A 72,089-nucleotide genomic window follows, 5' to 3' on the forward strand; every position below is an offset into this window, starting at 1 on the left:
TTCTTTATTATTTATACAATGTATTTCATCAAGCTGTAGAAATGGAATTTGAGAAGCACATACTCTTTTACATGTATCATTGTTTGATAAACACTTACTGCCACTTCAATTTGTATTCGAAGAATAAAATAACTAAACTGAACTAAAAAGTGGCTCTAGGATAATTGAAGTGGGCTATTGTGACCCAGAATGGGTGAGAGTGTGACTTTATAGTGAGCATTGAGGCACAAAGAACAGCCGAGGATCTGAGCACGGTCAGTTTAGTCCGTAAAGTTAGTAATCTGTGTAAGCTACTGTATTGTTGATCAGGAACATTAACATACCTTTCTGTTCCAGTTCAACAATAAATGAATACATCAACCCACGATGAATTTTGAATATTGCAGTATGGATGCTTGAATTCATTTCAGGATCTGTTCCTTTATAATCATGATGACTAGAGAAAACCTGAAACTCAAGCCACGGGGCCATGTTACCTCCAGTTAGCAACAAAGCCAAATACACACCATGAAATCATCAACAGATCACCTTACAAGTGTAGGTGGCAGATGGTGGCAAGTAAGAGACAGAATACAACGACAGTAGTTAAACAAACACTCTTGTCAGAGGTTAATTATCTAGCTGAAGTTATCTTCATTATAGAAAAACAATGGGTAATGGTCCTCCAACAAACAATCTGACTATAAGTAACTTTGCAACTACATGTCAACTTATTCTAACCCTAACCCTACCAGTCTGCTAATACTCTACTAATACTCTAATGAGAGTTTGTAGACATGTAGGTGCAATGCTACTTATAGACAACAGAATGTGTTAAAGGGGCTATCTAAATAAAGTGAAATCAAATGCATAATAAAAGCCTTTAACTGCGGTAACTTGAAATATTGAACAGGGACTCATATGAATGACGCATACATCAAGCATATCACTTTACCAGGGTATGGCACCTGTTTCTATAAACACAGGATCAGTGTCAGCTCAGTTAAGACCAGCACGCAGGCTAAATTACCGACATTGATCATATTAACACCATTAATTGGGGTTTTTCAATATGCTATAGGGATGGCAGAATCTACTTAGTGTATTTCTTGGTCAACTACTACATTCAGCTGTTCGCTAAACTGTTGTTCCATCCATATATCTATATCTTCCAATCTATATACAACAGACGACGGAAAGCATACTAACTATAGTGTGTTTTTCATTATTCCATGTCTGAAAGCACTGTGAACGTCTATTGGTCTACATTTTGCAAATCACTATGCCATGCTGTGTGCAGAATTGAATGAGAAGTAATGATTTGAATAAATAACTTGCCGAGTTACTAAAATGATTCAACAAACAGTGGTATTTCTTTCATTTGGACATATGCTGACTGCAGGGTCATTCAACAACCGTGAAGCATGCGGACGTCTTTTTGGGGAATTAAGACTTAACCATAATATGAACTTGCATGTAAACATGGTCATTAATTTAATATGCCATTACTAGGAAAATAAGGGCAACAGTTAAAGTAAAACGTTTTATCAAGTAACAAAACAGTCAAAATAACACAAACATAACAGACGTTGAGGTTCACAGCCTGAAATATTTATATCAAATACTTATTTTTATTAAATACTTATTACCAAGTCAATGAGTGTTTTGTTTACATGAGATCTCAGACTACACTTTAATAATTGTATTGATTGTATTAATTGCATTTTTATAAAGTGCACTTTGTAATAATGCCAAATTAAAAGTTTTTAATCGTGGTTTTAATAATCTTTTGTGGTTTAAAGAAGTACACATGTGTTGACTAACATACTAGTGCACAAATAAAGTACTTGACTGTTATTTGATATTACATTTAACGTTAATATATTTTAAATGTACAACATTTTAACTTCATCAATAAAAATGTGTAATTACAACAACTGTATTTATGTGGATCAAAATAAACTCTTAAGTTCAACTATAACTGACTTTAAACTGATGAATTTTCCTTTAATAGCAAATGGCATGCAATTAAGTTTACACATAATTATAATTGTAAGTATATTATTTCTGTAATAAGCACTCAAAGTGTACTTCATTTTTCACAAGGGTTTTAAGTATAGCACTTTAAAGACATTACAGAGCATACTGGCAGGAGATCAGAACACTTTTAACAATTACATTTTACGTTTACATTTATTCATTTAACAGACTTTATGATGTACATTATAAAGGAATTTGTCATATAATAACAGAATATAATGAAATGCATAATCCACTTTTGTAAAACTGTTAAATATTTTCAGGTTCTCATATTTCCAGTTTCCTAATGAATAACTACATTATTAAGCCCAATGACTTTAAGTGTTGTCTGTATAATTGATCTCAATCTAGTACTTCACAGAGTTCTCTTTGTTCAAACGGGGAAACTCACCCGACTCACAACAGTGATCTTCTGAAACTGAGGTCACGTGACCGATACTGGAGAAGGTGAGGAACCACCAGAGTCACTGAAAGAAAGATCTGTGCTTCTTTCTCAAAACACAGAAACCCTGTGTTTGACGGGAGGAAATGTTCAGTTTCATATTCTGCTGATATTGGCAAAAAGGCCATATTTAATGGTTATATTTTACATATTAATATTTTGCATATTTGTTTTTGTCTCTGTGACAGTGATGATTATCACAGAGTGTATGCAGTTTTAGACAATGGTAGGCCTGTATAAAAAATAATTGACTGAAAGAAGTAAAATGTTACATTTATTTGAGGCACAATAACAATCCCGTGTTAAAACTGAGTGCTAGTGATCATGTCACGTCTGTTTAGATTGTGTCTCATGTTCTTAGTTCATGTCTTTTATTTTGAAATTCAGTCTTGTTCATTCTTGTCCACTGTTTCCTGTCCTTTATCTTCCTGTTCCTGTCTTGATTATTATGTATAACCACAAACATATAAATCCATCCTTCGGATGAGACGTCAAACCGAGGTCCTGACTCTCTGTGGTCATTAAAAATCCCAGGATGTCCTTTGGAAAAAGAGTAGGGGTGTAACCCAGGCATCCTGGCCACATTTGCCCATTGGCCTCTGTCCATCATGGCCTCCTCATCATCCCCATATACTGATTGGCTCTATCACTCTGTCTCCTCTCCACCAATTAGCTGGTATGGCATTCTGACGCAGTATGGCTGCGGTCAAATTATCCAGGTGGTGCTGCACATTGGTGGTGGTGGTGGTGGTGGAGGAGATTCCCCCCTTCTATGTAAAGCCCTTTATATAGGCCTCCTCTCATGCTGATTGGATAGACGTGTTGATTGGATAGATCATTTGAATGTGTTCCTCCCGAACTTTGTTAATAAAACATCATGTTATGTATATCAAGTATTGATGTCTGCGCATCATTGGGTGATGCTTATAGCAGCAGTTGCGAAAGATCCATCTGCTAAAAATTATGATTTTAAGATAAGTAATAGGTAAATATTCATGCTTAATGCTTTAATACAATCTTCACATTCATGCTAAGAATAGTTTGACTAAACAATTTCAAATTGTAGTTAACAGAATTTTAACAAAAGTTTTTTTTTTTTTTTTTCTCACATGAATACAGAGGGTCCAAGATCCCTAGCTAATGGAACACTGATCATCATTATGGTGACTTCGAAACAATTACAGCAGTAAAGAATACACTGATGCCTGATGCCGGTTCACAGGTTGTCCTTTCTTGTCCCTCTTTTGGTTGATACAAACCATACCGGAAACACTCCAAACACTATTCATCATTACAAACTAATATACTTTTGCTTATTTTCGGACCTTTTAATTGAAAATGTCTCATTTAGGTGAATCATGACAAGCTAATTCATATTTGTCAATGTGACGAGACAATAAGAGAGCTGTTTTCAGCATATTTGGCATATGATTAATAAAGAATATCCACATACATTCAGTAAATGCACTACTATCAGCATTGGGAACATTGCGAACAGACTGACTTCAGTGCAACTTGCATCATTCAGCCAGGGGGAGGCCACAAGTGATTGTGACTGAACAGTTCAATTGGTTAAAAACATGGTTAATTCAGGAAAGAAAGATACTGAAACTATTTGAGCTTTTATGTTCAAACAAATAGCTCATATAAAACTTATTTTGCATATGTTTATGCACTGTTTGAGACAGATTTCTATAATTTAAATCCAAAATGATAAAAGCATATTTTACTGAACTCTTCTTAATAAACTTTGGGAGGAAAGAAATTAGACAACTCTTCTGAATTTCTGGTGTCGATCATTTAATGTAACATTTAACCAGATTCTCATCTTTAAGAATCTGTTATCTGCTTTACAAATCATTTATGCCCACAGACATGGTTTAAACCTATTATTCCCTTTTGTTTGGCCTTCAAATATCTTAAAATGTACACATTGGAGAAGCTTAATCTCTTATACAAATCAAATAGCTTTTGGTTCACCAGCGGAAAAGTAAAGGTGCTTCTTATTCCTGTAAAAGATAAAAGACTAAACAAACAAGCAACCTAAAACAAACAGTATTTGCAAAACTTTTTATTCCTCACTATATAGTTTGAAATTCATTTTAGACTCGACAGATATGTATCAAGGATACCCATTGCTTCACCCCCTTTTTTTGCAATTGAAAACAGCAATAAAACCAGTCAAACTGTTACAAGCAAGAGGGTGTATTGTTTCTATATGCAGAAGACATTTTGCTTTACATTAGTGATGCCATATGAGATTGTATTATTATCAGGTTAGTTTGGAAGTTTTCAGTATAGAAAATAAATACAAAAAAAAGGGAATGGTTTCCTTGCCTTATAATAATTCATCTGGATTTGAAGAGGTGGTGAGGTCTTCCTTTTACTTTGGCTGTAAGAATACATTTGTGAAGATGGGAGTATACTTTCTGTTTGTCTCAATCCTCACTAGTTTTTTACCCGTCCTTTTTTGACCGCCATGATTAAAACCCTTTCAATCAATATATATCCTCCTTTACCTGGGAAAACAAGATGTCCTGTTGTGCACATTGCTTTGAGCGCAGTGCAATCTGTCTTACTGAATGACTAATTAGTTGTGATTTTTTATCTTTTTTTTTTATTTATCTGATATGCTTGTCTCATTCCCTAAAGAAATGTGATGACATGACTGTGTTAATGGGCTTTTGTACCTGGACAATGTGATGTTGTATTAGTGGACATTCATTTTCTGTTTTCAGTTAAAACGGTGTCGTGTGACGGGCCCCTAAGTTAATAACTAATGATCTTTACAACGGAAAACACAAATGCCTGGTGTGGAAATGCATTTCTCAATAAATATTCTGAAGACTGTTCATAATAAAAACATTTAATTGTATAAATCTGTCACATTGAAAAATATATAAATTACATACAAAACTAGCTTTAAAAACTGCATTAATGATAACTCGCTTCTAGCAGAAGAACTATCTTTATGGTGATCGTTCTTGGTGTGAACCATAGACTGTAAAAAAAAGTGTGAACAGGCTTTAAATCATTACAATGGCACAAGTTTGAGCGCTACAGATTCTTCATATGATACAGAGCATTATTGCATTGAACAATGTCAGTTTTTGAAATCTTAAGCACCATTTTGAGTATTTCACTATAGTCTACTGAAACATACTTTCATGCCCACATACTTGCAGTTCAGGTAAATGTTTCTTTCTGTGTAATGTTATTATATCATAATAGTATTATGTGAAATGCCATTCAAATCAACAAGATCATGACCAGCATGATGTCATTGTATTGATTCTCTCATCACTTACATTTAAGGATTTGACAGCAGCAGAAAATTACCATGTAAATTAATAGTACCATTTAAATAAACACGTTTTCCACAAAATCATATGTAAAGTAATGACTGTAAAGTAAGTATAAATACTCATAATATACAATTAAATCTCACAAAAACCTTTAAAAGCACATTTCACTCCAAAGTCAATAGAAAGAAAAAGGAAATCCTATTTTGCATAAGGATTGAAAAAAAATAATAATAATAATTTCAGGAACAATGAGATTACAACCACGGCACATTCCACTACCACAACAAAATATCTCATTCTTATTACCGTAATGCAAAAATACCAGGATTTTGGAATCGTAAAATGTTCATATACCATCGTATATACCACAGTATTTATGTTTAATTTTTTCTTAAATAAAGAAATTATTACAAATATTTATATTTCATTCATTTTTACTGAGAGAGTAAAAGCATGGCCACGTATGTCAAAACTGGGAATTAAAATAATGAAATAATAGCTAAAACATTTGGATGCATTACATTTATGAGAATTTTGAGAGGGAAATGTAGCCTGGTTAAAACCAGACCATTCTCAGTTGTAACTTAGTTATGGTCTGGCAAAGCGTCATAGACAAATCATTTCCAGAGGGCCGTCACCAACGGATGTCGCGGATAGACCTAAAACCAATCAGAGCGATGAAGGAGATGCAGAGCGGCGGAGAAACATCTCCGAGTGTTGTTCTTTGCTCGGTTTTTAACAAAAAGGAAACGTTCAAATCGCATAAAACAGACGCGATAGCTGATTCGAACGAGTGATGTTCGACGGCGGCATCCATCTTTGCATCTAGGCTACAAAATCTGCTTCAAAATCCCAGCGCTGTCGTCATCGTGTAAAGCCCACCCCAACATTTCTGATTGGTGCCTCGATTTCGACGGATTGGAAATGGGCTTGAATGAGCTCTTTGCCAGACTAACTTTCAGAGCAAATCTAAATTTCCCGGAAGTTGTCTGGGTTTTCCCAGGCTAAGGAAAATGTGCTTGATTGTCCAAATTTGTCAATGAAAAAAAAAAAAAAAAAAAAAAAAAAACAGTGGTTCTAAAAAGATGCATTATCTTCATTCAAAATATTACTTCTTTTTATTTTTTGAGTTTGGGGAGAAATGCATTTTTGTGAGATTCACCCAACACTTTCTGAAAAACCACATGAGCATGCCATCACATGGATTTCACATGTGCAAAGTGTGTGTTCCACATGTGACCACGTGTTTTTGCACATGTGAAAGCAGGACTTTTCTCCAAGAAAATGTTGTTGTTCTTTTTCATTGTTTTCTAACATGGTTAGAATGTGTTTTTGGCATTGATCATAAGTGTGTGAGGTTCATTTGCTCAGTCTGAGCCAGTCTCTCCAGTGGGACAGGTTCTGCTCTGGGCCGATCTCGGACACGACCGTGGGGGAAGAAGAGGGCCGTCTGGACTTACGCAGGAAAGAAAGACGCCCCGTGGATCTCTTCTGGGGCAGTTGCTGCTGTTCTGTCTGCTGTTGGCTCCTCAGCTGCTGATTGATGATAATCTGGATATCGTCCTGAGGGGTACAAGTCAATCGTTTTTATTCTTTTGCACATAATTATTTTAATTTGTGTCTATGTGCTAGTTGATATCAATTAATTTCATCTCAAACGCAGTTCCATGATGGCACATTAAACAGCCGCATGCTTCCACTGTGAACAGCAGGGGGAGACAGAGCACGACCACTGAACAGCATCACAAACATTATCCTAACAACTGCAAATCCATACGTGAGGACTTTTGTAAGTCCACTGTTGTGATCAGACTACGGTTTTCTACCTGCCAGGCCTCCAGTTCCTGCGACAGCTCGAGTTTACGCTGAATGGCTTCCAGGAGTTGGTTGTTTAAACACATCATATCATGCTTCGTCCTCAGCAGCTCTGATTCCATCGCTGTCTTCCTGCGTGAGAGGAAACCAACACTTAAAATCTTAAAAATGACACCTTTCTATAATAAATGATAATTATATTATGTATATGTCTTTCTCATTTAAGGAACCATAGTACCAAGTAAGCGTTTAATATTTACTTTGCGATGGCATGGTCTCTGTCCTTTATGGCCTGCTGAACTACCTCCTCGTTCATGAGTCGCAGCTTGAGCTTAGTGTTTTCTGCTATCAGGCGCTCGATCTGGAGAGGGTGCCAACAAATGATGGTTAATATGTTTTGCAAATGTCTGTCTAATGCAACTAATAACAACCTTAATGTCTCTCAGAGAACACGGACACATACACGTTCTGTATTTGCTCTGCTTGCTTGCAAAACTAATTTCAAGCTTTTAAGCTTAAGCTCACTGATCAACAAGAAATATTTTAAACATTTGTCCTGGTAGTGTACAGATGGGAAAACATGTTTTGACAGCGAGTTGTTTAGAAACAGACAAGTGCTCTTAAACTATGAGTGTGCCTCATGAAATATTGATGAGCTTTCAGTCGCAGAAACTTTCACACATTGTGTTTTTTTCAGCATCTGTTAAAAACATGTCAAATCAATGTTGATAACCTTGTACAGTGGGGAAAATAATTATTTGATCCCTGGCTGATTTTGTAAGTATTACAAAATAGTGAATAATACATAAGGAATTGCCGCTTTTGACAATATATTTACTAATATATCATAATGTATGTGATTTTATATTCAGTAATACACTTCATAATATATAGATGTATATGTGATCAGATATGGTACTGCATGTGTAATATATTTACTCATGCAGCATATACACACATACTGTATATCGAGAAATATATAATGTAATATAATTTTTTTTTTATTATTGACATTATAAATGTTTCATATTTTCAAGCTAGTTATCAAAAGCTCAAGCACACCTGCATGTATTAACGCATTTAACCAAAAGAACATCACTGTGCTGAGGAGTATACAGCCATTACTTTTAAATATAGTAATTATAGTCTTAATGTGTTTAGGCCAATCGTCAAGCGAAGCACAGGCTCTCCTCTTCAGCACAATGACCCCAACAACTCACACATACCAGAAAACCTTTTAAATTCCCAAATATTAGAACATTAAACACTAAAAGATATCCCCCTATATTAATATTAATATTGAGCAAAACACATTAAATAACACTTAGTTTTAACATTTGCTCTCCTTTAACAGTCAGAAGAAAAGCATGCTGGGAACTAGACATCTGTTGTAACTCATTCCGTGAATGTGTGTGTGTGTGTGTGTGTGTGTGTGTGTATATATATATGTGTGTGTGAACATACATTCACATTTATATGGGAACATGTATGTGCAGTATATGTACACAATAAAGAATAAAACTTTGTGAATATTACATGTAATGCTATTTTTGTTTTCATTTGTAAATATTTTATATTCATTAATATATAGCCATACAATGCATATATTGCAGTATATTGAAAAATATAAGCACTAGTTTCCCATATATGAAAATGTATTATGTATTTTATATCGCATTATATTTTGCAGTATATTCCCATATATTTTTGTTCCGTAAGGGTGTTTTGGGTCATTGTCATGCTGTAAGACCCATCCACGACCCATCTTCAGTGTTCTGTCTGAAGGAAGGAGGTTCTCGTCCAGGATTTGACGGTACATGGCCCCGTCCATCGGCCCCTCAATACAGTGAAGTTGTCCTGTACGCTCAGCAGAGAAACGGCCCCAAAGCGTAATGTTTCCACCTCTGTGCTCGACTGTAGCGATGGTGTTCTTGGGGTCATAGTCAGCATTTCTCTTCCTCCAAACACGACGAGTTGAGTTGATGCCAAAGAGCTTGATTTTGGTCTCATCTTACCACAGCACTTTCTCCCAAGCCTTCTCTGAATCATTAGATGTTCATTCGCAAACTTCAGATGTGCTTGTACATGTGCGGGCTCTGCAGAATTTCTATCCATTGCGGCGTAGTGTGTTACCAATGGTTTCCTTGGTGACTGTGATCGCAACTGCCTTGAGATCATTAACAAGCTCCTCCCGTGTAGTTCTGGGCTGATCCCTCACCTTTCTCATGATCATCCGTACCCCATGAGGCGAGATCTCGCAGGGAGCTCCAGGCCGAGCGCGATTGATGGTTATTTTATATTTCTTATTTCCGAATAAACACACCAACAGTTGCCTCCTTCTCACCAAGCTTCTTGCTGATGGTCTTGTAGCCCTTTCCAGCCCTGTGCAGGTCTACAATCTGGTCCCTGATGTTTGACAGCTCTTTGGTCTTGCTCATGGTGGTGGAGAGGTTGGAATAGAAGATACAGATTCTGTGGACTAGTGACATGAGGAGTACTTTCTTAAAGTGAATGGGCTAATCTGTGTTCCACGTGGGCACATAACCAATCTGTGGGAGGCAGAGTTCTTGCTGGTTGGTTGGGGATCAAATACTTATTTCACTCGACCAAATGCTAATCAATTTATAACCCTTATATAATGTGTTTTTTCTGGATTTTTTGGTTAATATTCTGTCTCTGTCCGTTAAAATATACCATAAAAATATTTTGTAAGTGGGCAAACTTACAAAATCATCAGGGGTTCAAATAATTATTTTCTCCACTGTAAATATGCAAATAAAAAATGCTAACCCAAAACTTAAACACTGCTGACCCAGGACAGACGTTAACCCTAGGGCAAAGTATGAACCGTGTAAAACACAGAACAAGATAAGCCAGGATTATGTAAATGGTGAGTTTAAAGGTGAAGTTATTCAGATGGGGTGCAAGTGTTTGACAACTATTACTTATGCAATTGATCATTTTTGCCAGAAATTACACATTTCACCTTTAGCCAATTAAAGTGTGAAAGGCCCAAATAAGAGTCAGTGAGGGAGGACAGTCTTCCTAAAAGCATATCTATCGGAGACTCTCAACACATTCACCAATTGACTGCATTTGTTAAATGTCTTAATTCAGCTGAGAATCCCTGCAGGAAAAGCAGTGAATCTTTGTAAAAATAAAAAAATACAAAAACATTCCTCAGGCTTTGCCAGGCCCTCCAAAGAATGGAGCCATTTTTAAGAAACCGACCCCAGGTCAGTGACAGTGGTATTGGGCTGTTATTGGTTGTGGCTGAAAGCTTGAATGCACGGATAAATGTTACCTGATCCTGTAGCTCCTGTGTCCGGATGACATTCTCACAAGGATCGCTCACCGGTCCCACAATGGACTTCCTCATCTCCTGCAGACACCAATGATACAGGAGCGTTAAGCACTGCATGGGGGTTAGCCTGGGAGAATTCGTGAAGCGTCGCCTTTGTTAGGCCTTGGTGGCAGGGTGGTGTATCTCTCTTCAGCATCAGTATCATGTAACAGACATAAACAGCCCTCTGTTCCATCTCTCCCTCCTTCTCTCTCTCTCAGTCTCCACCTCTGGCTACATTTGTGGCTTCGCTGATCCTTACTGAACACACCCCAACCTGAGCGAAACACTCTGACACGATTCCCACTTCAATGCTAACACTCAACCAATGTCAACTGACATAAACTAGCAATATAATGCATCAATAGCATAGTGGAAAGTTAGTTTAATATCCAAACCTTTAGTCCATTAATAACATTGCACACTTCAGCAATTACTGATGCAAATTAACAGTAAATAGTATATATATATATATATATATATATATATATATATACAGTGGTGAAAGTGGGATTTGGCAGGTGGGGAAACCTCAAATTTTGTGTAGGTGCAACAGGGAAAAATGGCTCACCGTGGGACAACATATTGAGTATCGTGGTATAGCAATACTTTTTTGGTATAATTATCATCCACAGCCCCACCCACAGACATGTGCATTAAAATGTGAGGTATTTAGGGAAATTTTTATTTCTCTGACCTACAAATGTGCAATTTAAGACTTTTGAAGGCCCAAAAAAAGGTATAAATATGCAGCATTAATGCAATTAGGTGATTTTGAACGAATATTTCATGTCGATATACAATGGTTACATAATGTTAAAACTAATCCTGCTATTGATATCTTTGTAAAACCCTATAGAACAGTGGCTAGGGAAAACAAATGTCAGGCGAAATATCGAACCTAAAACTAACTTTACCGCGCTCAACCACCGTGAGTGCATTTCACGCATTTGTAATCGCTCGCGTTCAGCGGGGAGGAAGGGAGGTTGGTCGGTCGGTCGGCACAACTCGGGACCAGCGAGATTCGTTGAGATTAATGAATCTATTTATTTATTTATTTATCTGAGGTTGGACCTGTCGGACCGTTCCGGCCCACTTTAACCCCTGTATATATATATATATTCTGATCCCCTCTCCATTCACAATGGGCAAATCTCACAAAAACGGGTCCAGGTGACATTTTACCTCCAAATAATTAAAAAGAAAAGAAAAAACGAAAAGAAAGAAATGTGTGGCATGTTTTATATTACCATCATGTGTTTTGCATTATTTTCATAAACTAGTTCATTTTCTGTCAAATATTTGAGTTCGATTTTTAGTAATTCTCTTCATACTGATGCTGAATTAATTATTAATAGATCATTAATCTAATACATTTTTAGTATTATAAGAAAATCCCGATCCAAAAACACCAGGGTTCAAACTGCTTCACTTTCTTTAAGCAAATTATTATTTGTTATTTTCCCCCCTTATAGCCTAATATGAAAGGAATATGATCCGGGAAGGTTCTTGACAGGTTACGTAAGATTCACCCAATGACAAAACTTTTTATAAGCCATGAGGACAAATAGAAGATGACTGATATGGTCTGAATGAAGCTATACTTGAAGATATAGAGTAGTGGCCAAAAGTGATTTTCAGGCCTAGAAAATTTGACATCTTAACCCTTTATTCAAATATTATTTAAAAAATTGTAACGGTTAGTTCCAATCCTTGATTCTGATTGGTCAATAGCTGTTTTATTCACGATAAAACACGGCTATGATGACCGCTTCACCCAACGATTCTATGCATCACTACACAACACCCCTAGCAACCATCTTAGCAACGTAAACATAGGCTGTATTATATTCTCATTGATGTTGTTCATTGAAACTTATATAGTAGAGTATTGTGAGAGATCGAGTACGCGAGTGTACCTGCATTTACAGAGTAGACATAGCATCCTTCAGGTCAGTCCTATAGTCATAATAAAAAAATCCGTTTGAATGTCCGCTGCGATATATTGTCCTTTTAACAGTTAAGGGGGGTTTGTGCCCTAACGTAGACTAACCATGTTCCGAACAACAACGATGTTCCATACAGATTAACTTTAACCGCCGATCGCTGAATAAATACTTCTAGGTCATACACAAAATGCATATCTGTGTCGTCTTCATTTCTCCCTCTTTCATCCCTGATCAAAACAGAGACACTCCAGCTGTTTGTTTTAGTGATATTTCAGTAAGTTTGCCAGGTGCGCCCACTTCGCTTGAAAATGGCCCGTGGGCAAGCTATACTTCAGACAGCGGCTTGGATGGGGAGACAACTAGAGCAGCGAAAATGTGCATTTCAATTTCATTTATGGTTGACTAAATGCTGTGAAATGGGAATTTTTAAACGATTGCGGCCAATGACCGTTTGGCGCCACTCTCAGGCAGCAAAACAGGCAGCACGTCTGTCAGCAGTGCAGTGATGATGTTTATATTCAATTAAGTTAATATTAACATACAGGGGCGTAGGAGCAATTTTGAACCTGGGGGGGACAATAAATGCTGCTTGGGGGATGTCCCGAATTTTTATATATATTTTTGTATATATAAGGCACTTAAATGCTAATTTGTAAAGACTTATGGGAACAGACTGTATTACTTAGTTTGGTTCTAAGCAGTGATTAAGTTGGGATTTATTATGTGGGCTCTCCCTAGGGGGGTCCGGGGGTATGCTCCCCCGGGAATTTTTTTTGAAAAATAAACCATTAAATGGCACTTTCTGGAGAGTTTCGTGCAAAGAAATTGAGAAAATGAGTCTTACATGATATGTGAAAAACTGCAAGGTTAAGAGCATATACTTTGCATTGTTGTAGTATCAACAGGTATTAGGACATTTAGCATTTACATTACTGTTAATCAGTCATGTACTGATTAACTAAAATTAAAAACTCAAATAAATGGTTGATTTAATTTCCATTAACCACCTAGCTTACCCCCCAAGGATAGATTGAAAAATTAAATCAATCTATCCTAGTGGAAAGGTTCCTTGGTAGCTAAAAGTAGGTCTAGCAAGTCTTATATTTCTGTAATTCACACAGATCAAACACAAATATGCTGCCTGAATAGATTGCTAGTTTATTTTGAGTAGCCAGCTAGCAGTTCTCTTGGCAGTTTGCTGATAATCCGGTGTCTGAAGTAAAATGCTCAAAACATCTCCTGAGAAAAATCACATGGCCAACCTAGTCTTGGTTATTTAATTTAGATTTAGTCTTATTTTCCTTACCTTGTCATTCAAGGCCAGGGCACTTTATGTACATTTCTAGAACTTTTGCACGCTTCCACATCCCGCGCAACTAGGATCTCCCAGGAACACTCATTATATATCGCTGCGTACATTTATCCGTGTCACCTAGATGCGCATGCGCGAGCGGTGCGCGATCATGGTCGACTGACAACGAGATTAGCAGCTGAAGAATACGGCCGAATTATGTATTTAAAAGTTGCCGAATGGATTCATTTGGAGACTGTGAAATCGGCAGAGATAGGCAGGCAGTGCAAAACAAAATCTTACATTGGGAAATAGTGGGGGGGACAAAACTTAGATTTTGAAATGTGGGGGGGACATGTCCCCCCCACGTATAATGGCTCCTACGCCCCTGTTAACATAACATAAATTGTTACATGAATTGAATATTTTAACATTAAAATTGATCAGTTCATTTTCCATTTTAGGTAGTTTACCCCACTTTTCTCAAAAACGATTGGTCCAAAAGACATCAATCAAAGTGCGGACCAATCAATGGGAATTCCCCGGAGAATGATCACACAAACATGCTAGTCTTGCTCTCAGAAACGGAGGAGTGGTCGCTGACGTGCGGTGATAGGCGAAAAGTGTACGGAACATGGTTAGTCTACGTTAGTCATTTGTCAGTTGCGTCTTGCTTTTCCGTGTTCACAAGTTTGAGTCCTTTGAATGTAAAAGTCTTCACTATTGACTGACTCACTCATAAAGACAGTTTTTGCCTCCATCTAATGGCAAAATCATGCATGTAACTTCTGTTGCTGTTTACGGTCAGGGACTATTTTTTCCAGCGGAAGGAAGGCTTTTAGTGATTTTACTTCATGAAAGTTGCTTAGATACATATTTTTCGGCTTTAATATTTGTATTGTGTGGTAACCGTTTTATAAAAGCAATAAGGTATGAGAGGTTAGTGCTGTATCGTGATCGTGAATAAGTCACGGCTGACTCCGCTTGGCGTCAAACCTAACAAGGCCATTCACCTGTGACTTATTCACGATACAGCACAGCCTCTCGTACCTTATTGCTTACTTAAATACCTTTTAACCAAGTTTAGCTTTTTGTTCTTTCCTCGTATTTAAAATATTTAAAACAAATATAATATTTTGATGGCAAAAGACGTACTGTTAAATGTATTAAAAATGCATTAAAGTATATTTGTATTTGTACTAAAAACATACTCGAGTACATTTAAATTACATTTAATAGTACGTCTTTTTCACCTCGAACTTCTAAGGTCGTTAAAAACAAATATCACCTCCGGACATCACTTTTGGCCACTTCTGTGTGCTTGTGAATGTGAACTATTGTTGTTGAAATGTGAGACTGTATGAGATGTCAAAATACTCCAGGGAAGATATGTTATATGCAGCACGTCATATGTCAGCTTCTGTTACGCTTGTGTCACTGTGTGCTCCAAAACAACTTTACCTGTAGTGTCTCGCTCTGTGCTATCCATTGTGCTGCATGTTTCAATTGTCCCAGCATGCCCTGCAGGCTGTCATCCGAGTTCTGCTCGGCCTCTGTTCTGTAGGCCACGGGCTGAAGCAACTCCAGGATGACGTGCACCTCCCGAGAGACCTGCTGGGCAGGGGTAGATAGATGAGACTGGAGACCTGTGATTAGGCTATTCTCCCATGACAGAAGACTACTACTCGCTTTTATGATCACCTAGCACAGAAAATTTAGGAAAGAACAAATACGGAACACGATTTTTTCATAATAAGTCGGGACACTAATGCCTCGTTTACACGAAGGGAAGACGCAGATATTTCCCTGCGGTTTGGCCTCTCATTTACACGAAAACCCTGTTTTTATCACAGAGAACTATTATTTCTAAAAACTCCGGCCAAAGTGGAGATTTCTGATAATGCCGGTTATGTGTTGCCGTGTCAACTGGGAGAAACTGGGTTTAAGGTTCTCAAACGTCACATTATGCGCCAGAAAATGCTTAACGTCATGTGAGCGCCCAGTATGGCAGAGTTATGATGGCGCTCGACGGGGTATTTATGCGGGTTGATGTAAATGACAACTTTTTTGAAAACGATGTTGTGTGCACGATGTCATTATTGAAAACGGAGGGGGGGAAATATTTGTTTCTCTAAATACTATGTGTAAATGTGACCTAAAAATAGAACTGAAATATGGGACTGTCTCGGGAAAAACCCTGGTTACCCTACCACCCAACCCATGTAATAAATTAGTAGAATTATTTTTTATTAATGGTGGTCAGAATCCATCCCAGACCACATCTGAATGTGCAGAACCGCTTCTTTTCTGGTGTGTGAGCGGCTTTAGAGGCAGACTATGGTACTATACTGTATATTATATACTATACTACTACATGGAATAGTTGTTATCCTGTTGGACTAATTAAAATCTCATTAAATGTGGTCAAAAGATGACCATAGAAATGGTGACCTGTTACACTGTCCCTTGAACGTGTTTTAATTTTAACCAGGCCCACGAAAAATTTCCTGTAACACATTTATTTGAAAGTAGATTGTGGTACAATGTGGCATTATCAGGTTACAGTGAGAACAGTTCAGGGCATCACCTGTTCTTTGTCCAGGCTCCAGTCTGCGGTGTCCAGATTGTTCTCCAGCTCCGACAGTAAAGAAGTGTCATTGTGGCTTTTCTCCTGGAGGGCCACTTCCTCCTGCAGCTCCTCTAGCCGAGACTGCAGCTCATGTGCCCAGGAACGAGCCCCGTCCACGTCTCGCCAGGCCTCTGCCAGCTGAGACACAGGGAAACATGTATTAGTACTCATGTAGGCTATGTACAAATGTGTGCACGCTATCTTCTAGAAAGAGCCAGAAGAACATTTGACCCAGAAATTTGCTTCTTTTTTTTACATTTACAAGGGCATATTTTTTTTCCTAACTGTATAAAACAAAACAACATTTTGCCACTTTTGGTGTGATTTTTGCCCTGAGCCCTGGTTGATTTCTCCCTCTGGTGCACACACAGACATCTTGTACTAACACAATGGCAGAACATCAGCATTTGAGAATGTGTGTCATCTCTGGATCATGTAAAAACACTTATCTATTAAAAACTGCACTGAAATTTAAAGACAGAAGTCCTAAACCACCAGATTCCTGTTCCACGTAATCTACAGGCAACGGTTTCCCGCCTTATTATTTACCATTAAGCATTCTGCTTGATTGAGCATCTGTCTGTGAGTGTGTGTTGTGTGAGTGACCGAACCTGTTGTATGTGTGTGTGACTCTGTTGTTCCTGTAAATCCAGGCGTTTGTGGAGTGAGGACACACTGTCTTTAAGTTCCTCATTCTCGTGACAAGTCATCTTCAAGCGCTGTTCAAGTGTTTGCTCCCGTTGCGTGAGCCGCGCTACCTGAACATACACACACACATAAACATGTATCACAACTTTCAAAAAAGTTTGCATGTTATTATAATCCTTGAATGAATCCCCTCCAAAGAATTGCACACATGGTCTAGTCTAGAAAGCCACAGAGACAAACAGTGAAAGCACTCTTTAAACGTCTCACAGACAAGCAAATCTGAGGTCCGGAATGAACTGTTATATAATATTTAATAAACAAGCATGCGTTAAAAACTGCAGAATCAGTGCTGGACTATTTTTGGAGTATATTTGTATCATATATAATGCCATACAGGTATCTGAGTGTGCAAGTGTGAAAGCGTTCCTCACCTGTTCTCTAAGAGCATTGATGATTTCTTCATCCTGGGGTCTGGCATGCCCCCTTTCTCTCATTTCCTGTTTTAGCCTTTGAAGCTCGCTGGTCATGGTTCGCTCCACTTCCATACCCTAAACATACACAACACCGCTCACTTATCAACCACAAAACTCTCAAATCCATGCAGTGTGTTCACAAATCAAACGGGTTCATATTCGGGAGAGTCGCAATTAAGAAGAGAACGCAACAGTAACAAAGAGACGTGTTTTTCCACTAAGGAATGTGTCCCATTTTCACAATGAAAAGGAGTTACGTTCGCTTGATGAGAGCTGAACAAAAGCCTGCACCGGGCGTTGGGAGGCCTGTGGAGACCAGCCTGATCAGCAGATAACTGGACAGCCCTCAGCGTCCATCACACACGCTCAGGACCCGATCAAAGAGACACATGACAGATGCAGCTTGGCATCGTAGTCTTGGCGGTGGCATCATCATCATCCCAGAGAGCCACTGTGAGTGTGTATGGGACGGGGGCGGGGAATGACCCCACGCCCAACAGCATATGGAGGGGTGGCAAGAGGTCCTGGTTCAATGAGACTCAACTACCAACCGGCACAAGGTTAGTGGTCCCTTGAGGGAAAGGCTATTCAGGACTGAAGATAAAGCTAACGTACCGTTATGTTAACCAGCACAAGTCCAGCTCCTGTAAGCATTCAGTAACGGTCCTGCCAGCTGATGCCCCGAGCCAGACCGCAGTCATGGCGGGTCTACCTCCTGTGGCGTCCCCAGACCAATACATCTCAATTTATTCTTAATCAGATTGTATCACAGGCTTTTCTCAAGGGACTACTAGCAGTCGACACTATCAGCACTAAAGAGCTAAAAAAAAATATATAATTTTTTTTTTTTTTACAAATGCGATCAAAAGAGTGAAATTGCTCAAAGAAAAACATCTGAAGAAAAACCAACAAGAAAAATCAGGGAACAACTTAATGTTGCGCACAACTCTGATAGCAATTTTGTGTACATTGTTAAATTCGGTGCATGAATTTGGAGGCTCCCTACTCAAGACTTATTTATTTTCTAAAGTCGGAACATTGCATATAACCAATTGAATTCCATTGATGGTGTTTGTATGGTGGGATGCATCACTACTGCTGTTAAACTTGAAGCATAGCTCAAATCCTGCAGTTTGCTGAGGGTAGGTGTGGCATTACGTAAGACTGGTCCACCATGGTCAGCTGACTGGAGAACAGCACAAGTGTGAATCATTTACAAATCATGCAATTAAACTGACTGATGTGCTGAATCAGAGTCATGTGACCTCAACAACTCTCCACTTCCAGTACACCTATTTAAAGGTGAATTCAAAGTGTGCAGAGGAAACGGGGTTATGTTAAATACCCTCGTTTATTGTCCCATATAAGAAACAACAACACAATCAAACTGATACTCCTGAATGATGCGTGTTTGAAGCATCCTGAGAGGTTTACTCTCTCGAACAGGAAGGCTCAGCTTTCCTGGAAAAACTAATGCTTGTTTTGAGCTTTCTCTGTAAACAATCGGGGGAGGCCGGTTTCCTAAAATTACCCAGTATTCTCCTGATAGACTCTCTCAGTGCTTCTGTACGCCTCTGTACTGTACGGACAGTCAGGCACAAAGAGTATGTAAAAGACAGTAACACCAGAAGGAATACTTACACACATTAAACCCAACCTAATCTAAACCCTCACACAAAAAACTTTCTGCATTTTTATGAAGACATGTTCATTAAGCATATTACGTTCATATTGTACTGTCTATTATACTGGACACTGGTCCACACAGACAGACACACAAGTTTACTTTTGTCTCAAAAAAGTATAGCTTAAATACTCACCAGTCAAGGTCTGTTTACCATAACTGACAAAAGCATATCTCAAACCGAACCATAAAAGTCGCTTATCTATAAATCCACTCTAGACACTGTTCGAGAGCAGTTAAAAAAAGAGCTTATAGACGGCGGGAGCCGCAGTGGAATGAGTGAGAGACACTTCCTCTTCTTTCAGAGCAGGACAGGATGCATACAGTAAACATCAGTGTTTCCTGAACCTTGACTTCTTGGAAAAAACCCGTCAAAGACGTCTACCTCAGTCGACTGTCATGTGGAGAATGAGTGGGTGTGGGACCAGTGACCACCCAGTGGAACAGTATGAGTTAGCCATTACTCCAGTCCAAATTGACAACAACACATGACTACACACAGAACAGAAGACAGCCCTGGTGTTTTGGCATGTCTGTAATGCAAAACTGTGATTAAACAGCTTTTTTAATGAGCTCATGAGTTTGAACTGGGAATCCTGGCAAGAGCACAAACATGTAAAAAAAAAAAAAAAAAAAAAAATTTTGCAAACCTTGACCTTGAGCATAACAAACTGTGAGATTAGATTATCAGCCCGATGTGAGAGCAACGTGTGTGAATGAGTCAACGGGAGCAGTTGGATCTGAATTTAGATAATATCTATACGCACGGTAAATTGGTTTGAGTTGTTGTTGTTTTTAGACAAGTTCTTCCTTGTTTTGACTAGGAGACAAGTCCAAAAAATCTTTATTTTACTGTAATAATGTAAAACATTACTGCATTATGGTAATGAGAACAACCATTATGAACTAAATTATTATTTAAAAAATAACATAATAGTGTGGAAAAAATATTAATTGTCCTAAAATATGTTTCATTTTCTTTATACAAAATATGTTTTCTTGTTTTTCTCTTTTGATTTTGGGCTGAAATGTGTTATTATGAGTTTCATACTATTATCTTTGGAATATGAGTCAGATGTTGCTGTGCTTTAGCTCATATGGAAAGGATGATGAAAGCAAACAGGAATGCAACAAAACAGCACTTCCCCAATCACAGAGAGAAATGCTGCGATCATGCTCTCTTTACTCGAGACACGAGATGAGACCACTTTCTTGTTGTTTTTTATAGATTGGTAACACTTTACAGTAATCTCCCATTTGTTAACATTAGTAAATGCTTTATTTAACATGAACTAACAATGAGAAATATATTTTTACAGCATTTATTAATCTTTGTTAATGTTAGTTAATACAAAATACAATTCACAGAGCATTAATGTTATCAGATACTAAGATTAACTAAGATACTAACATACATGAACTAAGATTAACAAATGCTGTTCATTGTTCGTTCATGTTTATTTGTGTAGTTAACCACTAAAACCTTATTGTAAGTGTTACCCATAGATTAACTTAAAGCAAATATTGCAGACTTAGCAGTTAAAATGTGCGAATGACTCATTTTACCATGTCATATCTGCTACACTGTGCAAGGAACAGTGTGACGTCATCTTTTGTGAGCGAGAGACGGTATCTGTTGCACTATTGGCCTTCTAATCGTTATCGTCTTTTTTTATGCCCCCTACATATGTGTGCGTATATTACGTGTGTAATAAATAAAAAAGAGCACATTCTCTCTTTCCACTGGCAAAGCAACAAATGCACCAGCCTTTAATGATCATTATCATGAACACTGGCTTGTCACTGTGATCACTACATATATGAGAGAGAAGGTTACAATGATTTTGAAACGCTGCACTACTTGATGTGTCATTTCATGCCAGTAGTTCCAATGATACACCAAGGATTAATACTCGGGGTTGGTGTTTGTTCAGATCACGAACCGCACTGGTAAACGTGAAGCTTGAAAAGAAGGGTAAAAGCTGTGTGCTGTGAGTACAGTAGGTGTCACTGACCGTCTGCAGCTGTTCTCTGAGTCTCTGGCTCTGCTCGCTGTGCTCATGCTTCAGTCTGGTCTTCTCACTGTCAGCCTCGCTCAGAGCCTGGGTCAGTGTGTCCACCTGCGCCTGACGCTCCTGCACATCTCGCTCCAGCTCGGACACCTGGCTCTCCCACTGAGCCTGACAGATATCCAGCTTGCCCCGCAGCTCGTACCGGCCCTGCTGGAGCTCCTGAGGACACAGCAGCCCGAGGTCCAATCACTACAGCTGCACTGCATTTTAATCTGAGATATCACACTAACATTATTAAAACAACACGGCCTAACTTTACATTAATAGTGGATTCTACAGCGAAACACAACTATGCCCAGGGCATTTGTTGTGTAATCTTTATTTTTAGTAGTAGTAAACTTACAATGATAGTCTTCCACACTTTTACCCTCATGTCATTTCAAACCATTATGACTTTCTTTCTTTGTGTAACACAAAAGATATTTTGAAAAACATCCCAGTGCTTTTTATCCATACAATGAAAGCAAATGGGATCAAATTATATATTTTTAAACATCTTGTTTTGATTTCCACAGCTGAAAAAGTCATATGAGTTTGGAACGACACGAGGGTGAATAAAAGATAACCGAGTTTGAATTTCAGGGTGAACAATCCTTAAGGTTACATATTTTATTTTCTAAGTCATACAACTTTAACTGAATCTGATTTGCCGTCATTAAATGAGACAAGACACATGAAATCTGATGTGAACCTGTTCTCATTTCTTATTTCAGATCTTATTTCTAAATTATAAAAAATATGAAGAACTTGTTACATTGGTAACACTTTACAGTAAGGTCTCATTTGATAACATTTGTTAATGTATTAACTAACAGGAACTAACAATTAGTAATACATTTGTTACAGTTTTTATTAATGTTTGTTAATAAAAATCCATCTGTTTGTTGATTATTGTTGAATGTTAGTTCACGTGCGTATTGATACGATAGACCACAATGTCCTGATTTCACGGTTAGAACATACAGTGGGCATTAGAGGCCCAGTCCTACAGTGGTTCCAGTCTTATCTTACTAACAGGAGTTTTTCAGTTAATATTAATAACTACCGATCTGCACCAGTAAAGTTAACATGTGGAATTCCTCAAGGCTCCACACTAGCTCCAATATTGTTCTCTTTATACATGCTTCCGCTGAGTACTATCTTTAGAAAATATGATTTGAACTTTCACTGCTATGCAGATGACACTCAAATGTATTTTCCTCTCAACCGTGGAATGACTTTAGAAAAGATGGCCAATTGCCTTGAGGATGTGAAAGCATGGATGTTGCAAAAAATTTTAAGTTTGAATGAGGGCAAGACTGAGGTTATAGTGTTTACACCTTCCAGTGTACATGATACAACAAACATAAATCTGGGTATCCTGACTCCATATGTTAAGCCTTTTGTTAAAAACCTGGGAGTGGTACTGGACAGTGGCTTAAAGCTGGATAGACAGGTCAATCAAGTGGTGAAATCAAGCTTTTACCAGCTTCGAACCCTGGCAAAAATTAAGTCTATTCTCTCAGTCTCGAACCTAGAAAAAGTTATACATGCTTTCATCTCTACCAGGCTGGACTATTGTAACTCAATTTATATGGGGATCAGGGAGTCATCCATCAACCGCCTCCAAATAGTCCAGAATGCCGCTGCAAGAGTCCTGACAGGAACTCGGAAACGAGAACACATAACTCCTGTCCTCAAGTCTTTGCACTGGTTACACATAGAACACATGGTGCACATAGAATTACTTTTAAAGTTTTATTATTAGTATATAAGTCGTTAAACGGGATGGCTCCATCGTACCTCACGGACTTATTGACTGTCCATCAACCACCTAGAGCTCTTAGGTCTGCGAACCTAGGCCTTCTGGTGGCTCCGAGAACTAAACTTAAGACTAGAGGAGACAGGGCTTTTTCTAGTGCTGCTCCTAGACTCTGGAACAGCCTCTCTCCAGAAATCAGAGCTGCACCAACCCTGCTTATCTTTAAAGTGAGATTAAAGACATTTTTATTTGACCTGTCGTATGCAAACTAAAGGTTGAAGCAATTGCCCTGTGGTTGTTTTTATTTTAATTTACTATTTTTTGTGTACAGCACCTTGGTCAACGGAAGTTGTGTTTATGTGTGCTTTATAAATAAATTGAAATTGAAATTGAAATTAACTAATGTTAACAAATACATTTGATTTTAATAATGAATTAGTATATGTTGAGATTAACATTAACTATGATTAATAAATGCTGTAGAAGTATTGTTCATTCTTAGTTCATGTTAACTAAAGTAGTTAATGAAACCTTATTGTAAAGTGTTACCGTTAGATTTACTGTTGCATGAAATTTTGAATATCTGCCTAAAAACGTCTTTATATTTTCATAAACTGGCCTGCAAAAGTTTTTGAAAACTAAAAAAATGTCTGATTGTATTAGATAACAAACTATCAAAGCAAGTGTCATTTGCCTTAAAGTAAATAGCTACACTGTTAAAAGAAAACAGAACAGAAAACTGTTCAAAGAAAGATAGAGAGTCTGAAGTGTCTGAAGTGATAAAACAATATCAGAGCTGAAAAGAAGACCTGTGTGAACCTGAGGGAAACTGACTTCATACAGTCCCTAAAAATGATCATGACACCACAGTTGCTTAAGGCTGGTTCTGAGGAAAGCTCTAACACCATCAGATTACACTTGCTTTTAAATGTTTTTAACGTGTCCAAAAACATTTAGGGACAACAGCATACAGTATTATAGACATACTGTACTATGTACAGTAGACCTAGAGACATGAAAGTAGACACGTGAATATATGTTTTATATAAAACAGAAACCTTTAGAAGATTATTGTCGCCAAAAAAAAAGACAAAGCTGGACGAGGACATCACTGTTTTCTCCAGACTCAGAGAGTCTATCAGAAACACACTTTGTTGCATTATTGTCCTGTTATCAATGTAAAGCTGCTTTGAAACAATCTGCATGGTGAAAAGCAATATAAATAAAGGTGACTTGACTGACAAACAAAAAGACGGAAATTATGACGACTCTCTGTTATTCCGCTGCAGAGAGATGGAAACTTGTCTCGAGTCTCACCTCCAGCTGCTGCATGTACTTGTCCTGGAGTGTGTCTCTGTCTTCTTTCAGTTGTCTGTTCTCTATGAGCAGAGCTTTGCCCACCTGAGCAGCCAGAAGAACTTCATCCTCCTTCTGCCGAAGAGCCGCGAACAGCTCCTCGCTGTCCTTATACACCGGCAGGTCGGCATCGTTGCTGAACTCATACGAGTAGAAGTCTTCCTCCACTTCCATCTTATGTATTTGTTTTACAGCTCTTGTCCCCGACTCATGTCATGGCGTGTGTATCAATAGTGACAACGCTCCATGCGTGTGTGCTTCAGTATGTAAGAGTCCCAGTCTGCTCATGGTTTTCTTGAAGGCGGATGATGGAAAGGAACTGGTGTTTGTCACGTTGTGTGTGGGTTGGGCTTGTGGGTTAGTTTCAGGTGACTCGTCACCTATTCTTTTTCTTTTTTTAACAAATGTATTAAATAATATAGCTATTGCATGTAGCCTACTAAATATTAAAGTAAGTACTTTTTGAGAACATCACATGCAACATGCAAATAGACCTTAGATAGTTTAGTTGGCAGGCTATTTTATTCTACGTGGGAAAAAAAACGAGATTAGCATATGGGGTTATTCTTTTTACACGTAACGTTAGCATTGCACATATTCACAAATAGAAGGTTTATTCACAAATATCTAAAATCAGATGCACAAATAAATGTTATACCTTTCACAAAAATTAAACGGATTTGCATACGAATCAATAAAATAAGCTTATAGACAATGAGCTTTACGATATTTATTGCAAATAAAAATGTTTTACAAATGGTTTTCAACTCTTGAACTAAAGGGGTGGGGGAACTCCAAAAGGGCACGGGACTTTCACCAAAGTTTAAAGCGCCTTGTGGAGTGCTGGCTGTGAGAAGTGGAGATAGGTGGACTCACTCCACCCACTATTCTAGTCAATGAACTTTAGATTATCAATGCAAGTAGTCTGTAATTTAATACCAAAGTGATCTCATGTTTGTTTGTTTTTCTGCAATTTTATGGTGTGCCCTTACAGTATGAGACAAGTTCTTTCTTTCTTTCTTTCTTTCTTTCTTTCTTTCTTTCTTTCTTTCTTTCTTTCTTTCTTTCTTTCTTTCTTTCTTTCTTTCTACACAACACAAGGTTAGTAGGCCTACACTATAATTATATTTATTATACACTATACACTCACCGGCCACTTTATTAGGTACACCTGTCCAACTGCTCGTTAACACTTAATTTCTAAGCAGCCAATCACATGGCGGCAACTCAGTGCATTTAGGCATGTAGACATGGTCAAGACAATCTCCTGCAGTTCAAACCGAGCATCAGTATGGGGAAGAAAGGTGATTTGAGTGACTTTGAACGTGGCATGATTGTTGGTGCCAGAAGGGCTGGTCTGAGTATTTCAGAAACTGCTAATCTACTGGGATTTTCACGCACAACCATCTCTAGGGTTTACAGAGAATGGTCCGAAAAAGAAAAAACATCCAGTGAGCGGCAGTTCTGTGGGCGGAAATGCCTTGTTGATGCCAGAGGTCAGAGGAGAATGGCCAGACTGGTTCGAGCTGATAGAAGGGCAACAGTGACTGAAATAACCACTCGTTACAACCGAGGTATGCAGCAAAGCATTTGTGAAGCCACAACACGTACAACCTTGAGGCGGATGGGCTACAACAGCAGAAGACTCCACCGGGTACCACTCATCTCCACTACAAATAGGAAAAAGAGGCTACAATTTGCAAGAGCTCACCAAAATTGAACAGTTGAAGACTGGAAAAATGTTGCCTGGTCTGATGAGTCTCGATTTCTGTTGAGACATTCAGATGTTAGAGTCAGAATTTGGCGTAAACAGAATGAGAACATGGAACCATCATGCCTTGTTACCACTGTGCAGGCTGGTGGTGGTGGTGTAATGGTGTGGGGGATGTTTTCCTGGCACACTTTAGGCCCCTTAGTGCCAATTGGGCATCGTTTAAATGCCACGGCCTACCTGAGCATTGTTTCTGACCATGTCCATCCCTTTATGGCCACCATGTACCCATCCTCTGATGGCTACTTCCACCATGTCACAAAGCTCTAATCATTTCAAATTGGTTTCTTGAACATGACAATGAGTTCACTGTACTAAAATGGCCTCCACAGTTACCAGATCTCAACCCAATAGAGCATCTTTGGGATGTGGTGGAACGGGAGATTCGCATCATGGATGTGCAGCCGACAAATCTGCGGCAACTGTGTGATGCCATCATGTCAATATGGACCATACTCCCTGAGGAATGCTTCCAGCACCTTGTTGAATCTATGCCACGAAGAATTGAGGCAGTTCTGAAGGCAAAAGGGGGTCCAACCCGTTACTAGCATGGGGTACCTAATAAAGTGGCCGGTGAGTGTATATTCACATTACTGTGAATGATTAATATGTAGGCTTTCAAATTTGTGGACTAACTATTTAAAACAAGATAATAAAAGGATAATTAATAGTCTACTGATGTTTAACATGACTTTTTCTCACATTCTAACATTACTTTACAATATGTTACTATATGTCTTCATAAAATACAAGAATAAGTACCGTAACCAAATGAAAATAGTACATCTCAAGAATATATGGTTTTTAGTTCAAATGTTCCAGTACATGGCCACTAATCATATTTCTGGTGTAACCGAGGCACTGGGACCAAAACAAATGTAATTTTTATTTATTTACTAATCTATTTAGATTCATTAATACTGCAATAATAATAACCTTAAACGAGAAAGGTATATTTTTAGGATTTTTATCATAATCCTTGAATGAAATGAGGTAAATGTCATTCTGTCCAAGACAAAGGGCTCAAACAAGAGATTACCCCACTGGACTGCTTAATTGTGAACTACAGCCGTGGCCAGAAGTATTGGCAGTGAAATAAACTGTGTGTTTCATTTGTTTCTGCTTCAGTTGTGTTGATTCATTGTTTCTAGATTATTGTGCAGAGTGATCAGATGCATTTTAAATATATGCAAAAAGATTCATTTCACCAAAACCAAGCAATAAAGGCCAGAATGGATGGCCATCATCATGATTGGGTTCAGAAGCTGATATCCAGCATGCCAGAGTAAATTGAAGAGGTTTTAAAGGCGGCGGCTCAACACGGGAAATATTGACTCTTATATTGAATGTTTTTGCTAAAAGCCTTTAAAACTTATGAAATGCTTTTCTTTTTTTCCAGTATTACATAGAAACGTGAAAAAATAATCTACAAATACTGAAGCAGGAAACTTTTCGAAATACAAAATCACTACCAATACTTTTTGCCACGGCTGTACAATAAAGTAGCAGTAAATAGAAAAAGATGTGGAGGGAAGCAATCAGCAAGCATATATTTATATACCCTTTCAATGTGATCCACATAATATAACAAAAGTAATACAAACAGAAAATATTGCACCTTTAATTTTTACTATCAACACCTGAGTGGTTAATTGTTAGACCTTTTGGTCAAAAAGTTAACAAAATATTAGATAAAATCCACTGCTGTTTGCTCCCTTTTGAAAACAAAATGGCAAAAATGGATAATGACATAAAATGTTCAAAATCCCCTCAGACCTGTAATATAATATGAGGTCTAAGGTCACTGTGCATTATAAATGTAACAGCATCTTTAAAAAACAAAACAAAACAAAAAACTGTAAGAGCAAAACCAATATCTGATATTATTATTATAAGCATTTATGGTATATATATTTTTTTTATTGCACATTTCTAAAATAGTGAGGTTTTAGATAGTGAGGGTTTTGGGACTATGTTTTGTTGGTATTTGATTATATTTCAAATGAACTGAGATTGCATATGTCCGATTGTAAACCCAGATCAACACAATGTGAGCAGAAGCTATAGATTACACCAATGGTGGTGATCCTGATGATCCTTAAAGATATTGTGAAGCAACATCTAGTTAAATAAATCCCAGATGTGGGCTTAGGCCACGAAAGGGGTAACGGACACATTTACTTTAACCACACTACCTGAGGGGAAACATGCAGTGTGGGGTAGATGGGTCTAAGACATACAAGGCCAGATATGTTAACCCTCATTTCTGACCGGATTTTTTAAAATAAAAAAATGTTAAAAACCGTAGCTTCGTCGGAATGGTACGAAACTTGGTGACTTTTACGGTACTTGGTATACGAACACACAAAAAAATTGGGGACAGGATTTGAAAAGTCTAAGTGGTCATAAAAAAAATAGTCACACTCAGGACCTTCGGTCAAAAATGACCGGCCATAGGAAATGAATGGGAAATTGGCAAAAATATGAAAATACAGAGTTTATTTGTGCGTACAATCTACAAATCAGCCACGATGCAGGAAAAAAAGCACACAACAGTGAAGGGGGGAATCTCTAAAACATCAAGAGTGCAAAACAGACAAATACACTCACACACACACACACACACACACACAAAAACACACGCATGTACACAAATGAACGCGTGTCATTGCAAAAGCTAATTTTGGGAAACGTGTGAAATAAAAGCAATTATTCATCAATGTAAGAAATAAAGCGCACAGCAATGAACGCATGAGACTGTAAACAATCAAGGTTGCAAAATACACACACACACACACATAGGGAAATATGAGACTGGTGAAACTGTAACAGAGAAATGTGAGAATATGTGAAATAAAATCAATGAATCAAATAAAGGGGAGACATTGGGTCCAAAATGCAAAGGTCACACACTATGTCTCTCTCTCTTGAACACACGCACACACACACACACACACAGTGTAAGATCAAACGATGGAATTCTTCCTTAGTAACCTCCAGGCCTATTGCAGCACATATGTGCTCTTTTTATGCGTTTATTAATTCAAATCAAATACTGTCAAACCACCCATACTACTTCTGAATAAGATGTCTACTTCATAAATTGTATGAAAATTATGGAAATACATGGTTCAGATCACTCAAAACATATATGAAAATGTAGGTGCCCTTATATGGTCAGTAAGGAAGCTTGGCTTTCCATCTAGTGAAAAAGTTTGGTATGCGCCAAAATAAAATCTTGACTGAAAGCTTATTTTTTGAGATATCAACCTAAAATTTGGAACACAACTTCTTAAGATTTTTGGCTTTCATTTTCTTGCAGTTTTAGAGTAAAATATATTTTGTAATATATATATTTTATATAAAATATAAATAATTAAATTTTTACATTGTTCATTTTCATTAACTCAAACTTACATAACTTTTTTTCTGTTTCACTTCCATGATTTATTTCACTTCTACAAGAATCTGGCAAATGTCTTCTTTAAAACAAGAACAACCATATGTCTATATTCCAAAGCATTCTTGACTTACAACCATTTAAGTTTGGATAGTGATTTTCATGTCTATGCGAAAATAATAGAATTTTTATTTTATAAAAAAAAAAAAAAAAAAAAAAAAACCAAACAAACAAAAAACTTGACAAAATAGTCTTTGAGAATCACTTATTATAAATTAAAATCCACAACCTGAAAAAATAGGCAAATATGTGCAAAAACAACTAGAATTCACAAGCCTTTCTACAGAGGCCGTAAATCCATCTAGTGGTTAAAATATGATATTGCATGATAATTATGCTCACTACATCCACCAGATGGCTCTAATGTGATTTAAAAAAATGTTTTCTATAGGCCAAGGATCCACTTTAACCTGAAATACAGCATTAATTAAAAAATAATAAAAAATATTATATATATATACATTTTCTATTATATTCAATGGGAAAAAAAATGTATCATAATTATTGCATAAATATTAATTATTTTCATAAAATTCTCTCAAAACACCAAAAAAAAAAAAGGAAAAAATATTATTGAACAAAAATAAATTTCATTGATTTTACTGAAAAAAAATAAACATTGATTTCAGGGGTCCGGTCACTTTTGACAGCGAAGGTCCTGATTGTGACTGGAAAACGAAGAACCCCAGAGGGTTAAGGTTATAGCCAAGTGATGGGAGTGGAATACAAAGAGACTTTCTCCCCAACAGTAAATATCACTTTAATACGAGCCTTGATACAAATGGCAGCACAATATGATCCCGTCCACCAGATGGATGTAAAAACAGCCTATTACATGCTCCAACTGACTGTGATGTTTACCAGGAAGAGCCGGAAGGATTTGAGGTGAAATCAGACATAGGGAAAAAAACTAGTTAAGTCATGTGGCAACTGGAACAAAATGGAGAGTGATCCTGATAATCTGGGGTGATGATCTGATTATTGCTGTCAGTAATGATTTACTGAGCGATGAGAAAACAATGCTGACCTCAAGATTAGAAATGAAAGATCTGGGGAAACTTCAGAAATCAGAAAATGTTCTAAGTTGGCGTTTGTGCCAAGATTAATTCGTTATATGTCTTCCTGTAACTGGAAGCTATTCTTATAATAAAGTCCTACAAAGAGAAGTGAAGTTGGCCATCTTAAGCAGTCACCCACATTTATAGCATTTACATCTAAAAATCTGATTGGAATCACTGACACCCTTCAAGTACCTCATCACATGTTTAAACTCATAGCTTCTGTGAAAGTGTATGGTACGTCACACATTCTGTAAGATTGGTTAGAATACATTCATCTCCCTCTGTCAGATGCTCAGTCTCAGATTGATGTTCAAAAGTCTCCATGCTCCCCCTTTTGGCTGGGAGAATACATATCTTTGTCTGTCAGAATACATATCTGTGTCTGTCTAGTGTTCAGCAACACACTTTCTGACAAGTTGAACAACACAAGTGGGGCTGTTTTTTAAAAATTCCTCTTAAATTATTCAATGTGAAATTCATTATTTTTCACATCCATTCAATTTCCTTTTGTAATGTTTGTTATGTGTAACATGTGGATCCCTTAGTTTGGAAAAGTTTAGTTTTCTCCTCGCCAGTGCATACTATGGGGTTTGCTTCATATTCAACTATTGTAGCATCTGTTATTACAGCCACAACCTTTGCTCTCTGAGAGCCATCTTGCCATTGCAAACAGGGTTCTCCCAGAATCTTAACTTTGATAGGTGTAAATGGTTCTGAAGTCTCAAGCATAACGCAGTTCATGTTTAGCAGTGATAGAAACTCCTTTGCCATGAATTCTGTAGTTATCTGACTGACCTAACACACTTTATGGTCCTATAAGGGGTTAGTGATGAATTTCTCAGTCGCTTCCAAATAAATACTGCTCTGGGTCAAAAGGACCAGCTAAACCTCCAGGAGTCACAAAAGTCACACAACTAGTTTTTTGTCCGTATTTCAATTTTTATTCAAAACATACTGCCAGACATGTTGCCTGTTGTGCAATATTGAAACATAAAACGACACATTTTCCCCATTCAGTCCCCGTTAAATTAATGAAACGCTCCTTTTCTTATCAGCCGCAGCCAATGCTGATAATGGCAACCTGTGTCACTACTGGTGCAACTCATGTCTAAACTAAAACACAAATATCGTTCACAAAAAAAGGTATGACCAGATTCTGTATTATTGGACTGGCGTTTTTTATTCAATAGCTTCTTTTTTCCAAACATACACAGAAATCTCAATGATACAGTATATATATATACACACATGTTGGTGTATATAACGATATTCTCTAAAAAGTCAAGGGCATGGGACATGGCTGCTGTGCGCTTAAAGAGAGGAAGGTAGGTTTCTGCTGTATTATTTTGAGTCCACACAAAGGGTTCAGGATCTGCTAGACAAACAGTGGAAGGTACAAGGGTAAAGAAGATCTCCAGTGCATTTCAGTCGAGCATGTTGGGAGAAAGAACATGTGGGAGCTGCCTACATAGTGGAGAACACCAAACAGTTACTGAGCTTCACAATGCTGCATTTTTGCCCTTTCTGCAAGAGAGTGTGTGAAGAAAACTACTGGAGTTACACAGTACCTAAACTCGTTTTGTAATGTTTATTTGACAGATTAGACAGATGCCCTGGGTCAGGTTTCCTGACGGAGCTTATTATAAAAAGTTGTGTTTTTTTTATTATGCTTTTTAATGGTTTTTGATAGATACATACAACACATTAACTGCTACACAAATGAAATGACACACTGTTCTCCCTCCCAACAGAACTTCACTAACATGAAATAACATGGGGGGTTGTGACGTATTCATGGGGGCAAAATATTAAAATAAAGGCCCTATGTAGAAACACACCTTTGGGTAAAAGCGCTGATCAGGTTTTATGCCTCTGGTTCTCATACTAATATGGTCACAGGAGCAGAAAGTCTGCATCAGCACTCTTACTGTGGGATGCATTGTATACATTTGCCCATTCTTTGGTACAATTCAGCTCCATTACCATAGAGCAACATCCAATTCAAACTATGCGGCTCTACATGTCATGAACTGATACATAAATGACAAGGGAGCGGGGGCATTTGGGGGGGGAGGGGTTGGTCTTTTGGGGAGCATCATCCCAAGAATGACATCCATTAATGAGCAAATTACATTCCTATTTCCTTTTGAAAGTCAAGGCATCGCCAATGTATGACTCAGTGATTTCTCCCCTATGTAACTACAGGTATGACGAGCACTGTAAAAGTGTGTGTGTGTCCGCAAGGAAGAAGCTGTTTGTTTGAAACAGAGATGAGAAGAATGTGAGAGTGGATTTAGAGGGATTGGTGTGGACTTCAGACCACAGCAGCTGCTGTGTGATAAATGGAAAACCTCTACATCATACCCATCTGCATCAGAGAGTTAGCATATGCCATCGGCTTGACGTTTGGATGAGGCTGAGGAAAAGGAAAAAAATAATGTTCATAGACTACATGTATAACTGCAACACATATTTTTTTCTAATTATACTAGTTTGCAAAGCCACATAATAATAATAATAAACGTAAAAAATGAGAGGCTCGATGCACCAATAGGAAAATCCTTAGGAAAATTCCGGTAGCGCTTCCTTTTACAGTCCTGTTACCTATGTACATACTATGTACTTATTATAGTAATTACAATTACTGGGTAATAACTAGATACTAACCCTGAACCTACCCCTAAACCTACCCCTAACCCATGTACTTACCTTATATTAGCCAATACTTTCTAGGTAAGTACACTGTAAGTACACGTAAGTACTGTACTGTAAAAGGAAGCGTTACCAAAATTCCTACCAATAGGAAAAAGTAGGGGCCAGATTTACGAAACAAGGCAAATTAGCGTGGGAGAGCGCAAAACCATAACACACCGATGGGAATGTGGAAAGTTCTGCACGTGACCTACTCACATCACGCAAATTAAAGAACACCGACACCGCCAGATCATTTCCGTTATGACCAATGTAATCTAGTTTAAGACAAGCTTTTTTGGGAGGTAAATAATGGCACAAAAACAAGTACATTGACGAGCGCAAACCTTAGTAAATCACCTTGTGTGATTCATTTAAATACTCTCCTCATATAAATTTTGGGTCTGAAAGGGAAACTCCTACAAATGCATCTGCAATAAGGTCAGCCGCAAAAATAACCCTGTCCATGCCTTTTCAGCGCTCATTTTTCACTTAAAGATGCGCAGTCATTAGTAATCCTGACAGTAGTTTTTTAACGCCAAACGAGGGTTAGTGCTGCCGCAAGCTGTTAGTAAATCTGGCCCTAGATATTTCGGACACACTAGTGGAAAAAAATATATAATTTTAAATGACACTTTTCTGAAACAATTCTATGAATTCTATTAATATTATAATACATTTGCAGTGATTGCAATAAATGCCATGTATGGCATTTTTGGATAAACATTTTCCTAATCTTGTTGCATCCCTACCAATAATCTTGAGAGGTCACTTATTTGTAAGTCGCTTGGTATAAAAGCGTCTTCAAAATGAATGAATGTAAATATGTGTAAAAATGTAATTCCACTGACCACAGCAATAAACTGGTGGAACTCTGGAGTGAGGTCTGATCCCCTGAGATGAATGTAAGCTCCTTTATTTCCCATCTGGTCACTGAGAGCAAAAAAAAGAAGCACACAGAAAAGAAAAAGTCATGGAGATATACACACAATTTGTAACTGATGGAAAAGGAGTCTGTAGTATGGGGTTCAAACAGGGCCTAAAACTAACTTTTTTCCACACCTGCCAATGGCCAGTGACTTGAGAACATTTGTCCCTCACTATAAATATATTTTACCTTCCATTAAACCCTTATTTATCTTTATTAAAGTCATAAAAGTTATTCAGTCAAGAGCCATGCATAATTGTTCTTTGTTTTTTGTTGTGTGATTAGCATTAAAAACACAGACAGCAGCAGGAATATTAGGCTGCTGTCACTTTAAGAGCTGCACGGATCCGATATACTGTTACACATGCGTTTAATTTCTCAACTGCGCTGAGACACGGATATCTGGGAGTGCGCTTCAAATGTTTGCGCACAGAAAACTTCCCACACAGAGCATCGTCCACGTTCGTGTTCTCACAATTTAGCATTTGGCGCTTGGCGAGTGTAAATTGTAGGCCCTGTGTTCAAACATTTAATTCTGACTTGACCATGACATGTTTGCGTACCAAATGTTTAAAAATAGCATACAGACATTTGGGAGCCCCAGCTACCGGAGATGATTATGTCTCTTTATCAGCTGTGTGCACAAACTTAGCGCAAAAAACAACTGAAACTGAAATTGGAAACACAGTCATCCTCAGAGAAAGGGATAAACACTATATTCTCTCACGAGTGCTGATTCTGCTATGCGATTCTGTGATTCTAGTCGTTTAGTCTAATATTAAGAGCCAGCCGTAGTTCTATTTCTTTTAAGATTGAATAAAAAAAAAGTACAATTCACATGTTTACATTACATTTAACTTTGATTTACCTAAATATTTTCAAAGAGATACTTGTTCTCTATTTTTCTGCACTTTGTGTGCAGAAAATCAGGAGATCAGAGATAATATACAGGAGATCAGTAAGATAATATACATTTTATATTTGTATTTATGTGTTTAAAGACTGTCTAGTAAAGGTCACAGACTGTTTAAAAAGTGCAATCCACTTGTTTACAAATGTTTATTACAGTGACTTTGAATTATCTAAATACTGAGTGTGGTAAAGCCTGTAATCTGCACTTTAGTTTGTGTGATTTGTTACTGACTTTCATATTAATGTTTACACCAGGCTTATTTGTCAGTACTTTATGTTGTCATAATAATTATTACATGTTTACAAGGCTGAAGTTCAACAAATCAGTCAATATACTACTGTGATTGAAGTAGTTAAATAAAAATATGTCATTCATATCAATTTCATCACCTAATTTCATCATAATATATAGGCCTGGCATACAGGAAAGCACAGTTTATGTTTAATTTATCTAATATTATGTTGGCCATACTATACAATGATTTATTGCTTATCTTTGTTGAACAATACAGAAGATAAAGAGCTAAAAAAAAAACGGAATTAGATTATTTTCTAAAATCGTTCAGCCCTAATTCACATTATTTTATTTTATTCTAATGAAACAGCCGCAAGTGCTGAATTACTACTCATGTCACTTTATTTGACCAATTAAAATTGTGGTGTAACGCAGCGCTGTTTTACTTGGTCAAAAAAACAATCATATTAAAAATACATTTGAGTGTGTTGAAAGTTGTGTTATAACGTTACTCTGTGTTCGCTCGACGGCTGCTGTGAGACACTTGTTGAACATCGCAGTAAACTAGATCGATTTTAGAATATCACATTAATAAAAGCTGGATGACCCGTGTTGCAAAATGACATGCAATTAATTTTAAAACATTCTATGGTGGAGAAAAAGGCTATATTACTGTAACGACAAATAAAGCTCTTTCTGATTATGCTATGATAGCCACTTGACACAATAGTGTTGTCTCAGAGACATGGTACAACTATGATACTCTATATATAACTATATAACAATGGTTATTTTTCTGTTGATAAAGGTATCCAAACAGATGCTCACCTGTCTAATAAAACGCATATTAAATCATCTTTGGTGTTTCCAAGGTTTCTACATAAGTCAAACCGGAAATCGAGGGTAATGTGGATTTGGAATCGAGGGTATGTTTATCTCTGTAAAGCTGCTTTGAAACAATCTCCATTGTTAAAGGGATACTCCACTTTTTTTGGAAATAGGCTCATTTTACAACTCCCCCAGAGTTAAACTGTTCAGTTTTACCGTTTTTGAATCCATTCAGCCGATCTCCGGTTCTGGCGGTACAACTTTTAGCATAGCTTAGCATACATCATTGGAGTGGACAAGACCATTAGCATTTCTAAAGAAAAATGACCAAAGAGTTTCGATATTTTTCCTATTTAAAACTTGACTCTTCTGTAGTTACATCGTGCACTAAGACCGACGGAAAATGTAAAGTTGCGATTTTCTAGGCTGATATGGCTAGGAACTATACTCTCATTCCTGCGTAATAATCAAGAAACTTCACTGCTGTACCATGAGAGCAGCAGGCGTAATGATATGACGCAGCGCCTGAAAATAGGCCACCTTCCGTCAACACAACGGAACTATTTTCAGGCGCTGCGTCATATCATTACGCCTGCTGCTCTCATGGTACGGCAGTGAAGTTTCTTGATTATTACGCAGGAATGAGAGTATAGTTCCTAGCCATATCAGCCTAGAAAATCGCAACTTTACATTTTCCGTCGGTCTTAGTGCACGATGTAACTACAGAAGAGTTAAGTTTTAAATAGGAAAAATATCGAAACTCTTTGGTCATTTTTTTTTTAGAAATGCTAATGGTCTTGTCCACTCCAATGATGTATGCTAAGCTATGCTAAAAGTGGTACCGCCAGAACCGGAGATCGGCTGAATGGATTCAAAAACGGTAAAACTCAACAGTTTAACTCTGGGGGAGTTGTAAAATGAGCCTATTTCCAAAAAAAGTGGAGTATCCCTTTAAAAGCGCTATATAAATTAAGATGACTTGACTTGACTTGACTTGATGTCATTGACAGGCGACGCAATTATGAGTCTGGTTAAAATTGGTGTTTTCTCTAGATTTAAACATTGTTGGAAACATTTAGGACGATGCAAGTACACAAGTCCATAAAATATATACCATTGTATCTTAATCCAAAAATCTTACATATTGTGCCTTTAATATCCCCTCTGAAAATCACAATGCACTAATAAGGGCACAAATACACAATAAGGAGAGAGAGAGACGATCATACCAGTAGTTTGGCGCTGAGAACACGGTTATGCACTTCCCTGAGTGAGTGACCTCGTAACCCTCGGCTTTCACCTCATGACTGCGCACTATGTACTGCAGTTTGTTCTGCTCCAGGAAGCGCTCTGTGACATCAGGCCCAAACTGACAGCTCACACCCCGCTTACTGACGGACCGTCCGCTCTGGAAGAGAACGCACATCAGTCAAACACAGGTGAACGCGGGGACCTAAAGCCTTGGGTTAGCTGAAGGGGGAACAGGAACTAACCTGTGGCTGAGGATCTGACCACAGGAGATCACACATTGGACCTGTGTAACAGAGAGTTACAAATTACATTTTCCAATAAAAACATGCTTGGCCGTGCAACATTGATAGCACTTTGAGTGTTGTGTGTGATTGGCCAGGCCTTCTGAGTGGTCTTAGTGCAGTGTTATGTGGTTGCTAGGGTGCTCTGGATGGTTGCTAGGACATCACTATGTGGTTGTTAAAGGAGTCATAATGTAGTATTAACTTTGATACCCACGCTCTATTATAGTCATTTCATGCCCTTCTAAAAAAGAAAAATTGGAAAAAAATAAACAGAGAGCTCGTTTGACCCTTATTTCTGAATGCATTATTGTCTCGCGAGATCTGATGCGAGGTTTTGGCTGTCGTGGACGGTCATTTTAATAATGCAAATGAAGGGCGCGTTGATTGGTGGCAGGAAGGAGGGGGCTTGACACCGCAGGTAACTTCAGCATATCATTCCAAAATGAGATCATGGCGCAAGTTGTTAATGAACCCGACCTGGCCGCGACCTACGGGATTCAACCGTATATGTTTGAGCCAGACTCTGAACCAGAGCTGGAAACGGAAGAGGAACAACAGTCAATTGAAGGACGTCTACATCAACATGTCTCTGAATGGTAAAGACAATTTTTTTTACTGAGACATACATTAACATCAGTAACGAGCTAAAACGTTTTTTTGCTATTTTCTCCCACATAAGTTTAGCTTTAATTTAATGTAGATTACATTAACGAGATGTAGTCTACTTTATTTTCAGCTTACAGTGGTTATAGAGATTAACGTTTGCTATAATGTGTTGTTTTTGCCTTTTTTGACGTTGTGGTTTTTTAGATATTTAATAATTTTCATCTGCAGACATGTAACGTTATGTTTTTCTTTATGTTTATTAATTCTTGACTGTTTTTTAAATGTATCTATCCTTATCTATTATATTTACATCACATACATTAACCGCATTAGTAGTTAGCTGCTATTTACACAAAATATAGTAATAAAAACACAGTCTTACCGTTTCAAATTCAGGCAAGTCCCTGATTGTTGGAATGGCACCTTTTTCCAAACGTAGCTTCGATGCCAACTTCGCCTGATATTGCCCCAAAATTTGTAAAAGATTCTTTTGTGAAATGTTTAGCGCAGACACCTAACGTTGAGTAAGTTGAGATGGTTGTTGGAACAGCGTCATTGAAAATAAATTTCATCCACTTGTCCCTTGTAGTTTGGTCAGTTTTGGGTAAAGAAAAAACATTAGAATGTGGATTATGACAGTCAACCACAGAGCAACTCACGTGTGCACTACGTTTCTGCATCTTTCTTGACTGAATATGATGGGGAGAGGGGCAGGGCGGGCCTCCTCTGCGGTGTCCATATATGGTATATCCGGCCCCGTCTTGACGTCAAGTCGGGGGAGAAATTGAAATCTCGTATTTGAGTGCGCGTGCACGTTGGCTAGTTTAAGAACCCTGGGGTAAACAAACGCTTCACTTTTGAATATCGGCATCCCGGCCAATGTATAATCGTTAGTCAATCATAACATACATTGATTCTCATGGAAAAGTGAAAATTGCACATTATGACTCCTTTAAAGTGTTTGGGTGGTTGTTGGAAGTTCGCTGTAATATACCGTCTCTAGAATATTGTCTTTGAACTTCAATTTTTGCGGTAGCTCTGTATATCTCTATGGCATCGCTGTCCAGGAGTAATTAGCTGGTGAAGTGGATTTACTTATTGTAGAGTAAACGAAAGTCATCATGAGCATTGTAATGTTTAAAGCAGAGGTCTTAACAAATGTTAGTAGACCAGGAAGATTTTAAAATTAGCAGTTCATTCTTAAATATGTCAGATCGCAGTGAAAATACAAACTGGAAGACGGAAGACTGAAAAGTGGCGGGGCTACATAAGGTCTATAGAGTGAAATGTAAGTATTTACTCCTAATAACCATTAACAACTCATTTACTACTGGTTTAAAAATACTGTACACTAAGCATAAAAAAAAACATTATCTAACTATTTTATGAGCTAATTAAACAATAATAATTGTGTTATAATGAATAAAGAACTCACTAATTGTATATAGCCTAGTAATATATTACCAATGTAGAGACTACAATATATAAACTATAAATTAACTACTTATTTGTGAGCACTTTACTACTGTATTCATATTATAAAATGTCACCAAATATTTTGTAATGTTGAAGTGGCACCAGTGTGACCGCTAAAAGTAAATGTAGTCACGCCGGCAGAAAAAGTCGCAGTCTGGAGCCTTGTGGCGGCTAAGGCTTTGCTAGGTCTCTAATTAAGGCCCTTTCACACCAAGGACAATAACTATAAAGATAACGATAAAGATATAGTTCTAAAGATCATTCTCAATATAAAAGAACAGCAGAGTTCACACCACCGCTGTAACGATAACGTCACAGAGAAACAATATCGTTGGAATCACTTTCACAACGATTTTATCCAGATGATGAACATCGACAGCCAATCAGAATCCATCCTCCTGTAACGAGCTCGAGCATTTAAAGCGTCAGACAAGCACGCGCTTAGAATAAACAGAACGATGTCGTCTGCTGGTGTGGACGCTAATATAGTTATCGTTCTTGGTGTGAACGGGCCTTTAGCCAGAATCAAAATACTCCACCCTCAAGTCTCCAGATTCTTCTTTCAGTGTAAATCTACAAGATTATTTTGTCGGTTTTACAGTCCACCAGAATAAAATCTTAAATCTGATCACAAGTAATATCACACCTCTCAGCAACAAGCCACCTGATTTGAGGAATCTTTGAGGTCACAAACAGTGCAGGGCCGTATAAGCTTTGACATTAACAACATTATCTTGTGATATCAGACACATCTTACCAGAGTCTGGAGGCTGCCTGTTCCTTTCTATCTTTCTAATGTCATCTAAGGTCACGCCATCCTCACTAAACAGTCCGCCATGCATCACCTGAAACACAATGCCACTGGTACTCAAATTCAAAGACAAAAATACGAAGTGTCATAAATCCGACTGCAGAATATATACTGAATCTGACGTCCGGCTTGTTTCTCACCAGCACTTTGTTATTGATGCACTGGGCGAGAGGAAGCCACTGGAAAACTTCACTGAAAAGCTGGAACATCTGGCCAGTGTACTTCGCTTTTACCTCACCCTCGAACCCATACATCTGATTCATGTTGTCCGTCTCATGGTTACCTTCACAAAACCAAAAGGAAAAATATAACATTTATCTCTCACACAAACATGTGAAATGTTTTGGGTAATTCTGCTGGTACAATACAAGGAAGCTTTGGTGTGTCCTCACCCCGAAGCAGGTGGAAGTGTTCTGGATAGAGCAGCTTGAAGCCAAAAAGTGTGAGAATGACTTCTACAGAGAAAGAGCCACGGTCCACAAAGTCACCATTGAACAGCTGAGATCCTAAAGTCAAGGCTACTGGATCTCAGTGGGGGAAATGTGTATGGCACATCAGTTCAATTCAACATTACTGTGCAATGCTTCTAAAAATGTACATTGCATACAGTTTGGCTAAACTACATTACTTGGAGGAATACATGTTGATATAATAACATAAACTATGGATCATTGGTGCCTTTCATCATCTTGCTGCTGCCAGGGTTTTATATAAGACTCAAGTCACTCGCAGCCACGTGTTCCTGTCCTTACACTGGGTAAAAGCATAACACATAAAATCATAAAACAATGCAAAGGCTAAGCTTGTACTGTGTAGCTTATTCATTTAAATCAAATTAATATAATATTGATTTTCATGAGAACAGCTCTCACACAATTAAGATTACAAACCCAAAAGGAAAAGGATACATAAGGATTAGTTGGAGATGGTAAGCTGTTCAACTCAAAGATATTTAGAAGATCATAGTACTGGCCATGCGTGTCCCCACAAATAGTCATTTTCTCTGTCTAAAAAACAAGACAGGTGAACAGTGAGAACAAGAAAATCAGTTCAATATCAAAGGGAATTACTATAATGACGACAAAAACATAAAAAGGCCATAGACTCCATTCAAGCTTGTTGTTAAGCAGAATGCTCGTCCTATTCTCTTACCTCTTTTAACGAAACTTCAACAAGACTTGGAAGTTTGGATAACAGTTCTTTAACTTGAATCAGCATCTGAAACGCAGACAGGTTCATTATGATCATGGGTCAATGACGTGACTGTTTTGTAGGATCTATTGATGTGTTCAAAAATACATTACAAATGCAATTCATAAAGACAATAACTTTAACACACACCTTCCATGAATGTGGAATGCTTGATATTGGTTCAACTGATAATCATGTTTGTCATTTGAGAAATTTATTTTTACATTTCATCAGAATTATTGCACTAGAAGCACAAATTGATAGAGATTTTACCTCATTCAGTTACCTGATTTATTACGTTTACTGTATGGTATAAATTAACACACTCTAAATTGTGTTGTTTTTTCTATAAAAAAAAAAGAGACTCCATATTGGAGCACAGAAGTTGCATAAGCACAATCGTAAAGCAATACAGTAAAGATCAATGGAGTAGCCCTGAAGCATTCTTCATACCCCTTCATTTTTGTTCACATTTTGTTGTGTTGCAATCTTGTGTTAAACTGTTTTCTTTTCTTACATAATTCATACATCAATTTACATTCCAAAACCCATAATGATAAAGCAAAGATTTGCGACAACTTTGCAAAATTGTTAAAAATGAAAAACTGAAATAATTACATTGCATTAGTATTCAGTGTTTAATTGAAGCACCTTTACAGACACGCGTCTTTGATGCACATCTGCATTTGGGGATTTTCTGCCATTCTTCTCCTCAGATCCTCTTAAAGGAGTAGTTCACTTCAGAATTAAAATGTCTTGATAATTTACTCACCCCCGCCCTACATCATCAAAGATGTTCATGTCTTTCTTTCTTCAAAAAGAAACGAAGGTTTTTGAGGAAAACATTCCAGGATTTTTCTCCATATAGTGACTTCAATGGGGTCCAACGGTCTGAAGGTCCAAATGTGAGTTTCAGTGCAGCTTCAAAGTCTCTACACGATCCCAGCCGAGGAATAAGAGTCTTATCTAGACAAACCAGTGGTCGTTTTTCAAGAAAAAAAAAAAAATATATATATATATATATATATATATACTTTTTACGCATTACGTGATTACGTAATTATTACTAGTGCAAGATGAGCATTTGTGGTTAAAAAGTATATAAATGTTTATTTATTTTATAAAATGACCTATTCCTCGGCTGGGATCGTGTCGAGACTTTGAAGCTGCACTGAAACTCACATTTGGACCTTCAGACCGTTGGACCCCATTGAAGTCACTATATGGAGAAAAATCCTGGAATGTTTTCCTCAAAAACCTTGCTTTCTTTTTGACTGAAGAAAGAAAGAAAGACAAACATCTTAGATGACGTGGCGGTGAATAAATTATCAGGAAATCTTTATTCTGAAGTGAACTACTCCTTTAAGCTCTGTCAGGTTGGATAGGGACCGTCGGCATATAGCCATTTTCAGGTTTCTCCAGAGATGTTTGATTTGGTACTGGGCTCTCACTGAGCCACTCAAAGACATTCACAGAGTTGTTCATAAAAACACTCTTGCATTGTCTTAACCCTCTGGGGACGGATTGGGCGGTACCGCCCAAAATGGCATACTTTTACAAATGTGTAATTATCTTAAAAACTATTAATGATAGAGAGCTGCGGTCTTTTTTACCGTCTTCCTCAGATTCCGCTGAAAACAGTGATACCTGGCTTTGTAAATATACACAATTCCTTGTTGCGCAATACCACTATGTAAAAGGCCAATGAAATCGATGTTGTTTGGCAGATTCCGCGAACAACAACCAATTGAAAAATTGCCGATGGAGAAATATTTTTCTTACCCAATCAGAGGAAGGTTACCGTGACCTTTCTAGCAAATCAGAGGACTCTGTGGCCTTGCAAGGGGTGGTATTATATAGTTAGGGATATGACGCAAACAGCGTTGAATGGAGAGAAGGAGAGAGAGCGAATGGAGGCTTACGGAGCAGATTATCAGAGATTTATATGAGAGAGAGAGAGACAGAACAGTTATAATATATATATTTATATACACATACATACAATTATAGCATTATGTATTGTTTTAGCACTTTTATGATGGCAAGCAGTAAACGATTTACGGTGGAACAAGCTCTGGAAAAATTACTGGAGAGTGACGAGGAGAAAGCATTGCTTAGAAAATTCTAAGCATTCCTAAGAAAAACGCCTGCGACTATTTGTAAATAAAGTTACATTTTTCATTGTTCTTTACACATTTTATTTAACAATTACACATGTCTGTCAAGCAAAGGCTTTGACAAATATATTTTTTGTTCAAAAACTGTTCACTATTTTTGTGTGATGTGTGATTTTCAGAAATAAATGAGAAAAATCTAATTTCCGTTTTTGAAATTCTCTAGTTTATAGTAAATTTTTCACTCATACTTCCTTTATAAACACATTACATGCATGCTTATGTTATCTTAGGGTCTTCTGAATCCATAGATACCAAACACATAGTGATCCATCTCCATGATATATGGTTTATAAGCCCAAATGTAAAAATAGAGAAAACGGACCAAAAAGGACTTAGTCCCCAGAGGGTTAAGGCCCAGGTGTACTTCATTTTCAGCGCTCAGCTCCATCTCACGCAAAAGCCATATGTTGCTGCGTTGAGCTTTCCTTCTATCTCAAAAATGCTTTCAGTAAGGATCCTCAGTTTTCTTTTAGCTGTTCCACAAAGTAGAACCAAAATATTTGTTGATGCTGCTTTTAGCCACTATAAACCTCTCCGCTGGAACAACCTTCAGGAGGAAGTGAGATGTGTAGAAAATATTGAGTTTTAAATCTAACTTAAAAACACAGCTTTTTAGTCTCTCTTTCTTTTAATGTCTTCTTAACACTGAACCCTCAAATCTTATAGTTGTATTATTATTGGGTTGTTCCATGTTAACTCAACCAGAGGTGACCGGCTCAAATTTTTAATTTTGACAATATTTTTCTGGTGAAAGACATACATAAATGAAGAAGAAAGCCAAAATATTAAATGTCATGCATGAATATTTACAGAGTAATATTTTGTAGAGGAGGGTCAAAATGACAATTTTCACCGAGCTTTGGAGCCAAATTACAGGGGGTAAAATGACTTTCGAAGAGATTGGTAGGTCTGTTAGTAACATCTGTTGACTTTAGCAATCTTTGTTGCATTATATGCCAACGGTGACTGTTCAAAAACAGGAAAAAGCTTTGCTTTTTAAGCAAAGCTTGACGTGGTATTAAAGATATCTTAATATCCTTTTAGATTTTGGTTCTTAAAGGTGCCGGATGTAATAATGACAGCTAGCGGTTGAAATGGGTACTGCAGTCCAAATACAAAATATTGGAGAGAGTTGTTTCCCTTTCCTCCTCGATGAGCCTTACACTAAGTTTATGAGTTGATTTATCCGCGTTTTAATCTGCGTTTTAAAATCTACCTTTAGTCATAGAGATTTTTAGATGGATGCCAAGGATTTTGACCCAGATCGCTTGCTGGCTTCCGTGGCTGTTTACGCTGTTTTCCGCCAACTGGTGCGGTGTCGAAATACTATTGGGTAAATTGCCTGTGGGCGGGATCACAGAGAACAAAACAAAACAACAGACATTCCAACTCGGAACGCAGATTTCGAAGTAGAATAATTGTAGCATTGTTTTTCTGAGAAACAAGTATGTGAACGTAGCATTTTTCCTAAATACCTGCAAACATAATATGGTATTTATATGTTTTAGTACAGTCAAAAAAATCACATGCAACACCTTTAAACTTTTCTTCTGGTATCTTAATTTTTAAGGCCCTATATTGTTAATTTCCAGAGATATATAGATTTCAATGTCGCTCCATGAGTAAATTGTACAAATTTTAAGTGCTCAAATCATATGTGGGTCAGCATACAGCTGGTATTTGTTTCTTTTAAAGAGGAGTGTCTGAAGAACAAATTATGTTGAAACATTAATATCCCTTTAGATTCTGGTTCTTAATAAACTTCTCTTTTGGAATCTTCATTTTAAAGGCCCTACATGGTTCAATCCCAGAGATATGGGGATGCCCAATGGGACTGTTCAAAATGTTGAATTTTGCCCAAAATAAATAATAGATGAATAGATATTTCAACATCTATGTATATGTGTGTACTTGAAGAGCATTCACCTGGTAAGCAAACTTTCTGTGCAGTTTCTTCTGGTCTTTGAACCAGTCCATTAACTCTTTCATGAACTTCAGTGTAACTTTCCCATCTTCAAGTTTAGGTCCAGTATAGTCATCCTCGATTGCTGGTGGGAGAGTATAAAAAAAGGTTTGAATCAGATGATTTCTAAATCTTTAAAAGTCAATGAGAAATTATATTCCTTTTAAGTCTGCAAAGAATTTTACAGTTAATTATTCATTTCTGCAACAGGTCAACAAAGAGTGTCCATCAACTAATTACTCAATAATACCATAGCACTTTTTGCTGCCTTGTCAAAACAGAACATTGTCGATAAAGATTTATAATAGCTGACACTGTATTATTAGAAATTTTTTTAAGTCACCTTCTTTAAAATAATGTACCTCAATGAAATCAGTTTTTCCATGAGAATAACATTGGCTTTCCACCCCCAAAAGATATATTTGTATGACTGACATTCAGTTGTGTGACACAATTAAGTACGGAGTAATAATAATTAACAAAAATTACGTACTATAGGGTTGAGGTTATTTCTTTGTAATCATGCATAATTTACTGTTATTACTAGTTAGTACATGTAATGTGTAACAAGGACAATGTAAAATAAAGTGATACCAAAAAATGTAATAAATCCGTAAACACTTACTCATGTTCTCGATGTCTAAGGAGTCAACTACTGATCGTTTGAGCTCGTCGCTGGCGATGGCCCGTTCAAAGGCCTTCTGTTTGACAACCTTATTGCATTCCTGGTACTTCATCTTGGCATCTTTGTCATTGGGACGAACTCTAACTACCTGAAAATGACAATGGCATGAAAAACTTTTACAACAAAAAATAAGTTATTGAACTTTTGTGTGCTGAGCTGAATGATGTTTTAAGACTAAAAATTATATTTCAAGGTTCAGTTAGGGAATTTTCCAGCAAGGCACTATTCAAAGGTATCATTTCAGTAATATGTACATACAGTGCATCCGGAAAGTATTCACAGCGCTTCACTTTTTCCACATTTTGTTGTTACAGCCTTATTCCAAAATTGATTCAATTTATTATTTTCCTCAAAATTCTACAAACAATACCTCATAATGATAACTTGAAAGAAGTTTGTTTGAAATCTTTGCAAATTTATTAAAATTGAAAAAAAAACAAATCACATGTACATAAGTATTCACAGCCTTTGCCATGACACTCAAAATTGAACTCAGATGCATCCCGTTTCCACTGATCATCCTTGAGATGTTTCTACAACTTGATTGGAGTCCACCTGTGGTAAATTCAGTTGATTGGACACGATTTGGAAAGGCCCTGATTGCCCTCGCAATAGACTGCAGGCTCATTCTCGCTCGTATCCAAGGTAAATCTTCAACACGTGTGTTTTATTGAATTAAATACATAATCATAATTGGCTAAAAGGCACGCGCAGGTCACATTTCTTCCTGAACAAGTGCGCACCTGAGTCCGAGTTGCTTTCTCACTCGCGCTACAGTTCGGGTGCAACTCCTTCAGGTGGGTTCGGTACCCCGGTGCACACCCGGGTCTACATTCAGCTTTCACATTACAAACTTTTTATTCGAACCATCCATGCCCCATTTCAAACTAAACTGCCAGTGTGAAAGCACAATGAGTGACTTTGAATGTGGCATGTTGTTGGTGCCAGACGGGCTGGTCTGAGTATTTCAGAAACTGCTGGGGCCTCATTTATAAAACTTTCCGTAGGATTTGCATCAGAAGTGGCGTACGGATGAAACATAGGACGTGCGTAGTGCGTACGCACAGAAATATTCGGATTTATAAAACCGTGCGCACGCACATCCTACACATTTTTCCCTTAATAAATCACAATCAATTCTAAATGTAGCGCAGCTTTTGCGGCTTCATGTCACGCCCATAGTTGCCCATAAATACTCCGTGAAACGCCCACAAGTTAATATTCATCGATTGCGAAATCATGGAAAACATAGAGAGGAAATCAAAAAAACGTAACTTCACTCAATGTGAAGTAGAAGTTATCGTTGGCGAGGTGGAAAAGAGGAGAAAAAATGTTGTTTGGAGGGCACAGTGTGGGCATTACTAATGCCAAAAAGGCACTTGAGTGGCAAAAGGTTGCAGGTAAATGCCGTAGCCTCACAACCTCGGACTGTGGCCGAAATAAAAAAGAAATGACAAGCTACAGATGTCGGTTATAATCTACTTGGAAATGGGAAATAGTTCAGCGCAAATGTAATTTCTTGCAGCTTTCTGAATGGTTGAGACATACGTCATATACGTTATTTTATCAAAAATAAAACAAACTAAAGGCATATGCATGAAATACCAGCATGAATATCATGATTCCGTAGCTGATAAAAACATTTTTACTATGAAAACAACTTTCCCCAGTGGACAAATAATACATCTATCTATTTATCTATCTATCTCTCCCTAATTATCTATCTATCTGACTGACTATCTAGCTATATCTGCTCCGCCAGACGGACACATTGGCGAGAATATCAGTTTTGTACATTATTTCGTTCTGTTTACCATCTTATTTATGAGGATGAATTGTATAACATGCCAATATTATTGCAGAACATATTTCACTTTTTTTTTTTTGCAAATATGTGTTAATTTGCATTTCTGTTGCAGATCGATCAAACGGGTGTTCGTGTAGGCTGTTAATTGTAATACTTGCTTTGTGACGTCTTCGTGTTATTTATGAGAGGCAGTATTGCTACACAACGGTCTACAGTTTCACACACTTTCACGTGTTTCTTCCATCTGCCGACGGTGTCGCCATTTCTCATTTCACCAGTTTTTGTGCGTACGCCTGGGTCAGAGCTTGCGTGAAGGACCGCACATTTTACCGTCAAGTTTGCTTTTTATAAATACCAATTATTGCGTAGAGAGCGACGTACGCCTTCTTTTGCGCGTACGCAACGTTTATAAATGAGGCCCCTGATCTACTGGGATTTTCACGCACAACCATCTCTAGAGTTTACAGAGAATGGTCCAGAAAAGAGAAAATATCCATTTCTGTGGGTGAAAATGCCTTGTTGATAGAAAGGCAACAGTAGCTCAAACATCCACCGAGGTCTGCAGAACACATCAAACCTTGAAGCAGATGGACTAAAGCAGCAGAAGACAAACCGGTGACACTCCTGTCAGCTGAGAACAGCAAACTGAGGCTACAGTTCACACGGGCTCACCAAAACTGGACCACAGAAGATTGGAAACCGTTGCCTGGTCTGATGAGTCTGGGTTTCTGCTGCAACATTCAGATGGTCAGGTCGGAATTTGATGTAAACAACATGAAAGCATGGATCCATCCTGCCTTGTATCAGCGGTTCAGGTATGCTGATGGTCTAATGGTGTTGAGGATATTTTATTGGCACACTTTTGGCCCCCTAGTACCAATTGAGCATCGTTTAAACGCCACAGCTGACCTGTGTATTGTTGCTGATAATGTCCATCCATTTATGACCACAGTGTACCATTTTCTGATGGCCTCTCCCAGCAGGATAACGTGGGCATGTCACAAAGCTCAAAACAACTGGTTTCTTGAGCATGACAGTGAGTTCCCTAAACTCAAATGGCCTTCACAGTCACCAGATCTCAATCCAAGAGAGCAGCTTGGGGATGTTTCCAGCACTTTGTTGAATCTATGCAACGATGAATTCTGAAAGTTCTGAAGGCACAAGCGGGACCAACCTGGCCGGTACTAGCGAGGTGTACCAAATAAAGTGGCCGGTGAGTTTATACTTAATTAATTTCGTATATGAAACGACAGGTCAACGAGACATTCATTCAGAACAGAGATGTTTTCCTCCCAACATTAACCTAGCACATAATAATCAAGAGCTAATATTGAGCTATCACATCCAAACAAAAATCATAAGTAAAATAAGAAATTGTATTTTACATAAGTCAAGTCACCTTTGTATATAGCGCTTCATAGAATATAGATGGTTTCAAAACAGAAAGTAACGAGAATATAAAGAGTCTTACCGTTTCGTAGTCTTTGAGCGCTGCTTTAAACTTGCCCAGGGCCATGTTGGAGGTGGCTCGCCGATAATAGCCCTTGATGTAGTTCTTGTCCAGCTCCAGGGCTCGGGTGGCATCCGCCAGCGCGTAGCCATAACACTCTGTGCGCAGGTACGCCAGACTCCTGTTACTGTAGTAGACGGCATTGGTCGGGTTTAGCTCCACTGCTTCTGTGTAATACTTGATGGCGTTCTCATAGTCCTTATCTGAAATAAGAGCATTAGACCATTAATGCCGCCATGACACAGAATGGATCCCTCTAAAATATGTGAGATAATCAATGGACTCGTGGATTATCTATGTTACTTAAGATGTTAACTAAGGCAAGTATCACTCAAATATGAAAATCTTTTGTCATCATATACTCACCCTCATGTCGTTCCAAACACATACAACTTTTGATTATCTTCGAAACTCAATAGTCGCAAAATGGCAGCGTGAAACAGTTTGTATGAAACGAGAGAGAGTAAGTCCAGATAACCGGATGACATAGGCCTGATTAAATAACTGTATACAAAATATTGATTTGACTGGGTTTTAATATTTTATTAGCTCACCAAACGCAAAACTTTCAAGCGGAAAAAACGTTCCTAGCAATCCTATAGCACCTTCAGTGACAAATGCCCGGATGAGCCTGTGTTATTAGTTTTTACTGGTTGTTATCGGGGAATAACATATCACTGGATGGCGCGATTGACCAATCAGAATCAAGTATTCCACAGAGCCTTGTAATAATTAATATTAACGACTTGTTCATTGAACTGTTATATAAAATCGATGTCACATTTGCAATAGTGCTGATATTAAGAAAAAATGCCCTCTTGGTCGTGTGAAGCTGCTTATGTACATAATATAAACATAAAACATTTTTGCCACAGTATGTTTCTATGTGAGTTTCTTTGTGTGTGAACTGAAAAGCATGTTTAAGCTTTTCAGTTTTCCATATTTGATGTGCTCTACATATGTGCATGGATCAATTATCTAAAAGTGATTAAAGCCTAAATTTAAACTGTACATCATATAAAGCAATTATGTCTTGACTTGGAATAAACAGCTTGTTCATTGGATCACCTTAATAATGTTTTATTAAAGCTGCAGCCTGTAGTTTTTCCTCTTTGTTGCCATCTCTGTTTGAAATCTGGAATTGCAGTCATTCGCGGAATTATCAACTTTACGTGGGTTGTAGTTCGACACGGCACAGCGCGGATGAACACAATGTTTTGAGGAGAGTGTGAGGCTGTCAGTCGCCGCGCCGGTGTGGATACTGGCATTCAGAATCACAGATTATTCTTTTTGGAAGTATGACCAACATAAGAAGTTTCACCGGAAAATGTCATCTGAACTAGTAAGAAACATCCACCTTTGTTCTGGTTCTGACATTGCAGTAAATCGCGCTGATTAAATCTAACAATCGCTTATAAGTTATCATATCACCCAAAACCGTGCAAATTATACTTTGTTCTCAAATTATTAATGTTCAACGTCAGCATTGCGTGACTACATGTAATGCCCTTTCGATATTTTCCTTGTTTTCGCATGGGTCGGTTGCAGTCTCTTTTTTTCTGTAGCCACTCCGAAGTCCGAACGAAGTCTTTTGCATTTTACAGCGGGTGAATCTGTTGTCACTGGTGATTGTCGTTTGAACCTTTCTGGATCCGCCATCAAATTGATAAGTTTAATTATATCGCTGTGAGAAAAGGCTATAAATCTCCACCTCCAACATCCTCACACTCATAGCCTTCTAGCCGAGACTCTTCTTTATGTGTACAGATGTGTGTGTACAGATGTGACGTAATGACACAAAGACATGCTCGAATTTCCCGCGGAAATCCACCAGTACCACTGGAGTTAAAAACATTATTACAAGCTTACCGTTTTGAATCAAGCTACGGCAAGCAGAGAGTTTTGAACACTGGCTGGTTATGTACTTGCTCAAAAATTATTTTGGATAATTTTTAACCCAAAAAAAGTTACGGACTGGAGCTTTAACTATTTGAATCATGAAAGTTTTTGTTACAATGGAGGCAGGGCTGGACTGGCCATCGGGCATTTTCCCGGTGGGCCGATACATCTCATACTTTAATTTATTTTTATTTTTTTGTCTGAACGGCCTATAAAACTCGCACATCGGCGGCCCATTGCGTTTAGTTTTGCTTAATTGGCGGCAGTGGGATCTTTGTGCCGGTGTAATGAATTGGACACAGTATAGGGTTTTCTTTTCTTTCTCACAGACCGGCACATGAAACGCGTAGATCAGCGGCCCATTGGTTGTTTTCTTTATTGACACTGGGCTGGTCCAATCACATCTTTAAACACCTCCCCCTTTGAGCTCTGAGTGAGCGAGCAGTGTCAGTGTGTATCTTTTAAAATAGTCAGAACGATGGAGAAGAAACGCAAGGAATGTGCAGAGAAATAGCGTGAAAAAAAAGAAACTTCAAAGGCCCTTCAAGTGTCTGATGAGGAGGATAGTGAGAAGGATAAGGAGAGAAATTAGTGAGTGCAGAGAACTGTGGTAAGCAGAACTAGGCTACTTTCAGAACACTTTAGGCTATGTAGGAACCCACCTAGTTACGCATTATTTCCACATCTGCATATTTGACGATTACGCATTTTATTAGAATTGTAATGAGACGACTTTGTAAACCATGTTTTTCGCCAAAACAAAAGATCGATGCCGTTTCCGTCAAAATAAAAGATCATGTGCTTATCTCTTTCAAGTATAGAAATTAGTACGAAACTAATTATGAAAGTTGCTTTTATTTTTCAGTGCATTTGTTTTACAACATATGGCTATACTGCCATGGGATTAATATTATAATAATAATAATAATAATAATTCATCACATTTATATAGCGCTTTTCTGGACACTCAAAGCACTTCACATAGAAGGGGGAATCCCCTCAACCACCACCAATGTGCAGCATCCACCTGGATGATGCGACGGCAGCCATATTGCGCCAGAACGCTATAACTAGTATTATGTAGTAGTGTAATGTAGACAGACACTATATCACAACTAAAAGAGTTTTGAGTTTTTCTTTGTTCAATTTGCACACTGAATATGGGTTGGAGCTCTTAATTTTTAACTCTCAAAGTGCACCAGATTGATGAATTTAACATTAAAAAGCACAACATTTTCTTATGGGGGAGCATGCCCCCGAACCCCCCTAGAGGGACAGAGGTGCACTCAACACTAGAGGTCTGCTACCCGACCCGAGCCCGACGGGTCCCGAAAGACGTGCGGGTTTCGGGTCGGGTTCGGGTTAATGTTTAATGAACAGCCTCGGGTTCGGGTCGGGTTCGGGTTTAACTAAGAAAAACTAAATAGGCTATATATAGTTTGCGTGCCGTGTGCTTTGCCTGCTTGCTGTGTTGTGGTGACCGGCACGCGAGAGAGAGAACATACGTGCGCAGATGTACAATATGTGCATACACACAGTCAGACACAGGCTCTCTCTCTCAAATATAATGATAATGATATATATATATATATAATTTTTTTAATTATTTGTTTTATTTTATCATATCATTTATATCACAAAACTGTTTTGTGCATGTGCTACCGCTCTCGCGCGCTATTTCAGTCACAATACAGACAGAGACAGCAGACTACAACAAGCAAACCATGAGTCTGATAAAGCAAAAAATTACTTGGTAAGTTTTTTCTCTTACTGCTGTGCTGCCTGCTGATAGGGCCGCTGTGCCTACATGTATTTGTTTAATATGTCAACCAATCATTAAATACAACATAGCATATTGCAAAAATGGTATTTGCTGTGAGAAACAGAATGGACCTCGGGTTCGGGCTTAATGTGTAAATGTAATTGTCGGGTCGGGTCGGGTCGGGTTAAATGATCGCGGGTACGGGCCGGGTTCGGGCTTCAGTTTAAAGCCCGTGCAGACCTCTACTCAACACAGATTTCCCCAAATCCTGTGGGAAAAATCGGTATTGCTATCCCAATGCAGCTTATAGCTTGTTTTAGGATTACTGTGGAGTATAGTTCAACTTAGTAGTTATTTCATCTGTTAACTCTTACTTACTCCTATTCACTTATTACATGGCATTAGTGGTTTTAATAGGAGTTGTTATACATATTCAAGGGCGTGCAAAGTTTGGTTGTGTTTATGATCATATGTAGTGGGCCAGTCTGGGCCAAAATGCCCGGGCCGATATTTTGTCCCAGTCCAGCTCTGAATGGAGGTACAGAAATCTCTCAGGTTTAATTAAAAATATCTGCATTTGTGTTTAGAATACGAACAAAAGTCTTATGGGTTAAAAACAACATGATGCCAAACTCAATAACAATTTTCATTTTTGCTAGGGATGTCCTGAGCCGAATTCAAGAACCAATATGGGGGCCGATTAAGCATTTTATTAACTGATCTCTATCGGCTATGCTAAGCCCGAACCTTTATATTACGTCTGCTAACATGCGATTTTGTGTAGTAGGTGACAGAAAATTAACCTTCAAGTGAGTTAGCCAACCACCATTAAAAAAAGAAGAAGCTCCAATGTGTGTGTGTGTGTGTGTGTGTGTGTGTGTGTGTGTTGTTGTTGCGTGAGAATGTTCAATTGCGTCACACACACTTTCAAGCTTCCAGGTTTAGCATATGATGTCAAAGTTTTTAATGAAATCACTTGAAAGTAATTTATTTACTGTTTATTTCTATCTGCCATCAGACACTCTGAGGCGTTGTTGACTTGTTACCATGGCGTGTTGCTATGGGCTGCGTCTTGCTTCAGACTTGACTGGCATTCTGACACTCGAGGTACAGCTTTCTAATCTAACAAAAAGTTTATATCAGTATAAACAGAGATCACGATTCCGAACAGACAACTAAACAGGGGTTCAAACAGAATGTTAATTGCTGCAGTCTACTTAAAATGTTTAATTAATCTGAAGGAATAATTCAATGACTCACACATATAAACCTAACTCGTTTCATTACTGGATGAATGAGCATTTTTTTTTAATGAATCTCTGAATGTAAGAGTCAATGAAAAACATTTTTTTTAAGTCACTTGTCACCACCTGATGACATAATGTAATGTAATTGATACAATCGTTATTTGTAGTGTCATGTTACATTCAAAAAATTGATTTACTCTATTTTGATCGGTACTGTAGACGGTATTGTAGTGTTTATATCAGAAATATAAACTTAACTTTTATCCCGGTATTCCTGTGATATGAATATTTTTAACACAGAAATAATGATACTGTGTGGTTGAAAATACTCTCTCTGGGTCAGCATCCGCACCAATGCAGATGTAAATATTCTGCTGTGATTTTGTTAAATGTTGAATAGACACGTTTAATAGGTGAATCACAACATGGGTGTTTGAATCGAGATCACACTCTTTTAACAATTAATCATGCAGATCTATTAAACACAGCATATTAGGGCTGTCACAATACCTCGATTAAATTGTCAATTAACCAACAAAGAACCGGAAGAGAATCCAATAACCACATTATTAGACCATTTTCTAAGGCTGTAAGATGTACTAAAAACATTTATAAACCATACAATAGCATTGTGCTATTGTTAATTGACAAATGCAGCGATTCAATTAAACAAATATATGCCCAGCGGGTTTAAAATATATATGCGCTTTAATTGCATACTTCTCTACATTAACTGTTATTATTTACATGCGTGAAGCACGTCTCAAACTCCATATGCTGAGAGTTTGGGTTGCTAATAATAATGTTATTCTAGGAACGCAGTGTGTGCCATTACATCAGATTTGTAAGGTAAATCATTTATAAACCTACGCCAACTACATCAACATGTTTCTAAGTATGCAAACTGTTCATCGCGACTACAAAATAAAGGTTTTAAACCCTCGCTCTGAGTTTGCATGCTTTAATGTCCACATATTCTTGTTCAAGAAATGACAGTGGCTATAAAATTTCTATCATAAAGAAGTGGCCAAATATTAAAGATTAAGTTAACATTTTAATTAAATGTTGCTTTGCCAATATTAAACGATTTGTAACAACAACAATCACCAGGACGTTGGCGCCCTCTGCAGGCATTTGTTATAATACATAACGTACATAAGATGCTTGTTTATGTTATGTATATTATGTATTTTAACAGTATTATTCTATAAAACCATGATTTCTTGCTTTTGATACTTAATTCGAACCAAAATGATTGCCTCATTGTTATTATACATGTATTTTAAATCATTTTAAAGGCTATTTTTTGCTTAGGTCTGTTTTTTACCACAAAAATTTGTCAATTACACGATTAATCGTCAAAATAATCGACCGATTACTCGATTACCAAACTAATCGTTAGTGACAGCCCTATTCTAAACCTTGATAAATAGTAGTCTTTGAGTATGTCTAAATATAGCCTGGTTCTACCAGACTCTCGTACATTTCATTTGTACAGAGAGTCTGGCACCGCTCCATTGACAATCGTTAACTTCCTTGTAGGCGGGTACTCTATTGAAGTCTAAAACTATTGGATCTGCCCAGAGTCACTCTGGATCTGCCACCAAACGCTAACGTTTGCTCGTGATGTATGTCGAATCCCGTGGGGAGGAGGGCCACAACATCATGGCCAAAACAAAACAAAGCAAAGATTGTTCATGCTCCGGCTTTAACTTCTTAATATTCGGCAGCGTTGCTACAACGGACCGAATGGCTTCGCTCGCATCTTTCTCTGCTGCCATTACTGAACTACAACTCAAAATAACGCACGACGTCATCGTTCTCAGCCACTCCCTCTGTTCGCTGATTGTCCCTACAAAAATTGATCGGAGAAAACCAAAGTCTACAGCAGAATCCCAGACGTAGTACTGAAGGAAAATGAAATTGAGCGGAAGTGCGTAGGAGGGCGCAGCCAGGCTAGTCTAAATATATATCCAAACCCACAATCTAAGAAAAGTAAGTAATTGGGTCTAAAAACAACTCGAGAATTCACAAGCCTCTTTATAGGCCTAGAGCTATACCGGCATCTAGTGTTTAAAGCATGGCACCACGCTTTTAGTTTTCGATGACACTAATCTGCTCTCAAAAATTGTTGTCTCTATTTTAACATGAAATAATACTTTAATTGAAAAAGAAATCATTATTTTCAGTGGGAAAAAAATCATAATTATTGCATAAATATTATTTACCATTACCATTAATATTAAGTGCCATTAAATTCTCTCTCTCTCTCAAAAAAAAAAAAAAAATATATATATAGGGCTGTGGCGATTACCGCAATTGTTGTCGCGATGTTGTCGGATGTTCACGGGTTTATCTTTTTATCATAAGGCTATTCCCTTCTTGTTTTACACTTCATGCATGAGTATTGAATGTTAAATAAGTTAATAATGATAACAAGGGTGAAGAATTTTTTTTTTTTTTTTACTTTTTAAGACTCTGTACCATTGTGATTTGTGCAGAGGCTCTGTAGATTTGGACTAAAAAAAACTAAAAGACAGTGAATGAGAGAGAGATCAGCTGAGAAAAGAACAAAACATTCTGCTGCAGTGTCAAACTTTTCCTAACATCAGAACAACCAACAACATAGGACATGGCCTAGTTACAGTGTTTATAAAGCAACGCTCCTTACAGCACTACAACATTCATTTCCTATTAACATTGTGGTTAGGGTTTGCTAAACACCTAAATAGTACCCTTCTGCAGTTAATACAGGCTGTATAAATATAATATATAATATGTTGAATATAATATGGTAAATTATGTGTTTAGATTTCCAAGTTAAAATGAACATATTAGAATATTTTAATGGAAAACAAGATTAAATTCAAAATATACCTATATTTTTACACATATTATTGGGGTGACTCCAAATATAAAAACAGAAAAGTCAATCTCAACAAAAAATTAAGAAAGGTTAATGTATTAAAAACTAGAGGGATCTACACCTAAAGCAAGAAATAAAATAAAGGATTGAATAAATAAGGAAATAAAATATACAAAGTGGTGTTATAAAATAATTAGAAATAAAATGTGTGAAAATTAAACATTTATTCCACGGTTTTAATTTTAATATATTTTCAAATGCTAGAAACAACCACAGTTGGACTAAAAATTAATGTTCTTCGGAAACACGCATACGATTTTTTAATAAATCTATTTAACAAAATGATGCTGATTTTTCCGGATTATATTATATGACGAGTGCAGGCAAATCTATGACATCAATGAATGAGTGACAGATTGGCTGCCATTGGCTAACGAGGGTGTCAAACTGTGTCAAACAGGTGCAATAATTTCACATCATTATAATATTTATTTGCTGTTATCAGATCATTTTCATTGTACAGTTTAGTGATGACAGTGAAACAGCATTATTACACCATCAACATCTAGCCTGACAGTTCATAGCAGGACTCAACGAAAGCATCTATTATCCAATCTCTCCTCGTCATCGATATATGTTGAGTAAATAAATCATAAGTATGATTACATAATAGTTAAGTCTGATGAGTGAGTGTTTCATGTGTCTGCCTGATTCATCATGTGTTGCTCATGCTCATCTCACACATTTCCCTACTATTAATCTCATCAGCCCTTATAAAACCGCAAACTCCGCCAACACAGCCCTATCCAGTCAATATTAATACAGTCTCTTATTTACAGTGGGTACCTGATAAGCTTTTACCTTTAAAATAGTTATTCGCCTTCTCCTTGAGTTTCTCTGCACTGGAATTCTGCTCTTCTTCCGCCATCTTCTCACTGCCGTATTCCGTCATGCTGCCATGAGAACGCGAAGAGCTGTCGCAAAAATTGCAAAAGGGTCGTAAAGCACTGTTCGTCTACTCTACCCTCTAGTCTAGAACAGTCTCTCCAGAGCAACATGAGCTTGATATGAACTATATGAACTTGTGCAAGTTATTGCCAAATTTTGTCAATTACTTTCTCCACTTTAAACAATCCAAATAAATTAAATAAATAAATACAATCAAAATACATAATAATTTATAAATTAGAAAACAAGGTGTCGTTAAATGCATTAAGTAAAAGGATAATATACCTCGAAATTAAAAACTGTTCGTTTGATCTCAGCGAAGAATAAAAGGTAAGTTGGTTAGCCATGTGGTGTCTGTGCCAATAGTAGACAATGTGTAATGTTTTGACTATGCCTGTAGAGGGCACAACAGCTTTATTGTACATGTTTGAGTGTGTCATGTCTCGTGTTTCATATTATTTACTTTTTTATTTTAATTAAAATATATATAATTTATAAACATTTCACTTTGTGTTAAATGTAACCTATTTTTCTCCCAGGGGAAAAAAAAAGCCTTTTTCAAGACAAATGTTAGACCGTTTGTAAAAAGATGTTTTCTGAGTAAAAGTATACTTTTGTATGAGAAATTATACTTTTACTGGAGTAATATTTAAATAGGGTATCTGTACTTGAATTGTGTAGGAACCATGGCCGTAGCCAGCTATGAGGTCACCGAGGTCCGGACCTCGGTCATTTTTATACATTCAAAAATAAAACGTCAAGCTCTCTGAATGATTAATTAACCGTGTTTAAACCACCTCATATGAGTGTTTGCAATTCATGTTGCTGCGAGAAGCTTGCGCAGTGACCGGGGCTTGAGAGCGCGTTGTGAGTGAGGGCGCGGGTGCCAGATCCCGTGTTGCCAGATCCACCTAATGGAAAGGTGGCAGTAGTCTCCTGGACCTGTTTTTCTGATTTAATGTGACACTTTATGAAGTTATTAAAGTGGAACGTTGCATGTTAGGGTTAGTGATATATTAATCTTATTTCCAAAACGCAAGCTTTGAATTTATTTCGGATTAATGTTATTATTTTGTTTTGTTTTGCTTGTTTTTCGTAGCAATATCTGGCAACATTTTACTGTCGGCATTAATAAAATAAAAAAAGAAGCTTATAGACAAACTGTAATTGCATAAAGCTACCACATTCGGTAAGACAAACGCAATTATCATCGTGATTATCTGTAAGAAATGTATAACACTATCAAAAACAATAGCATAATACAGATCTGTATGTTACAGAATGACAATTTGCCAAGTAACTTACTGGCGAGCTGGAAGACGGCTCATGCTGTTTAGTTAACCTTTTACAAAGTCATCATAAAAACATTAATTAAAGCAGTGTTTCTCAACTAGCAATCTATTCAGCCAGCATATTTGTGTTTGATCTGTGTGAATTACAGAAATATAAGACTTGCTAGACCTACTTATTTATCTATATTTCTTTCCACAAAACTCTCTAGAAAGTGCCATTTAATGATTTATTTTTTCAAAAAAAAAAAAAAAATTTTTTGCTTAATGTTCATGGAGAAATGTGAGTCCAATGGCCTAACAATTATTATAGCACAATTCTTTACACAACACTCTGGTTTTCAAACCCTGGTTACGGCCTTGGTAGGAACATACTACTGAAAATACTACTGACTTCTTCCACCACTTTTATAAAATAAATCATACCTTCTTCAGAATTTGTTTTCAATTTTTTGTAGGGTCTTTATTGTATTTGATGGGTCTGTATATTGTTTGATAAGGTATTATCAATGTTCGGCTATTGTTTTTGAGTGTTTTATGATATTATTTTATGATGTATTTGCATCACTTACATTTGATTTTTAAAACTGTTCAACCTTTCCGTCAAGGTTAAAAACAGACCTGCAACAAAAGACAGGGAACAACAAAATTAGATTTCCCACTTTCACTTCCCAAACTTCAACAAACTCTTTTATGACATAAAATGAATTTATTTATAAACAAACTAACTAACTAACAAACCAAACTGTATACAGAGCATCATTACAGACTTTGGGAGGCAGCAAGGCCAAAATAAATATCAAAACAATTACAATATCAAAACCTGATTCTACCTCTAATTTTGTTGTTGTAACCTTCAATCAGTTTTATGTAACATAAAGCAAGGGCATGCTGTTTTAACTTAAGTGAGTTACAATGACCCAACATACAATTTCCATTAAAGCTCAGGATGGACACATTCACACATGCGCACCTGACGGGCACTGCTTCATGAAGCTGAAACCTTTATGAATCTTTTGTTTCTAATCAGTGGTTCGGAGGTTGTTTCAAACTGCCAAAGTCGCATGGTTTCAGTAAACGAGACTTCGTTACGTCATAACTGTATCAAAACATTTTTCATTTGTGAACCCATGAATCATGCGGATTCACTGAGATCATCCCCGCCTGCGAATCATTGAACAAGTGTCTATATTCACAGAAATTACTCTGAACAATTTGTCCCAGAAAGTTTTTCCCCCCAGACCTGTTGCTGTCTGCGTTTCCCCCGCGGTCTAAAGTACCGTGAAGATAATCTGATTAGGCAAATTAGTCCAGTGACGTAGGACTGCGCGCACCACAACAGGGTTTTAAAAATAGTGGCTGAAATTAAATGCTTCGTAGAGTCAATCAAAATGTGTCAAGTCCCACCCACCACCTACTACCTCACAAGCAGGGACTTTCTGAGGGGGACGTTTTTACCCGGAACTTCATTTAGACCCTGGTCCCTGCAGTGGAAACACACAAAAGTCCCTATCCGGTTGTTAAGTCGTGACGTAACCACTCTCCGATAATACTGTTTCCGGGTCCAAAGGCCGGGTCCTCTCTACCTACCTACCGCTTTCGCCCGAGTTTTAACGTGTTCCCGTGTTGTTTAAATAGATCGGAGTTAAAAAACAAGTGACATTCAACTGTCATTCTACCGCTTTCCCTGTGACGAGAAAGATAAGAGAAAATGGCTGCAGTTGATAAGGTAAGTTACAAATCTTAAACGAATGAAGAAACTTTGGTGCCAGTGGGTGCTATCCCTTAATCCCTAGTAACACCCACTGGCACTGAAGCGAAAAAAGCCCTTAAGAAAAGGGTTTATTTAGTCTAGGATCTGGAGTGGACGAGCGGAGCGCTTGGGCCCGGAAGAGGCTAAACGTCACGTGTGACGTCAGACTTAACAACCGAATAGTTCCTGGGGAAAGTTCCTGCGCTGGAAACGTGGCTAATATTGTGTTGCAGGTATGCATCACATGTGATGCGAGTTGCATTTTAGCACTTCCGGTTCCATCATCCCGAAGTCGCGAAGAATGCATGGGTTTTTTGGACAGGGTTTTGGTTCAATGGCTGAAATAAGGTCTGTGGTGAACACAAGCTCAAGACACTTTCACATTTTATTCTACAACATAAAATAAATCAATAATACACCAGTCATGATGTTTTGAATCTGTTGTAGTTGGGGGCCTTAAGCACATAAATAGGTGATTTCGCGCAAATTCATCTAAAAGCGCCAAATTTGGCACAGATGTAGCACAGGTCATACCGAAATGTTTTAGCTAGGGCGCCGGAGCCAGCGACCCTCGGAGCCAAGATGGCGGCCAAATCCAATATGGCCGCTGCCCGAAAAGGGTTCCGGCTATAACTTTTGAACCACATGAGTTACAAATACAAACTTGATATGTTTTTCAGCTTAATTGATCATGGGAAACACATAGGAATGTTTATATTTATGACCCAGTATATCTGGACCCCTTGATCTTCCAATTCCAATATGGCCGCTGTCCAAAAAAGCATTTTGGGCTGTAGTATGGGGCCTTACACCCCATTGTTTGCACAAATTCATCTACAAGCACCAAATTTGGCACAGATGTAGCTGAGGGCATACTGAAATGATTTAGCCAGGGCGCCCGAGCCAATGGTCTCTGAGACCAAGATGGCGGCCAAATCCAATATGGCCGCTGCCTGAAAGGGATTCGGCTATAGCTTTTGAGCCAGATGAGATACAAATACAAACTTGATGTCTATTTTACCTTTTTTGACCAAGGGAAAGCCATAGGAATACTTACATTTATGATTGGGTATATGAAGACCCCCCAAATTCCCTAAATCCAATATGGCCGCCACCTGAAAGGGATTCGGCTATAGCTTTTGAGCCAGATGAGATACAAATACAAACTTGATGTCTATTTTACCTTTTTTGACCATGGGAATCCCATAGGAATACTTACATTTATGATTGGGTATATCAAGACCCCCCAAATTCCCTAAAATTCAATATGGCCGCTGTCCGAAAAAGGGTTTTGACCACTTTTGAACTAAATGAAAACTTAATGTCTATTTTTTTTTTACCATGACAAACACATGGGAATCCTTACATTTGTGATTGCCTATGTTTATACCCCACATTTGCATTTACAAGAAAGCATCTACCTTATTTTTCATACTTTATAAATTAGAAAATTGGTGGGAATATTTGGAATGTAGGGAAGGCATATATGAGGGAGAGTCAGAATTCCAGCATAGATTTGGGCAATACTGAGCAAATATTGAGAATACTAGTTGATTGTATGGACTGTGGTGGAGCAGCTGTTTAGTGCTACTCCATGCTTGTGAGCAAGATCCATAGACATACACTCACCTAAAGGATTATTAGGAACACCTGTTCAATTTCTCATTAATGCAATTATCTAATCAACCAATCACATGGCAGTTGCTTCAATGCATTTAGGGGTGTGGTCCTGGTCAAGACAATCTCCTGAACTCCAAACTGAATGTCAGAATGGGAAAGAAAGGTGATTTAAGCAATTTTGAGCGTGGCATGGTTGTTGGTGCCAGACGGGCCGGTCTGAGTATTTCACAATCTGCTCAGTTACTGTGATTTTCACGCACAACCATTTCTAAGGTTTACAAAGAATGGTGTGAAAAGGGATAAACATCCAGTATGCGGCAGTCCTGTGGGCGAAAATGCCTTGTTGATGCTAGAGGTCAGAGGAGAATGGGTCGACTGATTCAAGCTGATAGAAGAGCAACTTTGACTGAAATAACCACTCGTTACAACCGAGGTATGCAGCAAAGCATCTGTGAAGCCACAACACGCACAACCTTGAGGCTGATGGGCTACAACAGCAGAAGACCCCACCGGGTACCACTCATCTCCACTACAAATAGGAAAAAGAAGCTACAATTTGCAAGAGCTCACCAAAATTGGACAGTTGAAGACTGGAAAAATGTTGCCTGGTCTGATGAGTCTCGATTTCTGTTGAGACATTCAGATGGTAGAGTCAGAATTTGGCGTAAACAGAATGAGAACATGGATCCATCATGCCTTGTTACCACTGCAGGCTGGTGGTGGTGGTGTAATGGTGTGGGGGATGTTTTCTTGGCACACTTTAGGCCCCTTAGTGCCAATTGGGCATCGTTTAAATGCCACGGCCTACCTGAGCATTGTTTCTGACCATGTCCATCCCTTTATGGCCACCATGTACCCATCCTCTGATGGCTACTTCCAGCAGGATAATGCACCATGTCACAAAGCTCGAATCATTTCAAATTGGTTTCTTGAACATGACAATGAGTTCACTGTACTAAAATGCCCCCCACAGTCACCAGATCTCAACCCAATAGAGCATCTTTGGGATGTGGTGGAACGGGAGCTTCGTGCCCTGGATGTGCATCCCACAAATCTCCATCAACTGCAAGATGCTATCCTATCAATATGGGCCAACATTTCTAAAGAATGCTTTCAGCACCTTGTTGAATCAATGCCACGTAGAATTAAGGCAGTTCTGAAGGCGAAAGGGGGTCAAACACAGTATTAGTATGGTGTTCCTAATAATCCTTTAGGTGAGTGTATGATCAGTCCCATGAGCAGTCAAACAAAATCCTGCAATCCTGTGGTGGTGCAGCTGGACTCTATGAAAACCCTGAAGCCCTCACGCTCTTCATGCTGGCAGGGCCTGACTCGTCACACAACTGTTCCTTTCCCTTCAGTCCAGGCCTGATGCAGATATGGCAGAATTCTTCAGGTTCTAAAATCAAAGGGAACCACCCAGCATTTCCAACCAGGGGCGTTTACGCATGGTACAAAGTCAGACATTCTCGAATGCATGAAGGTGAAAAAAACCCATGTAGCAGCAGCTAGAGATGCAACTGTAGTTGTGTTTGATGGTGCTGTAATGGTCCAAATGGTCTGGCCAACTACTGAAAAAACATTCCATGACTACGTTAACACCAATATTGCTGGGTTTGTGAGGTCACACATGAGCTATGAATCTGTCACGCGATTAGATATTGTGTTTGATCCATATCCAGAAGAGAACCTCAAAACACAAACTCACCAACGCAGAGGAACCGGATCAAAAACTAAAGTAGATGGGAGAACTCCAATTCCAAAACGTAACTGGAACAGTGACTTCCTGAAAAAATTAGGACAACAAGGATGAACTATTTGGATATATCAGTGAAGAGATAAACAAGCATGGCATGTCAGGTAAAAGAAAGATGCTGTACTCTCCAACAGACAAGGGTATGACATGCCTGCCCTTCAGCCTTGTAATCATCCAGAAGCAGATACAAGAATAATCCTGCATCTTGCACATGCTGGGGCCAATGGCTATAAAAAGGCATTTGTCCGGACTGTCGACAAGCGATGTTGTCATACTTGCCATCCGCTTCTTCAACACACTCGGCCTCACAGAGCTCTGGATCGGCTTTGCAGGTAGAAAAAACTATAGGGACATTCCCGCTCATGAAATCAGCAAGGATCTTGGTCCCCAGAAGTCACTGGCCTTACCACTCTTCCACGCTTTAACAGGCTGTGACACAACCTCAGCCTTCCTGGGCCATGGGAAAAAGAGTGCATGGGCAGCTTGGGAGGCAACACCAGATCTCACAGAATCCCTGGTTACCCTCACCTTGGAGCCTGAACAGATCAACAATGACGTCCATGTCCAAAGACTGGAATGTATGGTAGTCATCATTTACAGCAAGAGCTGTGGTTCCAGCCGCGTGGATGAAGCTAGACATCACCTTTTCTAGAATGGTACCAAGTCTCTCGAGAACCTGCCTCCTACCCAAGCTGCACTGATTAAGCACATCAAAAGAGCATTGCTGCAGGCCAGCTTCTACTGGAATCAGGCAACCGCTGTCCAGCAAGATATCCCAGAGTTCAATGCATGGGTATGGTATCGAGAGTCTACGAGCAAGACGTGGGAACCTTACTGGACTTATCTCGGAGACGCCAGTAAAGCCTGGACCATTCTCCTCCACTGTGGCTGCAAGACAGCATGTAGAGGGCACTGTAAGTGCTGTAAAGCCGGAGTTCGTTGCACTTCTATATGTGCATGTGAGGGTGCTTGTACAAACAATGATGGTGGAGACGATGAGAGATCCGGTGATTGTGAGTGATAATGATAATTCATGTGAGAGACCATGAGAATTCACTGTTTTTTTTTTATGTTATTGCTGTTTTTTTTGTTATGCTAAGCAAACCTTTAAGAGTTTTAGACAAATTGACTATATTATTATATTATTCTTTTATCAATTTGAGATAATATAAATATTGCCTTGCAATAATTGTGTCTTATTTTTTCTTATATAATTACACTTTGAAATGTATTCACCTGTGGTACACTGAAAAGCATTTCACTTTTATAAGGAAATTAATCAACATTGAGAATAACCTTAAAAGTTGTGGTAAAAAAAGGATTTTCAACCACAGTCTTGAAAAGAATACAGGTTCCAGACTTACACAAGCATAAATATAAATATGCCAATGGACTTCCTGTGTGTCAATAAACATAAAATAGACATCACATCCTCATTTGTAGCGCATTTGATTCAAAATTTGTAGCCAAAACGCTTTTTCGGACAGCGGCCATATTGAATTTAAGCATTTTCCCCCAAATTCCCTAAATTCAATATGGCCGCTGTCCGAAAAAGCGTTTTGGCTTCAGTCTTACCAGTCTTCTTGATATACCCAATCATAAATGTAAGTATTCCTATGGGTTTCCCTTGGTCAAAAAAGGTAAAATAGACATCAAGTTTGTATTTGTATCTGGCTCAAAAGCTATAGCCGAATCCCTTTCAGGCGGCGGCGATATTGGATTTGGCCGCCATCTTGGTCTCAGGGACCATTGGCTCGGGCGCCCTGGCTAAATCATTTCAGTATGCCCTCAGCTACATCTGTGCCAAATTTGGTGCTTGTAGATGAATTTGCGCAAACAATAGGGTGTAAGGCCCCATACTACAGCCCAAAATGCTTTTTTGGACAGCGGCCATATTGGAATTGGAGGATCAAGGGGTCCAGATATACTGGGTCATAAATATAAACATTCCTATGTGTTTCCCATGATCAATTAAGCTGAAAAACATATCAAGTTTGTATTTGTAACTCATGTGGTTCAAAAGTTATAACGGAACCCTTTTCAGGCAGCGGCCATATTGGATTTGGCCGCCATCTTGGCCCCGAGGGTCGCTGTCTCCGGCGCCCTAGCTAAATCATTTCAGTATGATGTGAGCTACATCTGTGCCAAATTTGCCGCTTTTAGATGAATTTGCGCGAAAATGTGCTTAAGGCCCCCAACTATTGTGTGTTTTGAAAAAGGCAGTTACTAACAAGTGGTTAAATGAGACTACAGAGGGTGTCGAGGAGATTAAACATTATCACACTGAAAAGGTAAACTCAGTCCGCAGCCTCATTATGCTCATAATCGTGCTCTTACAATCTATTCTAACTCAAAGATTCTGGGAAAATGTTTTTAGATAAAAACGGAAAGAATTGTGGGAAGCTCAGTGATGGTGACGTTGAAGTCGTGGGACCGTGGTGTAGTTCGTTTATAGCCTTCCTAGCTTTTTACTTCTCACGACTGCATTTAGGCTTCAAACTTAATAAAAGTTGTGTTTATCTGTGATAATTATCTTGATGGACAAAACATGTAAGTATCATAAACCTTTGTTGATAATCCAAAAGCCTATGGGAAAATCCTATTGGGTTTTTCTCGAGGGAACCAGCGTGATGCGAACGGCCGGTTGGCCTACAAAGAGACGTCACACCTGTACCACTTTATTACCTGAGTATGAAGTGTCTAAGTGTCTATTTCCTGATCTCTGATGAGTTTTATACATTTGTTGACGTTTTATAATAGAATTTAATAGTCTCTGTTTAGCTGACCCATCCATAGAACAAACAAAACAATTTTGCTTCAATGAGAAACTGTGATTTGGGGTTATTAAACACATTAAAGGGATAGTTCACTTTGAAATACATTTTTGATATGTTTTAGCTTACCTCAAGGGCGTCCAAGATGTAGGTGTCTTTGTTTCCGCAGAAGTTTCAATTTTGATATTTTTAGGTCAAACCGTGTCTGGGCTTAGCGCACGCTGAGGCAGCGTTGGTGGATGAGTCATGTTCTCATTGCGGGAATATGACTCTGGCGATGCTACGTTCGAGACTGAGAACCCTGAAACACGGGGGAGTCCCTTCAGATAATCCTCGTTCTAGTTCGTCTGCCGGTTCAGTTCGGCAGGCGGCTACTTCGGTGATTCCTGTTGGTGAGCGAATGAGGATCACCGTGAGGAACGCTCCGACTGGTGAAAGAGACTGTCGGGCGCCTCACGCCTCTAACTGCACGTTGCAATCGGTGTTGCCGGTGGGGCAGCCGGAGCCCCCTCGGGCGGTTCCGGTTGTCTCCTTCGGGGCGCCACCTGAGGATCAGATGTCGATCGCGGCATCGGAGGAAGAGCGGTCATCTTCTGGTGATGACTCGGCGGGACTGCCCCCTTCGGGTGTGGTGGTTCAGGCTGAGCCGGATCCGGAAATGGCCGCTATGCTCGAACGGGCGGCCGCGAATGTCGGGCTCGCGTGGAACCCTCCACCGGGTCCCGAACATTCACGGTTGGATGATTGGTGTCTTGGAGCAGGCCGTGCTGTTGCCCCACGACCCGCTCCGGTCCCTTTCTTCCCGGAAGTGCATGAGGAGCTGAGGAAGTCTTGGTCGGCGCCTCTGGCGTACAGGCGGAGACAACCTCGCTCCTCCTTCCTTACCACTCTGGACAGCGGGGTGGCGCACGGGTACGAGGGAATCCCCCCAGTGGAGCGGTCTATCGCGATGCAACTGTGTCCGAAGACCGCTTCCTCCTGGTGGGGTGCCCCTTCACTCCCCGCGCCTGTAGGTTTTCCTCTCGTCTGACCGGGGATGCCTACATGGCGTGTGGAGACGCCACCTCCGCCCTGCATGCCATGGCGTTGCTCCAAGTCCATCAGGCTAAAGCGCTCTATGAACTGCAGGCGGGTGGTCCCGACCCAGCTTTGCTGCAGGAGCTGCGTGCGGCAACGGACTTCGCCCTCCAGGCGACGAAAGTCACTGCACGTTCGCTGGGTCGGGCGATGTCCACTTTGGTGGTCCAGGAGCGCCACCTCTGGCTGACCCTGGCAGATATGAGGGAAGCGGAGAAGAACAAACTTCTCAACTTCCCCGTATCCCAGGGCGGCCTCTTCGGCGACGCGGTGGAGAACTTGGCCCTGGAGTTCTCTGCCGCCCAGAAGCAATCGGAGGCTATACGGCATGTCCTGCATAGGAGGCGGCCTGCTGCGGGTCCGTCTCCTGTGGCTGTACAAGCCCCGGCTGCTTCCCGTCGCCGAGGTCGCCCTCGAGTGCCAGCTCCTCCTCCAGCGCAGCCTACCACCCCTGGAACGAGGAAGTCTGGTCGCAAGAGGGCGGCCCAGCCCGCTCAGACGCCCCCGGCCCCTTCCCGTAAAAGGAAGGGAGGGAAGCGTTCCTGAGACGGGCGACCTGGTAGAGGATTCCGGAGCTGCTCAGGAGGGTGCCCCTGCACACCTCCTTCCCCCGGGGGAGGGCCGGCGGGAGAATGTTTTGTTCGTTCTGTTTTTGTTCCGCCCGGTCAGCGGTACCCAAAGAGTCAATAAAAGAGCAGTTTCCCCTTCCTCCTCCAGGTCATCCTCGGTCAAGACTGATGGGCACTCAGTCTCCTCCACCCAAGAGGGTCCGAACGACGGTGGATGCTGTCTCCGAGCAGCATCGCTCTCGTTCCCCTCTTCCCAGTCTGCGGATAGCAGCGACGCTACCCCGGTTGCGTCGCTCCAGTCGGCGGCTGGGCCCAGAGGGGCAGAGACCAGCTCATGAGGAGGCAGGGCCTCGTGCCTCGTCTCTTCCCCTCCCCTCACCACGGAGCAGCCCGCAGCAGAAAGCCTACGAGCTCTCTCTGCCGTCTGCCCCACGGTGGAAGCAGATCTCTGGCAAGCTCGCCCAGACCCCGCTTCCAGTGGCTACATTGCCACTGGAGCTGGGTCCCTGCCTTCCACCTCACTGCCCCTCCGCAGGTACGCCGGTGGTTCGGATGGGCCTTTTGGGTCGGTACCTGGAAGCCTGGCTAGCGCTTCCGGGTCCGTCCCGATGGCTCATCCGCACCATTCGGTTCGGCTATGCAATTCAGTTTGCACGCCGGCCTCCCAGGTTCAGGGGCGTCCACTTCACCCGTGTGCGGTCAGGATGCCCCTGTCCTACGGAAAGAGATCGATGTCCTGCTGGCGAAGGACGCGATCGAGCCGGTCCCTCCTGCCGAGATGAGGTCCGGGTTTTACAGCCCCTACTTCATTGTACCCAAGAAAGGCGGTGGGTTACGGCCAATCCTGGACCTGCGGGTTTTGAATCGGGCCCTGCACAAACTCCCGTTCAAAATGCTCACGCAGAAGCGCATTTTCGAGTGCACCCGTCCCCAGGATTGGTTTGCAGCGATCGACCTGAAGGATGCGTACTTTCACGTCTCGATTCTTCCTCGTCACAGACCGTTTCTACGGTTTGCTTTCGAGGGTCGAGCGTATCAGTACAAGGTCCTACCCTTCGGGCTGGCCCTGTCGCCCCGTGTCTTCACGAAAGTCGCGGAGGCGGCCATTGTTTCCATGAGAGAACAAGGCGTTCGCATTCTCAACTATCTCGACAACTGGCTCATTCTAGCCCACTCGCGGGAGGTGTTGTGCGATCACAGGGACATGGTGCTCCGGCACCTCAGCTGGTTGGGGCTTCAGGTCAACTGGGACAAGAGCAAACTCTGCCCCGTGCAGAGGATCTCTTATCTCGGTATGGAGTTGGACTCGGTCGCCCAGACCGCGCGCCTCACGGAGGAGCGCGTCCAGTCAGTGCTCACCTGCCTCAGGTCTTTTTGAGGCAGGACAGCAGTTCCACTGAAACAATTTCAGAGGCTCCTGGGGCATATGGCAGCCGCAGTAACGCCGCTCGGCCTGTTACATATGAGACCGCTCCAGCACTGGCTTCACGACCGAGTCCCGAGGTGGGCGTGGCAGAGCGGCACGTTCCGGGTCAAAGTAACCCCGCACTGTCGCCAAACCTTCTCCCCGTGGACGGATCGTTCGTTTCTACGGGCTGGAGTGCCCCTAGTCCAGGTTTCCAGGCATGCTGTGGTTTTCACAGATGCCTCTGCCATGGGGTGGGGGGCCACGTACAAAGGGCATGCAGTCTCGGGTCTGTGGACGGGGCCCCAGCTGCATTGGCATATCAACTGCCTAGAGTTGCAAGCAGTACGCTTGGCTTTGTGCCGCCTCAAGGGGCTTCTCAAAGATAAGCACGTATGAACAGCACTGCGACCATTGCGTACATCAACCGACAAGGTGGTCTACGCTCCCGCCGCATGTCGCGACTCGCCTCCCACCTCCTCCTATGGAGTCAGAAGCATCTGAGGTCGCTTCGTGCCACTCATGTTCCAGGGGAGCTCAACCATGTGGCAGACGAGCTTTCACGGTTGCCTCCCCTGCCAGGAGAATGGCGACTCCATCCCCAGGCGGTTCAGCTGATCTGGAGTGTTTTCGGAGTTGCACAGGTGGACCTGTTTGCCTCTCCGGACACGACCCATTGCCAGTGGTTTTACTCCCTGTCCGAGGGGACC

The 72,089-nt window shown here is 39.2% G+C and overlaps 2 protein-coding genes across 2 annotated transcripts; both read right to left on the minus strand.

Annotated features, from left to right (window-relative positions):
* Positions 1-6,827: 6,827 nt before the first annotated feature.
* Positions 6,828-25,016, minus strand: si:ch211-235m3.5 (BICD family-like cargo adapter 1). Its single transcript, XM_056271010.1, has 10 exons — positions 24,729-25,016; positions 21,614-21,829; positions 17,873-17,989; positions 17,405-17,551; positions 16,752-16,931; positions 15,626-15,775; positions 10,886-10,963; positions 7,842-7,942; positions 7,593-7,713; positions 6,828-7,329 (listed from the first exon to the last, which is right to left on the minus strand). Exons 1-10 carry the CDS (start codon positions 24,939-24,941, stop codon positions 7,126-7,128), a joined length of 1,527 nt encoding a protein of 508 aa, XP_056126985.1. The 5' UTR covers positions 24,942-25,016; the 3' UTR covers positions 6,828-7,125.
* Positions 25,017-31,977: 6,961 nt separating this feature from the next.
* Positions 31,978-59,196, minus strand: ppp5c (protein phosphatase 5, catalytic subunit). Its single transcript, XM_056271023.1, has 14 exons — positions 59,050-59,196; positions 50,376-50,617; positions 47,038-47,185; positions 46,376-46,497; positions 42,234-42,299; positions 41,990-42,088; positions 41,474-41,579; positions 41,222-41,364; positions 41,028-41,115; positions 38,147-38,187; positions 37,883-38,061; positions 34,602-34,683; positions 32,982-33,475; positions 31,978-32,943 (listed from the first exon to the last, which is right to left on the minus strand). Exons 1-13 carry the CDS (start codon positions 59,138-59,140, stop codon positions 33,413-33,415), a joined length of 1,470 nt encoding a protein of 489 aa, XP_056126998.1. The 5' UTR covers positions 59,141-59,196; the 3' UTR covers positions 31,978-32,943; positions 32,982-33,412.
* Between the last annotated feature and the right edge of the window lie 12,893 nt (positions 59,197-72,089).

Source organism: Rhinichthys klamathensis, unplaced genomic scaffold (genome assembly GCF_029890125.1).
Source record: "Rhinichthys klamathensis goyatoka isolate OS25496 unplaced genomic scaffold, OSU_Roscu_1.1 h1tg000014l_1, whole genome shotgun sequence".
NCBI lineage: Eukaryota > Metazoa > Chordata > Actinopteri > Cypriniformes > Leuciscidae > Rhinichthys > Rhinichthys klamathensis.

Coding starts and splice junctions, on each gene's coding strand:
- ppp5c (XM_056271023.1), bottom strand. CDS start 59,140: ATGACGGAATACGGCAGTGAGAAGATGGCGGAAGAAGAGCAGAATTCC. Junction 41,580..41,989: donor CATCTCCAACTAATCCTTAT/GTATCCTTTTCC, acceptor TTAGGATCTCAG/CTGTTCAATGGTGACTTTGT. Junction 41,365..41,473: donor ACACTTCCACCTGCTTCGGG/GTGAGGACACAC, acceptor GGTTTTGTGAAG/GTAACCATGAGACGGACAAC.
- si:ch211-235m3.5 (XM_056271010.1), bottom strand. CDS start 24,941: ATGGAAGTGGAGGAAGACTTCTACTCGTATGAGTTCAGCAACGATGCC. Junction 15,776..16,751: donor GGAGCCTGGACAAAGAACAG/GTGATGCCCTGA, acceptor CCTGCCCAGCAG/GTCTCTCGGGAGGTGCACGT. Junction 7,943..10,885: donor CACAGGAGCTACAGGATCAG/GTAACATTTATC, acceptor CACCCTCTCCAG/ATCGAGCGCCTGATAGCAGA.